Source organism: Triticum aestivum, chromosome 3B, assembly GCF_018294505.1.
Source record: "Triticum aestivum cultivar Chinese Spring chromosome 3B, IWGSC CS RefSeq v2.1, whole genome shotgun sequence".
Taxonomy (NCBI): Eukaryota; Viridiplantae; Streptophyta; class Magnoliopsida; order Poales; family Poaceae; genus Triticum; species Triticum aestivum.
This window is the reverse complement of record NC_057801.1, coordinates 834,265,419-834,337,507: the sequence shown is the minus strand read 5'-3', so window position 1 is coordinate 834,337,507 and position 72,089 is coordinate 834,265,419. Positions and strand designations below refer to the sequence as shown.

At 45.9% G+C, this 72,089-nt stretch overlaps 5 pseudogenes; 4 read left to right on the top strand and 1 right to left on the bottom strand.

Moving 5' to 3' along the window:
- Positions 1-3,917, top strand: part of LOC123072785 (disease resistance protein Pik-2-like) — a 4,808-nt pseudogene extending 891 nt beyond the window's left edge.
- A 116-nt stretch (positions 3,918-4,033) lies between these two features.
- On the top strand, positions 4,034-4,819 carry LOC123072787 (uncharacterized; annotated as a pseudogene).
- A 29,746-nt stretch (positions 4,820-34,565) lies between these two features.
- On the top strand, positions 34,566-39,590 carry LOC123068078 (disease resistance protein Pik-2-like; annotated as a pseudogene).
- Positions 39,591-41,770: 2,180 nt separating this feature from the next.
- LOC123072783 (disease resistance protein Pik-2-like) lies at positions 41,771-50,997 on the top strand (annotated as a pseudogene).
- Positions 50,998-57,922: 6,925 nt separating this feature from the next.
- LOC123073130 (uncharacterized) lies at positions 57,923-58,061 on the bottom strand (annotated as a pseudogene).
- Between the last annotated feature and the right edge of the window lie 14,028 nt (positions 58,062-72,089).

The following is a 72,089-nucleotide window of genomic DNA, read 5'->3' as shown; positions in this document are numbered from 1 at the left end:
GTGGGATTGCATTAAAACATGTTTCCCAAACAACAAGAAAGGAAGCCGAATCATAGTATCCACTGAGAAAGTTGAAGTTGCAAGCTTATGCATAGGAGCAGAGCAGAGGATGAAGCTCTAGTGTGCAAGAAGTTACTTGCTGATCCGTCTCTTTATGTTTTCTACAGTAAGGTAATTTTTGAAGTCCCGAAAATTGTCTAATTGTTGTCCCTATTGTTATTTATGTTCTTTGTCTCAACTAAAAGTTTACATAATTAACTAAAGTTGTTATTGTGTAGTCATGTAAGTTTTATGTTAATAACCATTCTACATAGTTTAATTACAAAATAATTTAATTTTTTCTATTTTCATGAGAAAGAATTTGTTGTACATTTTACTTCTGCTAGAACTGTTATATGTATAGTAACCTTAATTTATCAAGGCCAATGTGCATAAATGATTCCATTTGATGTTTCTACACCTCCCCCTCCCTCCCCTATCATCCGATTGCATGTCCGCTACCTTAGCATTAGATCCAAGCTTGACCATAGTTCCAGTGGTTACAACTGTATCTCATCCTCCATTCGGTCCATTTGTTTTCTAGCTCAAGACCTCAACTCTCTGATGGTGTTATTTCGATTCATGTACTTATCTAGGGTCCACTTGTCAACAAGCACATACTTCTTCCATAAATTATATTCTCTTCATCTTCTTCAACATGAATGAAAGCAAGCAAACTATGGGCTCAAACCCAAATTAGAACCGCCATAAGAGGGAATCACTTGCATTGCTTGTGGCTATAGCCGTTGAGTGACTGCCATTATAGGGAAGATGTAGGTCTTAGCACATAATGAGCAGCCTTGACATGGTATCTTTGAGTGCACTACAAAGCACTTATCAGAAGGATATGCCTTTTTCGTCAGATGTAGCTCTTAGCACATAATGAGCTGCCTTGCCATGGTATCTTTGAGTGTTGCATTAAGAAACACTTACCAGAAGGATATGCCTTTTTCATCCTATCATGGAATGGCTTTACATGTTATAGGTGTGGGCCAACCTAGTTGCCCCTGATTCTCGCGACAAACATTAGAGAATCTCATCAACTGCCATTCACAATCTGCGGACAAGAATGCAATCTGCTCTAATATCAGTGGCCAAATTATATTAAATTATTTTCGTTGTTGTCCTAACGAACAACATGGTCTGTTAGAGATAAGAGATCATCAGATCATTTAAGAACAATAATTATTATATAAAAAATTACATAAAACTTAACACGGGGCAAAATATTATCATCTGTAAAGAAAGACAATACCTAAGCATTAATCGTGTGCTTGTGTTTAGGTTTCTCATGAGAGATGGAGTTCCGTGGAAATAGTCTCTACTGGCGTTGACAGCTCTACAGACAAGAACATCCTCAGCCGCACGGAAACAATGGCTACTCTAGAGGAATCTCGTCTCATTGGGAGAGGGAATGAAAAAGAGGAAATCATCAAACTAATCTCAAATAAATATCTCCCGCAATTTCATGTGATATCCTTGTGGGGAAAGGGTGGTATCGGAAAAACAACACTAGTGAGAGATATTTATCAAAGCCAAGAGATTAGCAGCATGTTTGATAAGCATGCTTGTTTCACAATCATGCGCCCTTTCAACTCAGCACCACTCCTTGAGAGCTTAATTATGCAAATCAAAGATAAGAATGAAGATAAAAATGAGAAAGATTTAAGGAGATGTTTAGAAGGAAAGAGATATTTACTTGTTCTTGATGATTTCTGGTCCAGAGTAGAGTGGGATGCTATAAAAGAGTATTTGCCAGAAACTGCTGGAAGCTGCATAATAGTCACCATAAGGGAAGAGAATATTGCCAAGCACTGCTCAAAGAATGAACGAGACATATACATGCTCAAACATCTGGGTCCTGATGACGCATTTGCCCTCTTCACCAAAAAGGTACAAATGAAGCAGTGTCATACTGAATGCCTCTCTTGTTTCTATTACAGTTATGGAATAAATGTTGTCAATTTGTTTATTTCTTTTTAAAGGGCTAATTTTTTTATTTCACAAAGAATATCTTTATGTCCACTAGAAAATTGGAGTTGCCACTCATCACTTCATTAGAAATCTTATGCAATTGCTAGAATAATACATATAAATACCTCGACCTTGGAATACATAAACTATGATTAAAATAAGATGGGACATGATAATTTGTGTAGTTATAGTTAGGTCCAACCAAATTATTTGTAGATTTTGTACCTGTTAAAGGGAAGTAGGATATCCCTGTTTTACTAGCGAACAACAAAGAAGTCAAACAGTAGAGGTACATATAAAGGTTCATCCTTTTTCTTGTGGATACCGTCTCAACATTTTCACCCACTCGGCTCTACCGCAATAAAAACACATGATTCAGTAATCATGGAAGAATATTCGATCTGCTTTTGTAAGAATCGCTAGTCAGCGTCTCATAGTCTGTATTTGGCTCAGTCCTCTTGAAATCAAGTCACTCTCTTAATCCAGATATTTTCATTTCTTGAAATCGAGCATATTTCCATATCACCTGCCATGCTAACTATGACTATTTATAATTTTCAACATATGCTTGCAGCACGGCAACACTGCTATTAACTTCTATCGAACAACGTATATTCCTAGTTTACTACAATTGTGCTGATGGGACGATAATCTATTTGATCAGACCTAAGAATTATTGTAACTGGGAGATACATCTGATTAGATGGAAACAAAATCTCATCTTTGAAACGCATGAATGGTTGATAAGCTCAAAGAATGATGTAGAAACTTATTATCCAACAAAAAGTAGCATTGTGTCACTTTAACATCTTTGTAGTACATATTCCCATATAAAAAAATGTGTTAGACAATGGTGCATATTTGGTTTCTTTCTTGTTGTACTAAATGACTTGATTGATATGGATTTCAGGTATTTAAGGAGGCCGTAAGTTTGGATGAGCGATATCCAGAGTTGGTTGAACCAACAAAACTAATATTGAAGAAGTGGAGAGGGCTTCCCCTTGCACTAGTCACCATAGGTGGCTTCTTGGCAAACCAACCAAAAACTGCTTTTGAATGGAGAAAATTGAATGATCATATCAGTGCTGAGTTGGAGATGAATCCAGAACTTGAGACCATAAAACCAATCCTTATGAAAAGCTATGATGGTTTACCCTATTACCTCAAGGCTTGTTTCTTGTATCTAGCCATCTTTCCTGAAGACCAGCAGATTGCACGGAGACGCTTAGTGCGTCGTTGGATTGCAGAGGGTTACTCAAGTGAGATGTGTGGCAAGTCTGTAGAGGAAGTATTGGACTCTTACTTCATGGAACTCATAAGCAGGAGCATGATCCTGCCATCTCAACAGTCAATTCATAGTAGGAAAGGAATTGACTCCTGTCATGTCCATGATCTCATTCGTGAAATTGCCACCTCAAAGTCTAAGGAGGAAAATCTTGTTTTCACATTGGAGGAAGGGTGCAGCTTAAATAACCAAGGCACAGTACGTCATCTTGCTGTAAGCAGTGATTGGAAGGGGGATCAAAGTGAATTTGAGAATATAGTACTTATCCAAAGTACGATCGTTGACAGAGTTCGGAAATTGGAGGCCATTTTACACTTCTGATAAGATCAGGTTGTTACGAGTGCTGGATTTGGAAGGCAAGTGGGATCTAGTTGATCATCATCTTGAGCACATTGGGAAGCTTGTACATCTTAGATATCTTTCTCTAAGGGGACATGCTGATATATTTCACCTGCCAAATTCGTTGGGGAACCTGATACAACTCCATACACTAGATATTTCAGGCACAAGCATAATAAAGCTACCAAGGATCATGATCAAGCTTGTGAAGATGCAACATATTCTTGCTAGCGATATAGGAATGAGAAATGCCAATATGTTTGCTTATGCAGAGGAGTAGTCACGGATGAGTTTGCCTTTATACTCAGTAGGTTGTTGTTTGTCATGTTGTGCACCTGATGTACTGGCAAATGATCTTGGGCTTGATGATGGTGGACAACTTAACAGGCATGATGTATGCACTGCATTTGTTGCAACATATTACCTTATTATGCGGCGGGAGGACGAAATCCAGGTGGTGTGGAAGTGCCAAGAGGGATTTGGAGACTGAAGGCCCTGCACACACTCCGTACCATGGACATCTAAGTGGGAAAGGCTCTTGTAGAAGATATAAAAAAGCTCACCCACTTGCGCAAGTTAGGATTGACAGGCATCAACAAGTGAAACGGTCAAGACTTGTGTTCAGCTATTGCTCATCTCAGCAGCCTGGATTCATTGTCACTGCACTCCCACGGATGGAGGACAGGTTTATCAGGCTGCTTGGATGGCATGTCCTCACCCCCAGAAAACCTGCAGAGCCTCAAGTGGATCCAGGGCCTCAAAAATCTCGTGAAGCTGAAACTAGAGGGGTCGAGGATATCGGAGCATGATGCGGCCATACAAGTCCTTGGGAATCTACCAAACCTGGCCACCCTACGTCTATTGGATTACTCGTTTGATGGTGAAGAGGTTTGTTTCAGTTTTCGTCGGGAGGCATTCCCGAGCCTGAATGTGCTGGAGCTGTATTGCATAGGAAACCTCAAGTCGGTGGGATTTGAAGGAGCAGCCCCTAAGCTTGAGTTGCTGCAGTATTTAGATTGGGGCAACATTGTTGGGTTGTTCTGTGGGTTAGCATATCTCCCAAGCCTCAAGGAATTTATGCTGCATGAGTCGAACTGGCAGGCCACCGAGTTGGTGGAGCACTTGCGAGGCCAGCTCGAAGAGAATATAAACAAGCCCGTTTTGAGGAGGTGGGGGGACTAGCTGTATTCTTTTGTTTTTGCGGGGAAGGACTAGATAGCCGTATCCCTCCTGTGTAATACTAGACCGCCTGGAAGTTGTATCAGCAACTGCATGTGTAACCTTTGTGTAGGCACCGGCTGTCATTTTGTCCATCGATCGTGAGTATTTGATTTCGATATTTGTTTGTGTGGGCACATGATAGTTCAGTCAATAATTTTCTTGATTCGATTGCACTATTACTATTAGCGATGTGATTTGGGAGCAACTAGCTAGCTAGAGGGAATAGGAGAGAAGAATCATGTGCGTGTCCACTCTGCTTTGAGGTTGGCACGCTCAGCATTTCCTCAGTTGAGGGAGTTCCAAGACCGGAGTATATATAAAATCGGTGGCTGCTGGCGTTTCCCCGCTCTCTGTTTTGCTGCCTGTAATAATGCGTTTCTAAGCCTGAAGTGCCTTTCTGTTATCATCATCTTGCGGTTGCGGGCCGTGGCTGAGCTTATATATTGTCCTCATCGGGGCCCTAACAGATGATGTTAATTAACCGTGGAACTCGTTTCATTTCAATGGAAAAATGGAACGGGGCACGATTCCTCTATTATTCTACTCTAAAAGGAAAAGAGTACTAACTACTAGTGTTTCCTCACTTCCATGTACCTGCATTCAATTCATTAGCAAGCTATGCCATGCCCGTGATGGATTTGGAACACTCTTTGAGTGGCCCGGATAGATGATGTCTCTTCTAGCTCTGACCTTCATACATCTCTCCTTGTGTATATATTGTTTCGGCATGTACAGAACCTCGTCCAGTAGTACCCACACATGTTTGTGTGCTATACATGTATTCATTGTCGAGGGAAAGGGAAAAGTTGTATAGTATGCTTACACAATGTTCGCAGATTAAAGAAAGGAGCCTATTCTACTGAAGCCCAAGACATGGAGAAATGCGTTCTGCAGTTATTAGCGAGCTGTCAAGATGCAACACCATCACTGTTTCCGCGCATATTTGGATAGAGTATGTATTGCCATGCTTTGGTTTGGGAGCCGACAATCCTGTGATGACACTTAATTTAAGCACGTACTCCCTCCGTACGAAAATACTTGTCATCGAAATTAATGAAAAGAGATGTATCTAGAACTAAAATCCATCTAGATACATCCCCTTTTATCCATTTTGATGACAAGTATTTCCGGACGGAGGGACTATGTCACTGTATTTTCCTGTTCCAAGGAATGCACCAGGTTATGTTATGTGCGTCATCTGGCTTTGATTCCAGGGAACACACTAGCTAGCTGTAACTCAGATCATAGATGATGACCTTTTATTTATCTCCTTCGGTGTGGTTTCAGTAGTCACTGTATCACCAACTGCATGCATGCGTGAGCTGCTACTCCCTTTGTAAGAGCAAATGGCATTCGTCGTTTTGTTTGCCCGTAGTGACTCTTTGAGGACAGTTTAGTCAGCAGTAACAAATTTCCATGTTTTATTTCAGGAAACAGAGCAAGTGCTACCAAATTGAAGTGTCCACTCTGCTTTAAGGTCAGTATTTCCAGCATTATTTATTGTTTACTCGGCTGTCAGATTCCACTAACCTGAAACTGAAACTGCAGAACCATGAAGACGCGGAAGAGATGTTCATGGTCTGTTGCATACTTCATATTCTAACTTGGAGGTGAGGAAGAGATGTTCCTGTGGGTTTCATTGACCAAACTGAAACTGCAGAAGCATTAAGATAGGGCGGCGGCGGCGGCGGTTGATCAGTCTTGTTAAAATGAGTGGTGGCCATCAATGGCAACAACCAAATCTCTGTGGACATCAAGCCTTTTGCCTTTGCCCCCAAGTCCTCCCAGGATTACATTGGTCTGTGGACTGCTCTGCCTGCCATAACATTTTGGCGAAAGATTCAGTCATCCTTTCAGAGATTGGCGAGGTGTCAATATGTAACAAAATCACCATGGGAAGCTACAAGTACAATCAAGCAGCGACAGAACTGTTTCTGCAAATACGAGTCATGATTGGATAAAGTGACACGTAACTTAGGTATGCCACTGTATTTCTTGTCTGCATATATGCTTGAACAATTGCCTAACTTGATCCTGACCCTCATTTGTCCGCCAGCGCAACCGTGCCCCCAACTTCATAACTCGCATACCGATACAGATACAAACACAATGCAGCATTGATCATGACATATGTAGGTAGCATAAGACAACAACAGCGGACAACACAAGACATAGTTTAGCTGTCCACCGAAGTTGACCCTCCTCTGGAACGCTCAGCCCCCCGAGAAGGTCAAGTGGCTCGGGTCTTTCTCCAGTATCATCTCCGTTCGCATGTTCCCGTCCCCCAATAGTTTCTCGTTGTAGTTCTTTATCCCCTGAACATCCCCGTGTCATTTGCAAACCACGCATTTTTACCCACTCTTCCTTTGTAAACTAGTATTCACTACAGTAAACAGGTAATTTGCCGTCTGTGGATCACAGACGGCAAAGAGCTAAATCTAGACGGCAAAGATTTTGCTGTCATGAAGCAGATGACAAAATCAAACGACAAAGATAAGTTGGCAAAGAATACTTTGTCATCAGCTTTTCATCAAACAGATGGCAAAGACTTTGCCGTCTGCCAAATCTGCTTCATCGTCAGCCTTATAAATCACAGACGGCAAAAAAAAGTACTTTTGCCGTCAGCCAGACTACATCTGTACGGTCAACTATTCGTGTCTTCGCCGTCAGCCTCGTATATCACATACGGCAAAGAAAGGGGTCGAATTAAAAAACAACACGAAGCAGCGTCGCTCCCGAGGGATGCGGTCAACGCATGGAGTGCACTGCCCATGTTTCTTCTTCTTTTAACAGGCAAAGGATTGGGCGTGTTTAGTGCTTTCATTCAATGATAATGCAGTACAAAACGCAAACATGACCCTGAAAAAAATAAAGCCACATAATAGTCTCGGAAATTAACACAAAGGACCCTAAAAGTAAAAGTAAAAATCAATCGGGTCCTTCTTCTCCCCTGTTGTGCTCTGTTCGCCTCGCCGTCCGGCCCCAACGCTCGCCGCACTGCTCTGTCGTGCTCTGCTCGCTGCGCCGTCGCCCGGCCCTGCTCGGTCGTGTCGCTCCGTCTTAGCCGTGCTCGGGAGCCAACTCGCTCTAACGCCACGACGAGGCACGCGAGGAAGGTCGGGGATGGGCGGTGCTCGACCGGCGGAGCTCGCGAGGTGGAGCGCCCGGCTGCTCTAGCGGCGGAGCTCACGAGGCGGAGCGCACGAACGGCGGGTGAGGAGGAGCTCGGAGTGTGGACGGGCTTGGGTGTGCGGCCGGAGGAGTTGTGGTGCGCACGGTCGGCGGGTGAGGATGAGCTCGCGAGGTGGACCTTCATGCGGCACTGGCGAGGTGGCAGACGGACGGGCGGGAGGGTGCTGGGCGCGAAGGCGAACGGACGGGCGGGAGGGCGCTGGCCGCGACGTGTGGTTGCTTGGGGACGGGCGGGCGCTGGGCTAAGCATGTGGCTGCTCGGGGACACCTAACGGGCGGGCAGGCGTTGCCCAGCGACCTGTGGCTGCTCCGGGGAGGATTAGGGAGGAGGGAGTAGGAGAGAGAAGGGCGCTGGCCGGCGGTGTTCTACTGCTCGGGGAGGTGGAGAGAAGAGGGAGCACGGGGGAGGATATGGGAGTTGTGGATGGGGCGGTAGGGTCATGGCCTCGTGGGTGGGGGCGTGCATGGGGGTGCGTGCGTCGTGGGGTGGGTGGAGGCGTGCGTCCGACGGCGTGGGATGCGCTTAGGCTGGTCATACTGGGAGTAACTTAGCTAGTAACATAACGCTCTTCGAGAAAATTCTGCTTATGTGGTAAGTAATTAATGAGAGGTGGTAACATAATATGTTACTGTAACATAGCGCTTTTCAAGACAAGATGAGTCTATGAGCTAGTAAATGAAGCCATCTATGATACTACTATTATGTTACTTTGCATTATGAAGGTAGTAACTTAGACTAGTGTCATATGCATGACACTAGTCTAAGTTACTCCCCACTATGACCAGCCTTATGAGATATTGCCAAGTCATCGATACGTGTGCTTAATCTGCGTGATGTGCTTCTTCTTTGCCGTCCGTGAAAATAAATACAGATGGCAAAGAGCTCACTTTGACGTCTGCCAAAAATAAGATGTCTGCCAAAACAAATACAGACGGCAACATTTCTTTGTCGTCTGTAATTTTTGTTGCAGACGTCAAAGTGAGCTCTTTGCCGTCTGTGTTTTTTTTTCGCAGACGGCAAAGTCTATTTTACCGTCTACTGATGACAGCAAACCCCCTCGTTGCCGTCTGCCCGACGAAAGCTGACGGCAAGGACACCTCCTGGCGGCAAATTAGTTGTTTCCCGTAGTGATTACAGTGCTTGTTAACCCTGTCGAAGATTGTGTTCTTCAGTGACGGAGCTTAACAGAGACAGTTGAGGGGGAATAGCGGAGTTAAGGGGGCTCAAAGGACAAATTCAACTTAAACAATGATAATCTTCAAAGCACAATATTTCACATAATTTCTCTAGGGTATGGGGGCCATAGCCCCCCTTGGCCCTAGTGAATCTCCACCGCTAATATGCTTACTGATGGTGCTGTACTGGATGAGGGGATGGTAGTTGAAACTGAAGAGCTACGTCACGCTCCGGGGGTTAGGGAGCCACACCACCGGATTCCATCTTGTCACAAGACAGTGGATCATTGGCAAGAAGAAAGAATAAAATCTTACGCAGAACTTGTTCGTGCCGCTGCTCATCGATCTTGGACCTTATCGCCGACACATTGGTGGTGTTGATGCAGGTGTAGCCTGGCACACTGATGCTAAAGATGGTCGGCATCTTGGGGCCACCGTGCTCATCGAAGGCAAAGTTGGTGACGTACAGCTCGAACTTCGAGGCGCTTTCCTGTTGCTCTACGTGACGGACGATAGTGTGTCGCCGCGGTAGATGTTTCTGTTTTATCCGCCGGTGGACGTGTGGCGTCGTCATTATATTATTGGACTCTTGAAAATGGTGTGTTTATTTGTCTTGAAAGAAAACTTTTATAGTAGAGTAATTATCATCTGTTATCTCAAGTTGCTGATTTTGTCTTTTATCCCATTTAGTAAACCTCACGCATGAAGAAGGATGTTCAAAATAAAAAATGTTAATGCTTGGTCAGCTAATATATTTACTTAAAATGTCGCTTAACATGCCATCTGGTTTTCTTGACAAGATAATCCACCATCTGATCACCACTCGGCATGGATGGTGAGCTATCTCCAAAACAATGAACAATCTACCATCCGTTTCTCCGCAGATGGGCGGGCCGGCGGACGTGGAGGCGTTTCGATCGGTACTCCCTCCCCTCCTTGCTCCCGTTCATGCAGATTGGTTGGGGTAACTGTCCAATTAAATCCCTGCGGTCATACTCTACTAAACTCTGTTTTCTGACAGCATTGTACTACTGCTTAATTGGTTGTGTCGAGTAGAGCATGTAATGGTAATTCCACCAGCTGATCCATGTGAATTTCTGCTTTGAGTGACTTCAGTTGGTATCTTCAGAAAATTGCAGCAAAACTATTTGGGGATTTGCTCTGACTTCAGTTGAGAGCTTCATGGAATTTATGGTCTGGCTTCAGGCATCGGGTTGGAACTCAACTGGGTCAGAGTATAGAAAAACCCTGAACTTATAACTTAACTTAAGCCATTAAACTCTTAAATGAAGTCACAGTTACCGAAAAAGGGTTTCCCCCCGCTTTATATTCCAAAACAACCAACACCGATACATGATCGCTGGGGCGAACATCACAACAAGCCCAAAAGAAAAAGAAGAAGAAACAAATGCCAACAACGGCAGCTCGACAGAGCACGGATGACCCGCCACCGCTACGCCCACCAAAGACAAACCACTACAACCCGAGGCTCCGGACCACCGCGTACAAAACAGCACCTCCAAGAAGGAAAGCGACGCCGACGACGCTGCTACCCGGACATGTCCTAGGGTTTCCCGGCACGCGGAGGGAGGTGGGGGATGGATGTCACCGACACCCTCCAGGGAGGAATGGTGGCACCCGCAGGTGTCACCGCATCGGGGCCGAAGACCGCTAAGGATTTCTCCCGTACTCCAATCCCCGCCGCCCAACGGACCGGAGCCGACCAACCAGACCGCCGCCCACCACCATGCGTCATCACGGTTGCGCCGTCACCCACGCCGCCTCACCGCGGACACCAACACGAGGCCAAGAGGACCGGAGAGAAGCGCCCCGCGGAGGGAGAAGCAGCACCGAAACCGAACGGGAGGGAACCACCTCCATCGCCGTCGTGCGGGAGGCCAGAGCCTCCGGCACCGTCGCGGTAGCCGTCCGGACGCAACAGCAGGGCATGCCAGGCCACCCCTGGCCCGGCCAGGCCCGAAACGGGCCCGCTAAGCCCCGCCGCCACGCTGCAGCGAGCCGGCGATGGCTCCACCAACACCCTGCTGCGCATCGCCTCTCCCCCGCCTCCCGAAAGCCACGAAGCAGACCCACACCGCCGCCGGCCCGCCCAGGCCCAGATGGGGCCCGAAGGGCCCAGATCTGGGCCGAGCGGGCGCCGCCAGATCGCGCCGCCGCGTCGCCCCGTCGCCAACGGCGACGCCGCCGTCCAGAAGCCCGGCCCCCCTCGCGCCAGGAGCCCCCGCCGCCGCGCTGGACCGCCGCCGCCAAGAAGCACCGCCCGGGGTCGCCCCGTCCCGCGCCGGCGGACACCCGAGAGGGGAAAAGCCAGGGGGCCGCCGCCACCAGCGTCGCCCGGGCCAGGCCCGCAGCGGGCGCCGGCGACAGCGGCAGAGAGGAAGAGGGAGGGAGAGGCGCGCGGGGGGAAGGCTGGGCGCGGCCGGCCGCCCGCGGGGGCGGCTCGGTCGCGAGAGATTGTAACCTGCCTCCGAAGTCACAGTTAAGGTGCCTGAGTATACACAATTTCTGATTTGAGTGACAGCTAAGGTGAGTGAAGCCAGCTAGGTTGCTAAATAGTTTGGGTTTACTCTGTTTCTGTTGGTATCTTCAGTGCTCCCTTGATCAAATGTAGGATCACAAGAGTGTCAAGGTATATTTTTCCTGGATAGAGAGATAACCCAAAGGTTTTATAGTTCATTTCATCTTGGGGAGAATCTTGAACATGGTCAGAATTCTTGCTCTCATCTACCTGGCCAACCAACGAATTGGTTCTTAGTATGGGCTATTTAGTTGGTCATTAGATGAACTCATGAAATCTAAGGTGATTGACAGATGCAAATTGAGGACTGGTGATAGCCCCGGTGGTACATGAGAGCGTAGTGGCACGCCCGCACGGGGCTGGCTTCAACTCCCTGTGGATGTGGAATTTAGCAACATCTGAAAACCGTATTTCAGTTAGATCACAGTAGCTGCTATGACCCTAGCTACCTTGTTCGTCTTGCGAGTTGGAGAGGAAAATACTAGACCAACAACAAAATTTTGTGAATGGGACAGCAGGAAAATCAGTAGACTTGACTTCCTTTGCGCACATGCTGTTTTGTAAAATGTCACACCTAATTTCTGCAACATATACGGCTTTGCTGGTCCGAGTGTTACTGTCACTTGCTCAATGGTGTTCCTGTAACACATTTTCTGATCGTGGCTACATCTGTGTATGCTTTCTTTTAAACTGATAAAAAATATGTTTGTCATCTCTAACTGTTCTCCTTTCTGGTTATTTCCATGTTCTGGTTTTAGATAGCACGTATTGAAGAATTCAGCTGCAGTGGATCAGATGGTGTTGTATGTATAAAATGAGGTACTTCTTTCTCCAATTAGATTCTGAAGACCTGACAAACAGTCATAGTATGAATCAAAACTTTTTTTTTATTTTGTTGTAAGCATAATTCTTCTAAAAAACTTTGGGCCATCAAGGACCATGTCATAATTTGAGTTCTAGCCTTTTAAAGAAAAATTTAAGACCAGTTATTGTAACTGGTGAAGAGACACTATTGCAATAGAAGTTCCGAACACATTGCATCTTTTTTTGTTAAAGAAACGAATGGAGAAAAGATAACTGGTGTGTCGCTTCAACTTTCAAGTTCATCTTTTGATCCCTACATATTCTGTTTCTCTCATTAGTGTGCTCCCATGTATGGAACCTAGATACCTCTTTTTCGGCTAAGAAGGTGAGGATCCAGTTATCCTTAATGTCCTTTGTTTTTTTTCTTATCTTTTGTGTATTTACAGTTTGTCTATTTCACCGGTGTTTTTCTATTAAATAGGATCTTCTGAATCTGTGGGTGCTTGAGTCTTGATGCTTGTCAGAATAGCAATTTTGGCTGGAATTTGGAATATGTTTCGTTGGACGCACTTATTTCTTGAATATGTCAAAGTGAGCTCTTTGTCGTCTGTGTTTTTTTCCGCAGACGGCAAAGTTTATTTTACTGTTAGTTTTTATTTGCTGTCTACTGATGACGGCAAACCCCATCGTTGATGTCTGCCCAACAAAAATCTGACGGCAAGGACGCCTCCTGATGGCAAATTAGCTGTTTCCCGTAGTGATTACAGTGTTGGGGAACGTTGCAGAAAATTAAAAATTTTCCTACGGTTTCACCAAGATCCATCTATGAGTTCATCTAGCAACGAGTCATGGGAGAGTGATTGCATCTACATACCACTTGTAGATCACGTGCGGAAGCGTTCAATAGAACGGAGATGATGGAGTCATACTCGCCGTGATTCAGATCACCGATGACCTAGTGCCGAACGGACAGCACCTCCGCGTTCAACACACGTACGGAGCGGATGACGTCTCCTCCTTCTTGATCCAGCAAGGGGGAAGGAGAGGTTGATGATGATCCAGCAGCACGACGGCGTGGTGGTGGATGCAGCAGAACTCCGGCAGGGCTTTGCTAAGCGACTACGGGAGGAGGAGGAGGTGTAGCAGGAAGGGGAGGCGCCAAGGGCTTCAGGGTGTGTCTTCCCCTCCCTCCCCTCCCTTTATATAGGTGCAAGAGAGGGGGGCGGGAGGGCGCAGCCTTGCCCCTTCCTCCAAGGAAGGGGTGCGGCCAAGAGGGGGGGAGGAGTCCATCCTCCCCAAGGCACCTCGGAGGTGCCTTCCCCCCTTTGGACTCTTCCCTCCCCAAGTCTCCTTGGCGCATGGGCCTCTTGGGGCTGGTGCCCTTGGCCCATATGGGCCAAGGCGCACCCCCTACAGCCCATGTGGCCCCCCGGGGCAGGTGGACCCCCCCGGTGGACCCCCGGACCCCTTTCGGCACTCCCGGTACAATACCGATAATGCGTGAAACCTTTCCGCGACCAAAATAAGACTTCCTATATATAAATCTTTACCTCCGGACCATTCCGGAACTCCTTGTGACGTCCCGGATCTCATCCGGGACTCCGAACAACATTCGGTTTGCTGCATACTCATATTCATACAACCCTAGCGTCACCGAACCTTAAGTGTGTAGACCCTACGGGTTCGGGAACCATGCAGACATGACCGAGACGTTCTCCGGTCAATAACCAATAGCGGGATCTGGATACCCATGTTGACTCCCACATGTTCCACGATGATCTCATCGGATGAACCACGATGTCAAGGACTCAATAGATCCCGTATACAATTCCCTTTGTCTAGCGACATTGTACTTGCCCGAGATTCGATCGTCGGTATCCCGATACCTTGTTCAATCTCGTTACCGGCAAGTCTCTTTACTCGTCCCGTAACACATCATCCCGTGATCAACCCCTTGGTCACATTGTGCACATTATGATGATGTCCTACCGAGTGGGCCCAGAGATACCTCTCCGTCACACGGAGTGACAAATCCCAGTCTCGATTCATGCCAACCCAACAGACACTTCGGAGATACCTGTAATGCACCTTTATAGCCACCCGGTTACGTTGTGACGTTTGGTACACCCAAAGCATTCCTACGGTATCCGGGAGTTGCACAATCTCATGGTCTAAGGAAATGATACTTGACATTTAGAAAAGCTTTAGCATACGAACTACACGATCTGTGCTAGGCTTAGGATTGGGTCTTGTCCATCACATCATTCTGCCAATGATGTGATCCCGTTATCAGCGACATCCAATGTCCATGGTCAGGAAACCGTAACCATCTATTGATCAACGAGCTAGTTAACTAGAGGCTTACTAGGGACATGGTGTTGTCTATGTACCCACACATGTATCTGAGTTTCCTATCAATACAATTATAGCATGGATAATAAACGATTATCATGAACAAGGAAATATAATAATAACTAATTTATTATTGCCTCTAGGGCATATTTCCAACAGTCTCCCACTTGCACTAGAGTCAATAATCTAGTTCACATCGCCATGTGATTAACACTCATAGGTCACATCGCCATGTGACCAACATCCAAAGAGTTTACTAGTGTCATTAAACTAGTTCACATCATCATGTGATTAAGACTCAATGAGTTCTGGGGTTTGATCATGTTTTGCTTGTGAGAGAGGTTTTAGTCAACGGATCTGAACCTTTCAGATCCGTGTGTGCTTTGACAATTTCTAGGTCACATTGTAAACGCTGCTTCCACGCTCCACTTGGATCTATTCCAAATGGTTGCTCCACTATACGTATCCGGTTTGCTACTCAGAGTCACTCGGATAGGTGTTAAAGCTTGCATCGACGTAACCCCTTACGCCGAACTCTTTATTACCTCCATAATCGAGAAACATGTCCTTATTTACTCCAAGGACAATTATTGACCGCTGTCCAATGATCCATTCCTGGCTCATTCTTGTACCCCTTGACTGACTCATGGCAAGGCACACTTCCGGTGCGGTACACAGCATAGCATACTATAGAGCCTATGTCTGAAGCATAGGGGACGACCTTCGTCCTTTCTCTCTTTTCTGCCGTGGTCGAGCTTTAACTCTTAACTTCATACCTTACATCTCAGGCAAGAACTCCTTCTTTGACTGATCCATCTTGAACACCTTCAAGATCATGTCAAGGTATGTACTCATTTGAAAGTATTATTAAGCATTTTGATCTATCCTTATAGATCTCGATGCTCAATGTTCAAGTAGCCTAATCCAGGTTTTTTATTGAAAAACACTTTTCAAACAACCCTATATGCTTTCCAGAAATTCTACATCATTTCTGATCAATAATATGTCAACAACATATACTCATCAGAAATTCTATAGTGCTCCCACTCACTTCTTTGGAAATACAAGTTTCTCACAAACTTTGTATAAACCCAAAATCTTTGATCATCTCATCAAAGTGCACATTCCAACTCCGAGATGCTTACTCCTGTCCTTAGAAGGATCGCTGGAGCCAGCATAACTTTTAGCATCCTTAGGATCGACAAAAACTTTCTGATTGTATCACATACAACCTTTCCTTACAAAACTGGTAAGGAAACTCGTTTTGACATCCATCTGCCTGATTTCATAAATGCAGCTAATGCTAACATGATTCCGACGGACTTAAGCATCGCTACGAATGAGAAAATCTCATCGTAGTCAACACCTTGAACTTGTGAAAAACTCTTCGCCACAAGTCGAGCTTCACAGACGGTGACATTACTGCTCACGTCCGTCTTCTTCTTAAAGATCCATTTATCTCAATGGCTTGCCGATCAACGGGCAAGTCCACCAAAGTCCATGCTTTGTTCTGATACATGGATCCTATCTCGGATTTCATGGCTTCTAACCATTTGTTGGAATATGGGCCCACCATTGCTTCTCCATAGCTCGTAGGTTCATTGTTGTCTAGCAACATGACATTCAAGACAAGATCACTATACCACTCCGAAGCAGTACGCGTCCTTGTCGTCCTACGAGGTTCGGTAGTGCTTGATCCGAAGTTTCATGATCACTATCATAAGCTTCTACTTCAATTGGTGTAGGTGCCACAGGAACAACTTCATGTGCCCTGCTACACACTAGTTGAAGTGATGGTTCAATAACCTCATCAAGTCTCCACCATCTTCCCACTCAATTCTTTCGAGAAAAACTTTTCCTCGAGAAAGGACCCGTTTCTAGAAACAATCCCTATTGCTTTCGGATCTAAATTAGGAGGTATACCCAACCGTTTTGGGTGTCCTATGAAGATGCATTTTATCCGCTTTGGGTTCGAGCTTATCAAACTGAAACTTTTTCACATAAGCGTCGCAGCCCCAAACCTTTAAGAAACGACAACTTAGGTTTTTCCAAACCATAGTTCAAACGGTGTCGTCTCAACGGAATTACGTGGTGCCCTATTAAAGTGAGTGCGGTTGTCTCTAATGCCTAACCCATGAACGATAGTGGTAATTCGATAAGAGACATCATGGTACGCACCATATCCAATAGGGTGCAACTATGATGTTCGGACACACCATCACACTATGGTGTTCCAGGCGTTATTAATTATGAAACAATTTCCACAGTGTCTTAATTGCGTGCAAAAGCTCGTAACTCAGATACACATCTCTATGATCATATCATAGACATTTTATCCTCTTGTCACAATGATCTTTAACTTCACTCTGAAATTACTTGAACCATTCAATAATTCAGACTTTGTGTTTCATCAAGTAAATATACTCAACATCTACTCGAATCATCTGTGAAGTTAGAACATAACGATATTCACTACATGCCTCAGCACTCATTGGACTGCACACATCAAAATGTGTTACTTCCAACAGGTTGCTACCTTGTTCCATCTTACTGAAACCGAGGCTTTTCAGTCATCTTGCCCATGTGGTATGATTTGCTTATCTCAAGTGATTCAAAATCAAGTGAGTCCAAACGATCCATCTGCATGGAGTTTCTTCATGCGTATACACCAATAGACATGGTTTGCATGTCTCAAACTTTTCAAAAACGAGTGAGTCCAAAGATCCATCAACATGGAGCTTCTTCATGCGTTTTACACCAATATGACTTACATGGCAGTGCCACAAGTAAGTGGTACTATCATTACTATCTTATACTTTTGGCATGAAAATGTGTATCACTATGATCGAGATTCAATAAACCATTCCTTTTAGGTGCTAGACCATTGAAGGTATTATTCAAATTAACAGAGTAACCATTATTCTCCTTAAATGAATAACCGTATTGCGACAGACATAATCCAATCATGTCTATGCTCAACGCAAATACCAAATAGCAATTATTTAGGTTTAACACCAATCTCGATGGTAGAGGGAGCGTGCGATGCTTGATCATATCAACCTTGGAAACACTTCCAACACGTATCGTCAGCTCACCTTTAGCTAGTCTCCGTTTATTTCGTAGCTTTTGTTTCGAGTTACTAACACTTAGCAACCAAACCGGTATCTAATACCCTGGTGCTACTAGGAGTACTAGTAAAGTACATATTAACATAATGTATATCCAATATACTTCTATCGACCTTGCCAGCCTTCTTATCTACCAAGTATCTAGGGTAATTCTGCTCCAGTGGCTGTTCCCCTTATTACAGAAGCACTTAGTCTCGGGTTTGGGTTCAACCTTGGGTTTCTTCACTGGAGCAGCAACTGATTTGCCGTTTCATGAAGTGTCCCTTCTTGCCCTTGCCCTTCTTGAAACTAGTGGTTTCACCAACCATCAACAATTGATGCTCCTTCTTGATTTTTACTTTCGCGCTGTCAAACAGCGCGAATACCTCAAGGATCATCATATCTATCCTTGATATGTTATAGTTCATCACGAAGCTCTAGCAGCTTGGTGGCAATGACTTTGGAGAAACATCACTATCTCATCTGAAAGATCAACTCCCACTCAATTCAAGTGATTGTTGCACTCAGACAATCTGAGCACAAGCTCAACGATTGAGCTTTTCTCCCTTAGTTTGCAGGCTAAGAAAATCGTCGGAGGTCTTATACCTCTTGACGTGGGCACGAGCCTGAAATCCTAATTTCAGCCCTCGAAACATCTCATATGTTCCGCAACATTTTGAAAACGTCTTTCGTGCCTAAACTCTAAACCGTTTAACTGAACTATCATGTAGTTATCAAAACGTGTATGTCCAATGTTCGCAACATCCACAAACGACGTTTGGGGTTCAGCACACTGAGCGGTGCATTAAGGACATAAGCTTTCTACTGTCCGCATAATCGCTACTTTCAACTTTCAACTATATTTTCTCTAGGAACATATCTAAACAGTGGAACTAAAGCGCGAGCTTATGACATAATTTGCAAAAGGTCTTTTGACTATGTTCAAGATAATTAAGTTCATCTTATGAACTCCCACTCAGATAGACATCCCTCTGGTCATCTAAGTGATTACATGATCCGAGTCAACTAGGCCGTGTCCGATCATCACGTGAGACGGACTAGTCATCATCGGTGAACATCTTCATGTTGATCGTATCTACTATACGACTCATGCTCGACCTTTCGGTCTCTTGTGTTCCGAGGCCATGTCTGTAAATGCTAGGCTCGTCAAGTTAACCTAAGTGTTTCGCGTGTGTAAATCTGTCTTACACCCGTTGTATGTGAACGTAAGAATCCATCACACCCGATCATCACGTGGTGCTTAGAAGCGACGAACTTTAGCAACGGTGCACAGTTAGGGGAGAACACTTCTTGAAATTGTTGTAAGGGATCATCTTATTTACTACCATCGTTCTAAGTAAACAAGATGCATAAACATAATAAACATCACATGCAATTATATAGTAGTGACATGATATGACCAATATCATATAGCTCCATTGATCTCCATCTTTGGGGCTCCATGATCATCATCGTCACCGGCATGACACCATGATCTCCATCATCATGATCTCCATCATCGTGTCTTCATGAAGTTGTCTCGCCAACTTATTACTTCTACTACTATGGCTACCGGTTAGCAATAAAGTAAAGTAAGTACATGGCGTTTGTCCAATGACACGCAGGTCATTCAATAAATTAAGACAACTCCTATGGCTCCTGCCGGTTGTCATACTCATCGACATGCAAGTCGTGATTCCTATTACAAGAACATGATCAATCTCATACATCACATTGTTGGGGAACGTAGCAGAAATTCAAAATTTTCCTATGTGTCACCAAGATCTATCTATGGAGAAACTAGCAACGAGGGAAGGAGAGTGCATCTACATACCCTTGTAGATCGTTAAGCGGAAGCGTTCATGAGAACGGGGTTGAAGGAGTCGTACTCGTCGTGATCCAAATCACCGGAGATCCTAGTGCCGAACGGACGGCACCTCCGCGTTCAACACACGTACAGCCCGGTGACGTCTCCCACGCCTTGATCCAGCAAGGAGAGAGGGAGAGGTTGAGGAAGACTCCATCCAGCAGCAGCACAATGGCGTGGTGGTGGTGGAGGAGCGTGGCAATCCAGCAGGGCTTCGCCAAGCACCACGGGAGAGGAGGAGGAGGAGAGGCAGGGCTGCACCAATAGAGGGAGAAGTTCTCATGTGTTGGCAGCCCCAAAACCTCAAGTATATATAGGGGGGAAGGGGGCTGCGCCCCCTTTAGGGTTTCCCACCCCAAGGGGTGCGGCCAGCCCTAGATCCCATCTAGGGGGGGCGGCCAAGGGGGGAGGAGTGCCTCCCAAGTCAAGTGGAGGCCTCCCCCTTTAGGGTTTTCCCCTTCCCATGCGCATGGGCCTTGGGGGGGCTGGTGCCCCTGGCCCATTAAGGCTAGGGCGCCCCCTACAGCCCATGCTACTGTATTGGACGTGGTGGAACAATTTCCGGACCTCCGGACCCCTCCGGAATCCTCCGGAACCTTCTGGAAGCTTTCCGGAACCCGAACAACAACTTTCCATATATAAATCTTTACCTCCGGACCATTCCGGAACTCCTCGTGACGTCCGGGATCTCATCCGGGACTCCGAACAACATTCGGTAACCACATACAAACTTCCTTTATAACCCTAGCGTCATCGAACCTTAAATGTGTAGACCCTAGGGGTTCGGGAGACATGCAGACATGACCGAGACGTTCTCCGGTCAATAACCAACAGCGGGATCTGGATACCCATGTTGGCTCCCACATGTTCCACGATGATCTCATCGGATGAACCACGATGTCAAGGACTCAATCGATCCCGTATACAATTCCCTTTGTCTAGCGGTATTGTACTTGCCCGAGATTCGATCGTCGGTATCCCGATACCTTGTTCAATCTCGTTTCCGGCAAGTCTCTTTACTCGTTCCGTAACACATCATCCCGTGATCAACCCCTTGGTCACATTGTGCACATTATGATGATGTCCTACCGAGTGGGCCCAGAGATACCTCTCCGTTTACACGGAGTGACAAATCCCAGTCTCGATTCGTGCCAACCCAACAGACACTTTCGGAGATACCTGTAGTGCACCTTTATAGCCACCCAGTTACGTTGTGACGTTTGGTACACCCAAAGCATTCCTACGGTATCCGGGAGTTGCACAATCTCATGGTCTAAGGAAATGATACTTGACATTAGAAAAGCTTTAGCATACGAACTACGATCTTTGTGCTAGGCTTAGGATTGGGTCTTGTCCATCACATCATTCTCCTAATGATGTGATCCCGTTATCAACGACATCCAATGTCCATGGTCAGGAAACCGTAACCATCTATTGATCAACGAGCTAGTCAACTAGAGGCTTACTAGGGACATGGTGTTGTCTATGTACCCACACATGTATCTGAGTTTCCTATCAATACAATTATAGCATGGATAATAAACGATTATCATGAACAAGGAAATATAATAATAACTAATTTATTATTGCCTCTAGGGCATATTTCCAACAGTCTCCCACTTGCACTAGAGTCAATAATCTAGTTCACATCGTCATGTGATTAACGCTGATAGGTCACATCGCCATGTGACCAACATCCAAAGAGTTTACTAGTGTCTGTAAACTAGTTCACATCATCATGTGATTAAGACTCAATGAGTTCTCAGGTTTGATCATGTTTTGCTTGTGAGAGAGGTTTTTAGTCAACGGGATTGAACCTTTCAGATCCGTGTGTGCTTTGCAAATTTCTAGGTCATAATGTAAACGCTGCTTCCACGCTCCACTTGGATCTATTCCAAATGGTTGCTCCACTATACGTATCCGGTTTGCTACTCAGAGTCACTCGGATAGGTGTTAAAGCTTGCATCGACGTAACCCTTTACGCCGAACTCTTTATCACCTCCATAATCGAGAAACATGTCCTTATTTACTCCAAGGACAATTTTGACCGCTGTCCAATGATCCATTCCTGGATCATTCTTGTACCCCTTGACTGACTCATGGCAAGGCACACTTCCGGTGCGGTACACAGCATAGCATACTATAGAGCCTATGTCTGAAGCATAGGGGACGACCTTTGTCCTTTCTCTCTCTTCTGCCGTGGTCGAGCTTTAACTCTTAATTCATACCTTACAACTCAGGCAAGAACTCCTTCTTTGACTGATCCATCTTGAACACCTTCAAGATCATGTCAAGGTATGTGCTCATTTGAAAGTATTATTAAGCATTTTGATCTATCCTTATAGATCTCGATGCTCAATGTTCAAGTAGCTTAATCCAGGTTTTCTATTGAAAAACACTTTTCAAATAACCCTATATGCTTTCCAGAAATTCTACATCATTTCTGATCAAATCAACAACATATACTTATCAGAAATTCTATAGTGCTCCCACTCACTTCTTTGGAAATACAAGTTTCTCATAAACTTTGTATAAACCCAAAATCTTTGATCATCTCATCAAAGCGCATATTCCAACTCCGAGATGCTTACTCCAGTCCTTAGAAGGATCGCTGGAGCCAGCATACCTTTTAGCATCCTTAGGATCGACAAAACTTTCTGATTGTATCACATACAACCTTTCCTTACGAAAACTGGTAAGGAAACTCGTTTTGACATCCATCTGCCAGATTTCATAAATGCAGCTTATGCTAACATGATTCCGACGGACTTTAAGCATCGCTACGGATGAGAAAATCTCATCGTAGTCAACTCCTTGAACTTGTGAAAAACTCTTCGCCACAAGTCGAGCTTCATAGACGGTGACATTACCGTCCACGTCCGTCTTCTTCTTAAAGATCCATTTATCTCAATGGCTTGCCGATCATCGGGCAAGTCCACCAAAGTCCATGCTTTGTTCTGATACATGGATCCTATCTCGGATTTCATGGCTTCTAACCATTTGTCGGAATTTGGGCCCACCATTGCTTCTCCATAGCTCGTAGGTTCATTGTTGTCTAGCAACATGACCTTCAAGACAGGATTACCGTACCACTCTGAAGCAGTACGCATCCTTGTCGTCCTACGAGGTACGGTAGTGACTTGATCCGAAGTTTCATGATCACTATCATAAGCTTCTACTTCAATTTGTGTAGGTGCCACAGGAACAACTTCATGTGCCCTGCTACACACTAGTTGAAGTGATGGTTCAATAACCTCATCAAGTCTCCGCCATCCTCCCACTCAACTTTTCGAGACGAACTTTTCCTCGAGAAAGGACCCGATTCAAGAAACAATCCCTATTGCTTTCGGATCTGAATTAGGAGGTATACCCAACCGTTTTGGGTGTCCTATGAAGATGCATTTTGTCCGCTTTGGGTTCGAGCTTATCAACCTGAAACTTTTCCACATAAGCGTCGCAGCCCCAAACTTTTAAGAAATGACAACTTAGGTTTCTCCAAACGGTGTCGTCTCAACGGTATTACGTGGTGCCCCATTAAAGTGAGTGCGGTTGTCTCTAATGCCTAACCCATGAACGATAGTGGTAATTCGATAAGAGATATCATGGTACGCACCATATCCAATAGAGTGCAACTATGATGTTCGGACACACTATCACACTATGGTGTTCCAGGCGGTATTAATTGTGAAACAATTTCCACAATGTCTTAATTGCGTGCCAAAGCTCGTAACTCAGATATTCATCTCTATGATCATATCATAGACATTTTATCCTCTTGTCACGAAGATCTTAAACTTCACTCTGAAATTACTTGAACCATTCAATAATTCAGACTTGTGTTTCATCAAGTAAATATACTCAACATCTACTCGAATCATCTGTGAAGTAAGAACATAACGATATTCACTGCATGCCTCAGCACTCATTGGACTGCACACATCAAAATGTGTTACTTCCAACAAGTTGCTATCTTGTTCCATCTTACTGAAACCGAGGCTTTTCAGTCATCTTGCCCATGTGGTATGATTTGCATATCTCAAGTGATTCAAAATCAAGTGAGTCCAAACGATCCATCTGCATGGAGTTTCTTCATGCGTATACACCAATAGACATGGTTCGCATGTCTCAAACTTTTCAAAAACGAGTGAGTCCAAAGATCCATCAACATGGAGCTTCTTCATGCGTTTTATACCAATATGACTTACATGGCAGTGCCACAAGTACGTGGTACTATCATTACTATCTTATATCTTTTGGCATGAAAATGTGTATCACTACGATCGAGATTCAATAAACCATTCCTTTAGGTGCAAGACCATCGAAGGTATTATTCAAATAAATAGAGTAACCATTATTCTCCTTAAATGAATAACCGTATTGCGACAGACATAATCCAATCATGTCTATGCTCAACGCAAACACCAAATGATAATTATTCTGGTTTAATACTCATCTTGATGGTAGAGGGAGCGTGCGATGTTTGATCACATCAAAATTGGAAACACTTCCAACACATATCGTCAGCTCTCCTTTAGCTAGTCTCCGTTTATTCCGTAGCCTTTTATTTCGAGTTACTAACACTTAGCAACCGAACCGGTATCTAATACCCTGGTGCTACTAGGAGTACTAGTAAAATACACAATAACTTAATGTATATCCAATATACTTCTATCGACCTTGCCAGCCTTCTTATCTACCAAGTATCTAGGGTAATTCTGCTCCAGTTGCTGTTCCCCTTATTGCAGAAGCACTTAGTCTCGGGTTTGGGTTCAACCTTGGGTTTCTTCACTGGAGCAGCAACTGATTTGCCGTTTCATGAAGTGTCCCTTCTTGCCCTTGCCCTTCTTGAAACTAGTGGTTTCACCAACCATCAACAATTGATGCTCCTTCTTGATTTTTACTTTCGCGATGTCAAACAACGCGAATACCTCAAGGATCATCATCTCTATCCTTGATATGTTATAGTTCATCACGAAGCTCTAGCAGCTTGGTGGCAATGACTTTGGAGAAACATCACTATCTCATCTGGAAGATCAACTCCCACTCGATTCAAGTGATTGTTGTACTCAGACAATCTGAGCACAAGCTCAACGATTGAGCTTTTCTCCCTTAGTTTGTAGGCTAAGAAAATCGTCGGAGGTCTCATACCTCTTGACGTGGGCACGAGCCTGAAATCCTAATTTCAGCCCTCGAAACATCTCATATGTTCCGCGACATTTCGAAAACGTCTTTCGTGCCTCAACTCTAAACCGTTTAACTGAACTATCACGTAGTTATCAAGACGTGTATGTCCGATGTTCGCAACATCCACAAACGACGTTTGGGGTTCAGCACACTGAGCGGTGCATTAAGGACATAAGCTTTCTACTGTCCGCATAATCGCTACTTTCAACTTTCAACTATATTTTCTCTAGGAACATATCTAAACAGTGGAACTAAAGCGCGAGCTTACGACATAATTTGCAAAAGGTCTTTTGACTATGTTCAAGATAATTAAGTTCATCTTATGAACTCCCACTCAGATAGACATCCCTCTGGTCATCTAAGTGATTACATGATCCGAGTCAACTAGGCCGTGTCCGATCATCACGTGAGACGGACTAGTCATCATCGGTGAACATCTTCATGTTGATCGTATCTACTATACGACTCATGCTCGACCTTTCGGTCTCTGTGTTCCGAGGCCATGTCTGTACATGCTAGGCTCGTCAAGTTAACCCTAAGTGTTTCGCGTGTGTAAATCTGTCTTACACCCGTTGTATGTGAACGTAAGAATCCATCACACCCGATCATCACGTGGTGCTTAGAAGCGACGAACTTTAGCAACGGTGCACAGTTAGGGGAGAACACTTCTTGAAATTGTTGTAAGGGATCATCTTATTTACTACCGTCGTTCTAAGTAAACAAGATGCATAAACATAATAAACATCACATGCAATTATATAGTAGTGACATGATATGGCCAATATCATATAGCTCCATTGATCTCCATCTTCGGGGCTCCATGATCATCATCGTCACCGGCATGACACCATGATCTCCATCATCATGATCTCCATCATCGTGTCTTCATGAAGTTGTCTCGCCAACTATTACTTCTACTACTATGGCTACCGGTTAGCAATAAAGTAAAGTAATTACATGGCGTTGTTTAATGACACGCAGGTCATACAATAAATAAAGACAACTCCTATGGCTCCTGCCGGTTGTCATACTCATCGACATGCAAGTCGTGAATCCTATTACAAGAACATGATCAATCTCATACATCACATATCATTCATCACATTCTTCTTGGCCATATCACATCACATAGCATACCCTGCAAAAACAAGTTAGACGTCCTCTAATTGTTGTTTGCATGTTTTACGTGGCTGCTATGGGTTTCTAGCAAGAACGTTTCTTACCTACGCAAAACCACAACGTGATATGCCAATTGCTATTTACCCTTCATAAGGACCCTTTTCATCGAATCCGTTCCGACTAAAGTGGGAGAGACTGGCACCCGCTAGCCACCTTATGCACCAAGTGCATGTCAGTCGGTGGAACCTGTCTCACGTAAGAGTACGTGTAAGGTCGGTCCGGGCCGCTTCATCCCACAATACCGTCGAAACAAGATTGGACTAGTAACGGTAAGCATATTGAACAACATCAACGCCCACAACTACTTTGTGTTCTACTCGTGCAAAGAATCTACGCAATAGACCTAGCTCATGATGCCACTGTTGGGGAACGTAGCAGAAATTCAAAATTTTCCTACGTGTCACCAAGATCTATCTATGGAGAAACTAGCAACGAGGGAAGGAGAGTGCATCTACATACCCTTGTAGATCGCTAAGCGGAAGCGTTCATGAGAACGGGGTTGAAGGAGTCGTACTCGTCGTGATCCAAATCACCGAGATCCTAGTGCCGAACGGACGGCACCTCCGCGTTCAACACACGTACAGCCCGGTGACGTCTCCCACGCCTTGATCCAGCAAGGAGAGAGGGAGAGGTTGAGGAAGACTCCATCCAGCAGCAGCACAACGGTGTGGTGGTGGTGGAGGAGCGTGGCAATCCAGCAGGGCTTCGCCAAGCACCACGGGAGAGGAGGAGGAGGAGAGGCAGGGCTGCACCAATAGAGGAGAAGTTCTCATGTGTCTGGCAGCCTCAAAACCTCAAGTATATATATGGGGGAAGGGGGCTGCGCCCCCTTTAGGGTTTCCCACCCCAAGGGGTGCGGCCAGTCCTAGATCCCATCTAGGGGGGGGGGGGGCGGCCAAGGGGGGAGGAGTGCCTCCCAAGTCAAGTGGAGGCCTCCCCCTTTAGGGTTTTCCCCTTCCCATGCGCATGTGCCTTGGGGGGGCTGGTGCCCCTGGCCCATTAAGGCTAGGGCGCCCCCCTAAAGCCCATGCTACTGTATTGGACGTGGTGGAACAATTTCCGGACCTCCGGACCCCTCCGGAATCCTCCGGAACCTTTTGGAAGCTTCCCGGTACAATACCGAAAAAAACCGAACTTTTTCCGGAACCCGAACAACAACTCTCCATATATAAATCTTTACCTCCAGACCATTTCGGAACTCCTCGTGACGTCCGGGATCTCATCCGGGACTCCGAACAACATTCGGTAACCACATACAAACTTTCTTTATAACCCTAGCGTCATCGAACCTTAAGTGTGTAGACCCTACGGGTTCGGGAGACATGCAGACATGACCGAGACGTTCTCCGGTCAATAACCAACAGCGGGATCTGGATACCCATGTTGGCTCCCACATGTTCCACGATGATCTCATCGGATGAACCACGATGTCAATGACTCAATCGATCCCGTATACAATTCCCTTTGTCTAGCGGTATTGTACTTGCCCGAGATTCGATTGTCGGTATCCCGATACCTTGTTCAATCTCGTTTCCGGCAAGTCTCTTTACTCGTTCCGTAACACATCATCCTGTGATCAACTCCTTGGTCACATTGTGCACATTATGATGATGTCCTACCGAGTGGGCCCAGAGATACCTCTCCGTTCACACGGAGTGGCAAATCCCAGTCTCGATTCGTGCCAACCCAACAGACACTTTCGGATATACCTGTAGTGCACCTTTATAGCCACCCAGTTACGTTGTGACGTTTGGTACACCCAAAGCATTCCTACGGTATCCGGGAGTTGCACAATCTCATGGTCTAAGGAAATGATACTTGACATTAGAAAAGCTTTAGCATATGAACTACGATCTTTGTGCTAGGCTTAGGATTGGGTCTTGTCCATCACATCATTCTCCTAATGATGTGATCCCGTTATCAACGGCATCCAATGTCCATGGTCAGGAAACTGTAACCATCTATTGATCAACGAGCTAGTCAACTAGAGGCTTACTAGGGACATGGTGTTGTCTATGTACCCACACATGTATCTGAGTTTCCTATCAATACAATTATAGCATGGATAATAAACGATTATCATGAACAGGGAAATATAATAATAACTAATTTATTATTGCCTCTAGGGCATATTTCCAACACACATATCATTCATCACATTCTTCTTGGCCATATCACATCACATAGCATACCCTGCAAAAACAAGTTAGACGTCCTCTAATTGTTGTTTGCATGTTTTACGTGGCTGCTATGGGTTTCTAGCAAGAACGTTTTCTTACCTACGTGAAACCCACAACGTGATTTGTTAACTTCTATTTACCCTTCATAAGGACCCTTTTCGTCGAATCCGCTTTAACTAAAGTGGGAGAGACAAACACCCGCTAGCCACCTTATGCAACTAGTGCATGTCGGTCGATGGAACCAGTCTCACGTAAGCGTACGTGTAAGGTCGGTCCGGGCCGCTTCATCCCACAATACCGCTGAAGCAAGATAAGACTAGTAGCGGCAAGAAAGTTGACAACATCTACGCCCACAACAAATTGTGTTCTACTCGTGCAATAGAGAACTACGCATAGACCTAGCTCATGATGCCACTATTGGGGAACGTTGCAGAAAATTAAAATTTTTCCTACGGTTTCACCAAGATCCATCTATCAGTTCATCTAGCAACGAGTCATGGGAGAGTGATTGCATCTACATACCACTTGTAGATCGCGTGCGGAAGCGTTCAATAGAACAGGGATGATGGAGTCGTACTCGCCGTGATTCAGATCACCGATGACCTAGTGCCGAACGGACAGCACCTCTGCGTTCAACACACGTACGGAGCGGATGACATCTCCTCCTTCTTGATCCAGCAAGGGGGAAGGAGAGGTTGATGATGATCCAGCAGCACGACGGCGTGGTGGTGGATGCAGCAGAACTCCGGCAGGGCTTCGCTAAGCGACTACGAGAGGAGGAGGAGGTGTAGCAGGAAGGGGATGCGCCAAGGGCTTCAGGGTGTGTCTTCCCCACCCTCCCCTCCCTTTATATAGGTGCAAGAGAGGGGGGGAGGGCGCAGCCTTGCCCCTTCCTCCAAGGAAGGGGTGCGGCCAAGAGGGGGGGAGGAGTCCATCCTCCCCAAGGCACCTCGGAGGTGCCTTCCCCCCTTTGGACTCTTCCCTCCCCAAGTCTCCTTGGCGCATGGGCCTCTTGGGGCTGGTGCCCTTGGCCCATATGGGCCAAGGCGCACCCCCTAAATCCCATGTGGCCCCCCGGGGCAGGTGGACCCCCCCGGTGGACCCCCGGACCCCTTTCGGCACTCCCGGTACAATATCGATAATGCGTGAAACCTTTCCGGCGACCAAAATAAGACTTCCTATATATAAATCTTTACCTCCGGACCATTCCGGAACTCCTCGTGACGTCCGGGATCTCATCCGGGACTCCGAACAACATTCGGTTTGCTGCATACTCATATTCATACAACCCTAGCGTCACCGAACCTTAAGTGTGTAGACCCTACGGGTTCGGGAACCATGCAGACATGACCGAGACGTTCTCCGGTCAATAACCAATAGCGGGATCTGGATACCCAAGTTGACTCCCACATGTTCCACGATGATCTCATCGGATGAACCACGATGTCAAGGACTCAATAGATCCCGTATACAATTCCCTTTGTCTAGCGGCATTGTACTTGCCCGAGATTCGATCGTCCGTATCCCGATACCTTGTTCAATCTCGTTACCGGCAAGTCTCTTTACTCGTCCCGTAACACATCATCCCGTGATCAACCCCTTGGTCACATTGTGCACATTATGATGATGTCCTACCGAGTGTGTACTTGGTTTGAACTGTGTGTAGACAGGATAGGAGTTGTGTCCTAATAGGACACCTGTATCCTAGGCCTCTCATATATATCGGGAGTAGACACACGATGTAACATATACCAACATAATAGCACGGGCACGCGGGGGAGCCGGCGGCGTGTGCCGGCGCCCGGGCGGCCAGGGTGCGGTATTGTGACGGTGTCACGGGGAGGAGCGCCCGTAGTCATGCCCGGGGACGTAGCCATATCGGTGAACCTCGTTAACAAATCTCGGTGTCGTGCCTCGTGTGATTGCTTGGTCCTCGGTAGATCAACGGAGTGCCTCGGGATAATTCTAACAAGTGGTATTAGAGCAAGGTTACGAAGAGGCTGCGGATATTTGATCTAGAGGAAGAAAATGGAAGATTTTGTCAGGTTCATAGTGCGGGAATCAACCACGAAGAAGTTGCATCGGTTTTAGGAGCCGAGGAGAGCAGCATCAGTGGCGGTTAGCAAGATGGATCGGTGACATGGATTTCTTTCATGGAGGCGATCGGCTGTTTCGAAGCATCGGCGGCAACGCGTGTGCGTGAGACGTACGGCGATTGATCCGTAGATCGATCGGGCGAGCATACATACGGCGTGTCTTTAGCAAAATTCCTGGCGAGGTTGGATCGAGCAGGCAACGTGTTTTGGTGTTCTAGATTTTTTCGGTTTCGACGAGATCGATACGCTTATCAAAGGAACCTGGACACAAGGCGGCCCAGTCTGAGGCGCGCACGGGTGGCAGAAGCAGCAGTGGGCCAGGCGCGCGTGAGGTGTAGATCACGGGGCAGACGTGGCCGCTGCACCCAGGAGCGTCGCGTTGAAAGCCCTGGAGTTGTTGCACTGCGCTTGGAGCTGAGTCACGGAAAGAGTACACGGAAGGTTAGCCGAAGGCAAAGCTGATACGTGAGATTTGTTTGGTTAAAAAAAAGAGGAGTTTCTAGGTCCAACGCGTGTGCATGGGAGTAGTTGGGATGGATCATTACGATCTGATTTTCTGCTGGGTGCACAGAGAAGTTAATATATCAAACATGGGCAAGATAATTTGCAGACAAGGGATTTGTCCGTTCAAGTTTGCATGGAAGTTTTGCTAGGTTGTTTGTTCGGATGGCTTGTAGCGTGTGGACAGGCAACAGAGCGCGCGGACAAGCGCGTCGTCAGAATCATGCAGACACAGGGCGTCGGGCAATGCACGGAGATGTGCGGGTGGACACGATGCAGGGTGGAGTATGGTTGCAGTCGGATAATTTCGGCTAGGTCGGACTGGACTGTCTGACGGATCGACGGGGATGTCGGTCAAAGCAGAAGATGGCGGTGATTTCAGCAGCGACAACATAGGAGCGTGATGCTGATGCTGGCCAACTTCTGGGGCGTGGAAACACGTGGTGCAGGTATGAGGGCTTGTGCGGCTTCGACAGACCATGGCGCAGGGTTGATTCAAGACGGTGCACATGAGAGCTTGGAGTTGACAGGGCGCGGGAGGATGGCACGTACAACCACCATGGAGTCATGTCGAAGGTGGAGTAGGAGTCTGATGGATGACTTCACTCTTAGCTGATGGAGGGGCTACGGCGTAAGTTAACGGAGAGTCGAAGCTTATTTCAGCTCGTAAAGCGAGAGACACGTGGATCGGACTGTGCGCCAGTGGTCTGATGGAGGCGTGATACTCGGCATCGGTTGGTGATGATCGATGGTTCTCTGCAGTGGGGGTTGAGGCAGTGGGGGCTAGCTACCAGAGAGACTCGACCAGGACAGCAGAGGCTCGACGTGATGATAGCGGCGAGGCGTGCGGTAAGCACGGGACATAGCGACATGCCAAGGCACTGGTGGTCAGACATGTGGTTAGGCAAATTGAGCAGGGGGTGCTGAAGCAGTGTTGACGAGTACCAGATTCGAGTTGGTGACTGGGTCTATCGGTGCCGGTTGATGGACAAGAGTTGACCATGGAGAATCTGAGAAAGTGACGGGAAGTCTGGAATTGTCAAAACAGAGAGAGTACATGGCCGTATATTCTGTGGTGTTCAGTGCACATGGCAAAGTGCGGATGACAAATACAGAAGAAGGCGGAGTGCTATAGCTGTGGGACATGCCAGAGACTATCCGGAAGAAGGGTGAGACAACTGCGAATTTGACTCAGGGACACAGGAGGACGGTGAAATTCCTTCAAGTTTCAGACAAGCAGTCAAGAAAGAGCAGTCACGTTGAGTTCAGGTAACTCTTATATGTGGCGTCCAATATGTGAGTTGTTCACTTTCACGCAGACAGTGGTCGGTGTGTGATGGCGTTGAACGGATTCTCCGGAAGTTGGGAGCACGGACTAGAGTAACAAGGAACTTAATTTTGCTTGAGTGTTGACTATGGTCAAGAAAAGGAGGGACTACAAGTTGCAGGTGGAGTCACATGGAGTCTGGGAGTAGCAGCGGTGCTCATGGCGTATCTCAAGTCCAATGTACAAGGGGGTTCGATGCATGGATGAATTCAAGGTGGTGAAGAATATTCGCCAAGGTGGAGTTTGTTAGAATTGTGTCGAATATTATTGTACAAGATAGGTTACAGTTGGACTTGGTTTGGACTGTGTGTAGACAGGATAGGAGTTGTGTCCTAATAGGACACCTGTATCCTAGGCCTCTCATATATATCGGGGGTAGACACACAATGTAACCTATACCAACATAATAGCACGGGCACGCGGGGGAGCCGGCAGCGTGTGCCGGCGCCCGGGCGGCCAGGGTGCAGTATTGTGACGGTGTCACGGGGAGGAGCGCCTGTAGTCATGCCCGGGGACGTAGCCATATCGGTGAACCTCGTTAACAAATATCGGTGTCGTGTCTCGTGTGATTGCTTGGTCCTCGGTAGATCAACGGAGTGCCTCGGGTTAATTCTAACAGGATCACCAGAGTGAAGGTATATTTTTTCTGGATAGAGATAACAGAAAGGTTTGAGCTCATTTCATCTTGGGGAGAATCTCGAACATGGTCTGAATTCTTGCTCTCATCTAGCTGGCCAATCAATGAATTGGTTCTCAGTATGGGCCATTCAGTTGGTCACTAGATGAAATTACGAAAGCTAGGGTGATTGACAGATGCAAATTCAGGACTGGCGATAGCCCGGTGGTATATGAGAGCGTACTGGCGCGTCGCACCTGGCTGGCTTCAACTCCCTGTGGACGTTGAATTTAGCCACATCAGAAAATCGTATTCCAGGTAGATCACCGTAGCTGGTATGATCCTAGCTACCTTATTCGTCTTGCGAGTTGGAGAGGAAAATACTAGACCAACAAACAAATTTTGTAAAGGTTACTGCAGGAAATCAGTAGACTTGACTTCCTTTGTGCACATGTTGTTTTGTGGAATGTCACACCCTAATTTCTGGAACATATATGGCTTTGCTGGTCTGAGTATTACTGTCACTTGCTCAGTGGTGTTCCTATAACACATTTGCTGATTGTGTATATAGCTGTGTATGTTTCTTTCTTAACTGAGCAAAAAATATGTTTGTCATCTCTGAATATTCTCCTTCCTGGTTATTTCCATGTTCTGGTTTTAGATAGCACATATTGAAGAATTCAGTTGTATTGGAGCAGATCCTGTTGTATGTATATATAATGAGGTACTTATTTCGCCAATTAGATTCTGAAGACCTGACAAACAGTCATAGTATAAATCAGAACTTTTTTCTTTTGCTGTAAGCATAATTCTTAAAAAAACATTGGACCATCAAGGATGGCATCATAATCTGAGTTCTAGCCTTTTTAAAAAAACTTTTTTTTGCGGGTCCTTTAGAAAAAACTTAGGACCAGTACATAACCAACAAAGAAAGGGATGCTAATACAAAGTGCAGAGAACTAATAAAACAAAGAAACACTATTGTAACAGAAGTTCTGAACACATTGCATCTTCTTTATTATAGAAACCAATGGAGAAAAGATAACTGATTTTTCGTTTCAAGTTTGTCTTTTGATCCCTACATCTTTTGTTTCTCTCATCAGTGTGCTCCCATGAATGGAACCTAGATGCTTCATTCTCGGCTAAGAAGGTGAGAATCCAGTTATCCTTTATGTTCTCGAAAAAGAAATTGTTTTCTTATCTTTTGTTTTCTCACATCTTTTGTTTTCTCACATCCTACATCTTTTGTTTTCTCACATCTTCTGAATCATGTGTCTTTGTCGATCTGAATTGGAACATTGAGCCATCTGCAAATTATAGTTTGTAAATTGTATATTATCTTTCTGGTTCACTCGGCAGATCTCTGAAGATTGGTCGCTTGCGAGAACGCTGGTGTTGAGGTCGAGGGCTGTGCGGTTGCGTTTACTGCCTCATTTCATCGCCGTCTTGGTCACCCACGAGGCTGCTTTCACCGCCAGAGTCAGCAACACCAGATAGCAGGTATATGCTCTGTTTCGTATCTTGTCATTTACTTCTTCAGATTTAGATCAAGCGCAGCCATTAACACCGAGCGTTAGTTTGCAGTAAATGGAGGCGACTGGGTTGAGTATTGGCAAGTCCGTTTTGAGCGGGGCGCTCAGCTATGCCAAATCCGCCATGGCTGAGGAGGTGGCTCTGCAGCTTGGAGTTCAGCGTGATCATGTCTTCATCACCGACGAGCTGGAGATGATGCAGTCATTCCTGATGGCTGCGCATGATGATCGAGACGACAATATGGTGGTCAGGACTTGGGTGAAACAAGTCCGCAACGTGTCCTACACCGTCGAGGACTGTCTCCAGAATTTCGCCGTTCGTCTTGAGAAACAGTCTTGGTGGCGCATCCCTCGCACAGTGCGAGCCCGGCGTCATGTGGCGAAGTAGATGAAGGACCTCAGAGTCAAGGTGGAGGATGTCAGCCAGAGGAATCAACGGTACCACCTCATCAAGGGCTCTAGCTCCAAGCCTACCTCTGCTGTTGGGCAGCCTACCATCTCCAGTGCGACGATGTCTGCAGCTGACGATGCAAGGCTGCTGCTACATAAAGCAAAAATGGATCTCATCAAGTTGATCAATTGCAAGGATGATGCACTTCGAGTTATAGCGTTGTGGGGCACAGGTAGTAGTGATCTGGATGAGATATCAATAATCACAAGTACCTGTGAAAATCCCATGATACACAAGAATTTTGATTGCTGTGCTTTGATCACATTGATGTGTCCTTTCAGTCAGACAGACTTCATTCGAAGCATTGTTCGGCAAATCTATATTAATTCTTTTCATGAGATGGAAGAAGAAGAAAAAACAATTATTGGGGCCCAAATTTTGAAGATGATGGCGCCGGTGACAGAAGATGGTTTGGCTTATGAGTTCAAGAGATATTTGGATGACAAGAGTTATCTAATTGTACTCAATAAAATTAACACCATTGAAGATTGGGATTGCATCAAAACATGTTTCCCAGGCAACAAGAAAGGAAGCCGAATCATAGTATGCACTGAGCAAGTCGAAGTTGCAAGCTTATGCATAGGAGCAGAGGATGAAGCTCTTGTGCGTAAGAAGTTATTTGCTGATCAGTCTCTTTATGCTTTCTACAGTAAGGTAATATTTTTAAGTCCTAAACTTGTCTAATTAATGCTCCTCTTTTTGTTATTTTTGTTCATTGTCTCAACTAAGAGGTTTTTTTTAACATAATTAACTATACAAGGACTTGTGTTCTCATGAAAGTATTATGTTAATAACCATTCTGCACATTTTGATTACAAAATAATTATATATTTTCCTATTTTCATGAGAAGGATTATATGTAGGATTTGCATAAATTACACTTATCAACTTAGATATATTGTAACCTCAGTGTGTCAGGCATGGTGAGGCATTAACCTCAGTGGGGAATGGGTGGTATTGGGAAAACAACACTAGTGACAGATATTTATCAAACACAAGAGATTAGTAGCATGTTTGATAAGCGTGCTTGTGTCACAGTCATGCGTCCTTTCAATCCAGAAACACTCCTTGGGAGCTTAGCTATGCAATTCGGAGGTAAAAATGGGACAGATTTAAGGGGATGTTTAGAAGAAAAGAGATATTTGCTTGTTCTTGATGATTTGTGGGATGCTATAAAGCAATATTTGCCAGAAACGGCAGCAGGCTGCATAATAGTCACTACAAGGGAAGAGAATATAGCGAAGCACTGCTCCAAGGATGAAAGAAATATATACCCTCTTCACCATCTGGGTCCTGTTGATGCATGTACCCTCTTCATCAAAAAGGTACAAATAAAGTTATGTCATGGTCAATTAGTTGTTGTATTAATTTGTCTCCCTCTTATTTGTGTGTGAATGCTACCTTCACAAGAAATATCTTTTTGAGCACATATAGCAGAATTGTAGAATCAGCTTGCTTTGCCTTTGTCCACTAAAAATTGGATTTGACATTTCTTAGAAATCGTACACAACAGCTAGAGATACTTATAAATACAAAGGCATCAGAACACATATAAACTGCGATTACAATAAAGTGCACGCATGATAATCTATATAGTTATAGTTAGGTCCAACCAAATAGTTTGTGAAATTTGATGCTGTAAAAGTGAAGTAGGATATCCTTGTTTGGTTATGGAACAACATGTGAGTAAGTAGAGGCACAAATAAAGGTTCATCCTATTTTACATGTTACAAAGGGGTGTTTTGTAGGCATTTTTTTCCTCATTACTGAAATTCTTCCATGGCCACATTTTTCTTGTGGATATATCCTCTCAACATTTTCATCCACCCAGATCTACGCAATAAAACACATGCTTCAGTAATCATGGAACAATATTCGATTTTCTCATAAGAACATTCTCATCGGCTCTGTGTTTCACTCAGTCCATATTAAATCAAGTCAGCGAGTTCTTACATATTTGTATAGTCAATTTGGAATTTGATGGTTCGTGATTTTTCTTTTTGTAGCGTTCATATGGGAGTTCTAGAAAATCTGTAAATAGTATATAACGAAACTATATTGCATTTATATATTTAGATAAAAGCAAATCATACATCTTGAAAGTACAAGTTGATAAGCTGAAGCATTCGGTTATTCTTTTTCCAGAAATTGAGCATATTTCCATATCTCCTACCATGTTAAAAATAATGAATGAAAAGAATTTTTAACTGAACAACATTGAAACTCAGGAATGACATACAAGCTCAAATATATATCTTTTGCAATTCCAAAACATTGGCATGGTTTGGCATACAAATTTGGGAAACTTTTTCTCGTAGTTTGTCGAAATGAAAATGTTTCATATGAAGCCCCTTCAAATTCATGCGCCACAAACATACCTCTAAGAAAGGGCATTGTTTCACTTGCATTCTTCGCGTGCACTGCAGGTAGGAACGAGTGAGACGTTGGTTCATTGCACTAGGGTACGTTGCTAGGTGGGAGAAAACTATATTTAGGAAGAAAAATGATGATATGAGTGAAAAATATAGATGATGGAGAAACCTATTAGCTAGCAAAAAGTAGCAGTGTCTCACTTTTACATCTTTATACTACATCTCCTGTATATTCTGTCAGGTAAAGAACGTGTTAGACAATCACAGTAGTGCTCATATGATTTATTTCTTCTAGTACTAAATGACTTATTGATGTGGATTTCAGGTATTTAAGGAGACTGTAAATTTGGATGAGCAATATCCGGAGTTGGTTGAGCAAGCAAAACTGATATTGAAGAAGTGCAGAGGACTTCCCCTTGCACTAGTCACCATAGGTGGCTTCTTGGCAAGCCAACCAAAAACTGCTTTTGAATGGAGAAAATTGAATGAGCATATCAGTGCTGAGTTGGAGATGAATCCAGAACTTGAGATCATAAAAGCAGTCCTTATGAAAAGCTTTGATGGTTTACCCTATCACCTCAAGGCTTGTTTCTTGTATCTGGCTATCTTTCCTGAAGACTACATGATTGCACGGAGACGCTTAGTGCGGCGGTGGATTGCAGAGGGTTACTCAAGTGAGGTGCGTGGCAAGTCAATGGAGAAAGTATTGGACTCTTACTTCATGGAACTCATAGGCAGGAGCATGATCCTGCCATCTCAACAATCGGTATATAGTAGGAAAGGAATTGACTCCTGCCATGTCCATGATCTCATTCGGGAAATTGCCATCTCAATGTCTATGGAGGAGAATCTTATTTTCACATTGGAGAAAGGGTGCAGCTTAAATAACCAAGGCACAGTGCGTCATCTTGTTGTAAGCAGTGATTGGGAGGGAGATCAGTGTGAGTTTGAGAATATAGTAGACTTGTCCCGTGTACGATCGTTGACAGTGTTTGGAAACTGGAGGCTGTTTTATATTTCTGACAAGATGAGGTTGCTACGAGTGCTGGATTTGGAAGGCATGTGGGATCTATTTGATCATCATCTTGAGCACATTGGGAAGCTTGTACATCTGAGATATCTTTCTATAAGGGGACATTGTACAATATTTCACCTGCCAAATTCGTTGGGGAACCTGAGACAACTCCAGACACTAGATATTTCAGATACGAACATAATGAAGCTACCAAATACCATCATCAAGCTTGTAAAGATGCAACACATCCTTGCTAGTGAGACAGGAAAAAAACATTATTGGCAGTTACATAAATATGCATATGAGCAGTCACTAATGAGTTTGCCTATATATTCAGCGGGTTGTTGTGTGTCATGTTGTGCACCTAATAGTCTTGGAAAGAAACTCTATCTTGATGATGGTGCACAACTTAACAGGCGTGATGTATGCACTGTGTTCTGTTGCAGCATATTACCTTATTATGCGGCAGGAGGACGAAATCCAGGTGGTGTTGAAGTGCCTAGATGGATTTGGAAGCTGAAAGCCCTGCACACACTGCGTACCGTGGATGTCTCAGTGGGGAAGGCTGTTCTACAAGATATAAAAAAGCTCACCCGGTTGCACAAGTTAGGATTGATAGGCATCAACAAGAGAAACAATCAAGAGTTGTGTTCAGCAATTGCTTGTCTCAGCAGCCTGGAGTCCTTGTCACTGCGCTGACATGGAGAGACAGGTTTATCAGGCATGGATGGCCTGTCCTCACCTCCAGAAAACCTGCAGAGCCTCAAGTTGAGAGGCAACCTGGTTGAGCTGCCGGCGTGGATCCAAGGCCTCAAAAATCTCGTGAAGCTGAAGCTAGTAAAGTCGAGGATATCGGAGCATGATGCGGCCATACAAGTCCTTGGGAATCTACCAAACCTGGCCACCCTACGTCTATTGGGTTACTCGTTCATTGGTGAAGAGGTTCGTTTCAGTTTCTGTCGGGAGGCATTCCCGAGTCTTAAGGTGCTGGAGTTGAATTGCGTATGGAACCTCAAGTCGGTGGGGTTTGAAGAAGGAGCAGCCCCTAAGCTTGAGTTGCTGCAGTATTCTAAACTGATCGATGACAGTGTTTGGTTTTTCTGTGGGTTACCATGTCTACGAAGTCTCAAGGAATTTATGCTGGATAAGAGGGACTGGGGTGTTACCGGGTTGGTGGATTACTTGCATAGCCAGCTCGCAGAGAATGAAAACCGGCCCGTTTTGAAGAGGTGGGATCTGTAATCCTAGTTGTATGCAACTCCCGGTCTATGTATCAAGTAGAGTATTTCGTTTGATTGATTCGATGAATCAAGACCACCTACATCTGAAATTAAGCTAGCGGACCTGTATATATATGGTGAAAAATGCTCATTTTATCTCACCAACTGCATGCGTGTGTGTAAGCTGTTCCTCTCTTTGCGTGATACTATATGGTAGCAAATGGAAGAATTCGTTGTTTTGGTCATCCGTCGTGACTCTTTGATTTCTGTGTTTGCTTGTGTGATTTCTGTGTTCATTTCCGTTCCGTTGTGACTACTTTTTGCAACGCTGTCACCATGGGATGTTATCGCCACGCAGCAGCAGGAGACGAGATTCGTTTCGATTATTTGGACGGGCCATCCACCACTATATTATATTCTGAGCGGGCCAGAGTAGAAATCCTCGAATCGCATGCCCCGTTTTGATAAGCTACTGCTCCCTCTGTGCCAAAATATAAAAACGTTTTTAACATTACGCTAGTGCCAAAAACGTTATTATATTATGGGACGGAGGGAGTATTATTTCTCTCCTCCATGTTTCTATTTTTAAAACAAAACCCTCCTCTCCAGTATGGCATTTTTGGCTCATATATATGCTCCTGCGATGAATACTAAACTAAAAAAAATCAGTAAAACAAACTGAATTTTTTGGCCAAAAGATGCCAAGTTTTGCTCGGCTCATCTGCTCCTGCAATGAAAATTCGAAACAAATAGGAAAAACTAAAAAACATCTGGATTTGTTTTTGGAAAAAAAGGAGTTTGAGTTTTCAAGGTGCCCACAAAATCTGATGGCGAAATGACAGCAGGGGAGCTATAAAACACAAAATCAGAGCTAAAAATTGTTTAAAAAAATCAGGTTTTTGAGCAATGATTTTTTTAGCACTTCCATTTGACTTGGATATATGTGTATCATTTTTCCTGGCAGAAGAATATATTCATATATATGTATGGTTTCAGTTTTTTTTTCTTTGCTTTCAGGTTGGCACAGTCAGCATTATTTATTATTTATTGATGGAGGTGAGGAAAAGATTTCCTGTGGGTTTCACTGACCACTCTTCATCTGCACAACCATAAGACGTGGCGGCAGCTGATTTGATCATGGTTTGACACAGCCGGATCTCCAACATCAAGCCCCTTCTTTTGCCTTTGCTCCCAAGTCCACCAAGATCGCATTTGTCTACGGTGGAATGCTCTGCCTACCATGCCTCAGTTTCCTTCTCTGTTAGTTTGTCGCACAACATTTCAGGAAAATATTCGATCAACCTATCAAAGATCAGCGAGGTGTCAATATGTAACAGCATCACCATGAGAAGGAAACTGAAGCAATGCGGGTCGTGATTGGATAACCTACATTTGTACATGTTTGATTCTGTCTGATTTATATACCTCCTCACTGTCTTCTTTATATGAATTATGACTCTGTGTGTGATCTGCCTGTGAGTTGGAATATATATTTATTCACTTTTGTTTTTGAGAAAGAGAGAATAAGTTGGAACGCTTTTGTGTGGCTCCAAAGGATGGTCTCCAGATGTGACCTTTATTATATTATATACATATCTCCTGAAGTGTGGTTTGAGTGAGAGCAAGCATTAATTTGTAAGATTAAACCAGCGTGCATTGTTCAAGAAGCAAGATGCATTTAAGTATGGTCAGCTTACTTGTAATTCTCCCCCAGTGAAGAAGAGGCATTTCCATTCCCCAAGCCTAGTTTGCAAAACATGTGCTTTTTACATTATTACAATAATAAAAAAGAAGAAGAAGTGCACGGTTTACAAGGCCAGGCCATTTTACAAGACCAGCCCAACAAGGACCCAAGCCCATTTTGCAGATGGACGTACTCATCTTCTCTTTCTTTCTCTGGAGCCCAACGGTCGTACTACCTTCCCCTAAGCCTCAGCCGCCGGCGATTCTTGCCTCCGCCGTTGCAACTTGCAAGTGCAGTCGAATCCAATCCCTCCCCCAAACGAGTCAACCGAAAGAATCCAATCTCTCCCTTTACCCAATCGCCAAGGAAGGCAAAGCCACCATGATGCAACAAGAAAAGAAAAGAAGCTTCTTTGTTCTTTCGCCCCTCCTCTTGTCTTCTTTGGAGGACGTACGGAGGCCGCGGCAAGAAGAAACGAAGAATCTCACTCCATCTCCATGGCCCGGCTTTATCTCCAATCATTTCCTTTCTCCACCGCGCTTCATTCCCCCACCTGACGCTTGGTCCCGGTAATTTTTTCTCTTTTGTCTATCTTAATCTGCTCTGCTTGGTGGTGGATCTTTCATCGTTTGTGATTCGGCCGGCAGATCTATCAAGTTTGGTCGTTTTGGAGGGAGACCACTGTGCTAAGGCTGCCTTCACCGTCTTGGATTTCACAACAACACCTTCATCTTGGTTGCGGCCGTGTCGTCGGCAACACCAGGTATGCTGCTCTGTTTCCTCTGTGCTTTTACCTCCCAAGATTTAGCTCAAGCGCAGACATTAGCATCGAGTGATCCAATTCATCTTGCTTGCAGTACAGCCTCCATCAGTCACAACCAATTGATCCATCCACACAAACATCCAGTTAATGGAGGCAACGGTCATCAGCATTGGCAGATCTTTCATACTTTGTGACTTGTAAATCATCTCTCTGACTCGGCCGACAGATCTCTCAAGTTTGCTCGTCTTGGAGGGACAACGCTGGTGTTGAGGCTGAGGGCTCCGAGGCTGTGTTCACCATCTTGGATTTCACAGCCACAACCTTCATCTTGGTCGCCCCCCGTGGTGTCGACACACCAGGTATGCTGCTCTGTTTCCTCCGTTGTTATTCATCTCTTCAGATTTAGCTCAAGCACAGACGCTTACACCCAGTATCATCGGTTTGCAGTACACAACCTATTGACCCACACAAACATTCACTAAATGGAGGCGACGGCCATCAGCGTTGGCAAGTCCGTGTTGAGCGGGGCGCTCAACTACACCCAGTCAGCTGTCGCCGAGGAAGTTGCTTTGCAGCTTGGTGTCCAGCGTGACCACTCCTTCATCTCGGACGAGCTCGAGATGATGCAGTCATTCCTGATGGCTGCTCACGATGAGAGAGACGACAATTGGGTGGTCAGGACTTGGGTGAAACAAGTCCGTGACGTCTCCTACTCTGTCGAGGACTGCCTCCTGGATTTTGCTGTCCGTCTCGAGAAGCAATCCTGGTGGTGTCTCTCTCGCAAGGTGCTGGCCCGCCGTTATGTGGCGATGCAGATGAAGGAGCTCAGAGACAAGGTTGAGGAGGTCAGCCAGAGGAGCCAACGGTACCACCTCATCAAGGGCTCTAGCTCCAAGCCTACCTCCGCTGTTGGGCAGCATATCATGTCCAGCACGACGATGTCTGCCGCCGATGATGCAAGGCTGCAGCAGCATAAAGCAAAAACGGATCTCGTCGAGCTGATCAATTGCAAGGATGATGCACTTCGAAGTGATGGTGTTGTGGGGCACAAGTAGTAGTGATCTGGGGGAGATATCCATCCTGGAAAGTGCCTATGAAGACCCCATGATACACAAGAATTTTGATTGTTGTGCTTGGATCACATTGATGTGTCCTTTCAATCAGGCAGATTTGATTCAAAGCATTGTTAGCCAAATCTGTGTTAATTCTCTTCAAGACTCTGGAGAAGAAGGTAAAACAACTATTGGGGCCCAAGTTCTTAAGATGATGGCAACAACGAAGGAAGATGCTTTGGCTCATGAGTTCAAGAGATATTTGAATGACAAGAGTTACTTAATTGTACTCAACGACATACACGCCATTGAAGAGTGGGGTCGCATTAAAACATGTTTCCCAGACAACAAGAAAGGAAGCCGAGTCATAGTTTTCACTAAGCAAGTTGCAGTTGCAAGCTTATGCATGGGAGCAGAGGATGAAACTCTAGTGCATAAGAAGTTATTTGCTGATAAGCCTCTTTATGCTTTCTACCAGAAGGTAATTTTTGAAGTCCTCGTGTTGCTATTTTTGTTTACTATCTCAACTACTCCCTCCGTCCCATAATATAAGAGTGTTTTTTACACTAGTGTAGTATGAAAAACTCTTTTATATTATGGGATGGAGGGAGTAATAGTTAACATAATTAACTAGACTTGCACCTGTGCTATCATGAAAGCTGTAGGTTATTAGCCTTTCCACATGTTTTAATTACAAAATAAATATGTATTTTCCTCTTTTTCATGAGAAAAGACCTGTAGGATTTATACACCTTTCACTTCTGCTGCAACCGAGGTAGTGTGATATATTGCAAGTTTCTACTTTGTATTTTACTAGTAAACTTATCTTCCTTTTCGTATCATACTATTTTGTTCGATATTTTCCATATTGAACTATTGTGCCCGCATCATATCCAACAACTTACCTATATGTATGTGTGTGTCCTCCCAACAAACTTTATTTCCTTTGTTGTCCTACCGAACAAACTGCATGATTGGTTAGAGATTTTCAAATCATTTAAGAGAAGAAGTATTATGTAGAAAATTACAAAAGAAAACTTAGAAGTTGAGAAAATATTATCTTGTGGAAACGAAGGCAACACCTCAACATTAATTGTATGCTCATGCTTAGGTCTCTCGAGAGGGATGGAAATCGGTGGAGAAAGGATCCACCTCATATGTAGCCTCTACAGGTCTTCACAGCTCCGCGGACAAGAACATCCTCACTCGCATGGAGACAATGGCTACTCTAGAGGAATCTCGTCTCATAGGGAGAGGGAATGAAAAAGAGGAAATCATCAAACTAATCTCAAATAAAGATCTCCAGCAATTTCATGTGATCTCCTTGTGGGGAATGGGTGGTATTTGAAAAACAACATTGGTGAGAGATATCTATCAAAGCCAAGAGATTAGTAGCTTGTTTGATAAGCGTGCTTGTGAGACAGTCATGCGTCCTTTCAATCCAACAATACTCCTTGGGAGCTTAGCTGTGCAACTCGGAGGTAAAAATGAGACAGATTTAAGGAAATGTTTAGAAGGAAGAAGATATTTGCTTGTTCTTGATGATCTGTGGTCAATAGTAGAGTGGGATGCTATAAAAGAACATTTGCCAGAAACGGCAGCAAGCTGCATAATAATCACAACGAGGGATGAGAATATTGCCAAGCACTGCTCAAAGGATGATATAAATATATACAAGCTGAACCATCTGGTCCCTGATGATGCATGTACCCTCTTCACCAAAAAGGTAAAAATGAAGTAGTGTCATGCTCAATTAGTTGTTCTGTTAATCCTGCCCCTCTTATTTCTATTACTGCTTTAAACTTTCACGTGTAACAGAATTATAAAATCAAATTGTCCACTAGAAAATTCGAATTGCCATTTGTTAGAAATCTTACGCAATAGCTAGAATGATACATATAAATACAAAGGACTACAAATTACATAAAGTATGATTACAATAAGGTGGAGACATGATTATCTGTGTAGGTTACTCTAGACAAATAATTTGTGGAATTTGTAGCTGTCAAAGTGAAGTATGGTATCCCTGATTCACGATCAAACAACAAAGAAGTCAGTAGAGGCACAAATATAGGTTCAACATATTTTTACAAGATACAAAGGGGTGTGTATAGGAAAAAATTCCTCGTTATTTAAGTTATTGCATGACGACCTTTCTCTTGTGGATTTATCGTTTTGACATTTTCTTGTGGCTTACAACTCCAATATATCATCTAAAAGATTGGCATGCTTCGTTATGTGGGATAATTTTTCTTGCATTTTGGAGAAATTAAGATGTTTCACATGAAGCTCCTTTAAAACTGATGCGCTATAAACATATCTCTAGGAAAGGTAAGGCAGGTTTTGTGTCCTGCAAATGTGGTTGATGAATATAGAGAGAATACACCAGGTCATATGAGTTGCTACCTTTACATTTTCTCAAATCAGTTAGATTATTGCATTTATTTTTATATACAGAAGTTTGGTTTCCACGGAGTTGCTGATGGTTATATATTTTTTAGATAGTACACATGTTGTATGTCTTTATATCGGTGAAAGCCCCAACGGCATAGTAGGATTGCACGAAGTAAACCCCTAAATTGGTGTAGGGACGCAGCCCCATACCGTACATCAGGAATGATACACAACAATCTACAAGCACCACAACGGATAACTTCTGAGCAAGCCACCACAAGCAACAAACTACTCCCTCCGTCCCAAAATTCTTGTCTTAGATTTGTCTAAATACAGATGTATCTAGTCACATTTTAGTGTTAGATACATCCATATCTAGACAAATCTAAGACGAGAATTATGGGACGGAGGGAGTACAACATAGCACTAGAGTCTTAGAAAACATAAAAAACAACTGCTAATGGGTTGTGTTGCAAGGTCTCCCTGATGTTGACTTGCTGCAAGTTGGAGCTTCCGGATCCTAGCTACACCCATGAAGCACTGATAAGGTGCAAGGGGGATTGCTGGTGCCAAGGGCCATGTGAGCGAAGCATCGTGAAGCCTGTCCAAAAAGCTGTGCAGAGCCGCCCGAGATAGTTGTGCGCCGAGTTAATAGCCACCTATCACCATAGAAAAGCCCTTGCCCCCCAGCGCTTCGGGCCACCAAGCACAGCACATCATACCATAGCCAGACAACAACCACCTTGCAGCCTAAAGAACCACAGCACACTGCAGCCACCACACCACACAACCACCGATGAGGAGAGGCTCTGAGGCAGCAAGGCGGCGTCTTCAAGAAGATGGAGGTGTGCCACCACTTCTCGACCCAAAAGACTCGTGCTTGGGTTTTCATCCTCTGCCCAGCAGCATGGCCAACAAAGGATGATGCCAAGATGCCAGCAGCAAAAGATAATCTGGAGAGCTTGGAGTATCCAATGGACATGCATAGTGAGCAAACAAGCAGGCGGCAGTTGCCCTGGTGAACTTCCATGCTCCTGGAGACGATGCCGACACGTCAGCGAGCCCCTACTGCAAAGGAAGGCCACTATCAACTACACTTTTTCACTCTCATTGCCCCCTCTGGTGCCAGCCCGACCCGACCACAAAAAACGCACAGCCACATCGCCCTCTTGAGCCAACGCCTCACACCCGCCCCTCTGCCCTCAAGGGTAGAGCGACCGGACATCACCACTGCAGCACGCCCTGCTGAATGCGCTACAAGCTCACCACCAATGGCCATTGCCTCGTTGCCCAATGCCTTGCCACACCACTCCCTGGTTTACCAGATCCAAAAAGATCCAGATCCAGGGGCAGGAGTGTTAGCATCTTAATCTTGTACTTAGTTTTATTTCCATTTCTTTATAAGGTGGAGCATCAGTCAACTGTGTAAGCCCTGCTTCTCCCTCTCTAGCCTACTCATCTTTCTCCTGTATTGGATAGTAGGTGAGGGAGAGGCATGGGTGAGACGTGTGAAATAGGAGGCACTAGATGTGGCAGACTCCATGTGTATACCTCCACAGCTTGCTGCTGGAGGAGGTGCTACTATGAGAAAAATAGCAAAGGAAGGCAACCCAATTGAAAGGGGGTTGGAAATAGCTGGTGCTTGTGTGTTCTGTTCTTAGCCGTCCAGTGCCTGCAACCTGCTTGTTGTATTGTTTCTTCCGCTGTGTCCACCAAAATCAAGTCTGCTGCTTTGTCCACCGACAAAGGGAGGATGAGGGAGACTCGGTGTCCATCATGGAGAACACAATGCGGCAGCAGGTGGGGGAGAGGTGTAGAATGGAACCCTAAACCTAGTGGAGCGAGTCTGACCCGAGTCGCCCACATTAAACTGGGGGCAACACAGGGACCGAATTGTTCTTTAAGAAATCCAATAGTTCACACTTTATTGGGTATTTTGTTGTTATGGTGCTCTCCTTGAATTCCTCCACAATTATTCTATGCACATGCATAAAAAAATTCGCTGGATGAGTCATTAAGGTGTTAAGATTGAGGAACCATATTATTTTCTAATATGAGCACCGTAAAAGAGCTTCTCATGTAGTAACCACATTCAGGTGTTATGATTATGACAAATATGCACCATTAACTAAGAGGCCCAATCATATCAATTTAATGCCTACTTCTGTAGCTATGTGGGTAATTGATGTCCAATGAAATCAGTAGCAAGAATACAATTCACCTACTTCTGAGGCGAGGTGTAGCTGTAGAAGTAGAAGCTGGTAGGAATGAGCGAGAAGTTGGGTTATTATACTATGGACATGTTGCTAGGTGGGAGGAAAATCTTTCTAGGAACAGAAATGAAGATATACTAAATAAAAGAATGGATGATGGAGAAACTTATTATCCAACAAAAAGTAGCATTGTCTCACTTTAACATCGTTGTAGTACATATTCCCATATAAAAAATGTGTTAGACAATTGTGCATATTTGCTTCCTTTCTTGTTGTACTAAATGACTTGATTGATATGGATTTCAGGTATTTAAGGAGGTCGTAAGTTTGGATGAGCGATATCCAGAGTTGGTTGAACCAACAAAACTGATATTGAAGAAGTGTAGAGGGCTTCCCCTTGCACTAGTCATCATAGGTGGCTTCTTAGCAAACCAACCAAAAACTGCTTTTGAATGGAGAAAAATGAATGAGCATATCAGTGTTGAGTTGGAGATGAATCCAGAACTCGAGACCATAAAAGCAATCCTTATGAAAAGCTATGATGGTTTACCCTATTACCTCAAGGCTTGTTTCTTGTATCTGGCCATCTTTCCTGAAGACCAGCAGATTGCACGGACATGCTTAGTGCGTCGTTGGATTGCGGAGAGTTACTCAAGTGAGGTACGTGGCAAGTCTGTGGAGGAGGTATTGGACTCTTACTTCATGGAACTCATAAGCAGGAGCATGATCCTGCCATCTCAACAGTCAATTCATAGTAGGAAAGGAATTGACTCCTGCCACGTCCATGATCTCATTCGTGAAATTGCCATCTCAAAGTCTATGGAGGAAAATCTTGTTTTCACACTGGAGGAAGGGTGCAGCTTAAACAACCAAGGCACAGTGCGTCATCTTGCTATAAGTAGCAACTGGAAAGGTGATAAGTGTGCTTTTGAGAATATACTAGACTTGTCGCGCCTACGATCATTGACAGTGTTTGGAAATTGGAGGCAGTTTTACATTTCAGATAAGATGAGGTTGCTCCGAGTGCTGGATTTGGAAGGCAATTGGGGTTTATTCAATTATCATCTTGAGCATATTGGGAAGCTTGTACATCTTAGATATCTTTCTCTAAGGGGACATGTTCGTATACATCACCTGCCAAATTCGTTGGGGAACCTGAGACAACTCCAGACACTAGATATTTCAGGTACATGTATAATAAAGCTACCAAGGGCCATCATCAAACTTGTGAAGATGCAATGCATTCTTGCTAGTGGCATACAAAAAATTGCAGGTGGTGTTGAAGTGCCAAGAGAGATTTGGAAACTGAAGGCCCTACACACACTGCGTGTTGTGGACATCTCAAGTGGGAAGGCTGCTCTGGAAGATATAAAAAGGTTGACCCGGTTGCGCAAGTTAGGATTGATAGGCATCAACAAGAGAAATGGTCAGGAATCGTGTTTAGCAATTGCTTGTCTCAGCAGCCTGGAGTCATTGTCGCTGCAATCAGATGGAGAGACAGGTTTATCAGGCTGCTTGGATGGTCTGTCATCACCTCCAGAAAATCTGCAGAGCCTCAAGTTGATAGGCAGCCTGGTTGAGCTGCCGGAGTGGATCAAGGGCGTCAAAAATCTCGTGAAGCTGAAGCTAGTGTGGTCGAGTATATCGGAGCATGATGCGGCCATACAAGTCCTTGAGAACCTACCAAACCTGGCCACCCTACGTCTGTTGAATGACTCATTCGTTGGTGAAGAGGTCAGTTTCAGTTTCCATCGGGAGTCATTCCCGAGCTTGAAGGTGCTGGAGCTGAGTTGCATAAGCAACCTCAAGTCGGTGGGATTTGAAGAAGGAGCAGCCCCTAAGCTTGAGTTGCTGCAGTATTCTAAACTGAGGAGCAGTCACAGTGTTGGGTTATTCTGTGGATTACCACATCTGCCAAGGCTCAAGGAATTTATGCTGGATAGGGGGGACTGGCATGATATCGAGTTGGTGAAGTACCTGCGAGGCCAGCTGGCAGAGAACCGAAACAGGCCCGTTCTGAAGAGGTGGGACGAAAAGTAGCTATATTCTTTTGTTTTTGCGGGGAAGGACTAGCAGTATTCTGACTCCCCTTTTTCTTGTATCTTGTATCTTGTATTCGACTCCCCTTTCACCTGCCAAATTCGTTGGGGAACATGAGACAACTCCAGACATTAGATATTTCTGGTACAAGCATAATAAAGCTACCAAGGACCATCATCAAGCTTGTGAAGATGCAACGCATTCTCGCTAGAGACATCGGATCTGGAAACAGCTCTCTATTTGAAGATGCGAATGATCAGTCGCTCATGAGTTTGCCTTTATATTCAGCATGTTGTTGTGTGTCATGTTGTGCACCTAGTTATCTAAAAGTCAACTTTACCTTGACGATGATGCAGAACTTAACAGGCCTGATATATGCACAGCGTTCTGTTGCAGCATATTACCTTATTATGCAGCAGAACGAAATCCAGGTGGTGTTGCAGTGCCAAGAAGGATTTGGAAACTGAAGGCCCTGCACACACTGCGTACCGTGGACGTCTCGGTGGGGAAGGCTGTTCTACAAGATATAAAAAAGCTCACCCGGTTGCGCAAGTTAGGATTGATGGGCATCAACAAGAGAAACAGTCAAGAGTTGTGTTCAGCAATTGGTCGTCTCAGTAGCCTGGAGTCACTGTCACTGCAATCAGACGGAGAGACAGGTTTATCAGGCCACTTGGATGGCCTGTCCTCACCTCCAGAAAACCTGCAGAGCCTGAAGTTGATAGGCAACCTGGTTAAACTGCCAGAGTGGATCAAGGGCCTCAAAAATCTCATGAAGCTGAAGCTAGAGGGGTCGAGGATATCGGAGCATGATGCAGCCGTACAAGTCCTTGGGAACCTACCAAACCTGGCCACCCTGCGTCTATTGCATGACTCATTTGTTGGTGAAGAGGTTCGTTTCAGTTTCAGTTTGTGTCCGGAGGCGTTCCCGAGCCTGAAGGTGCTGGAGCTGAATTGCATAAGAAACCTCAAGTCGGTGGGATTTGAAGGAGCAGCCCCTAAGCTTGAGTTGCTGCAGTATTCACGTGGGATGGGAAGTCCCAGTGTTGGGTTGTTCTCTGGGTTACCATATCTCCTCCTAAGCCTCAAGGAATTTATGCTGCATTGGTCGGACTGGCGTGATACTGAATTCGTGGAGTACCTGCGAGGCCAGCTAGCAGAGAACCAAAACGTGCCCGTTCTGAAGAGGTAGGGGGACTAGCTGTATTCTTTTGTTTTTGCGGGGAAGGAAGGAGTAGCAGTATTCGACTCCCCTTTTTCTTGTATCTTGATATTGTTGTATTACCTCCCTCCATTGTATTATTTCCTTTGATTGAATTGATGAATAATCAAGACCGTCTACTGCATTTATGTGTAAGCTGCTGCGTAGCTAGGCATTGTTCAGTAGCAAATGGAATTTGTTGTTTTGTTCATCCGCCGTGACTCTTTGATATCTGCGTTTGTTTGTGTGAGTACAGTTTTAGGCAATGCTAGATTTTGCAACACCGTCACCATGGGAAGCCAAGGCCGACCGAAGGGGAAGTGATCATGGCTAGCGTAGAAATAGCACACAAATCCTCGCATAGTCGCATCCCATGCCCAGTTTTGAGAACCTGCACGCTCTCACCTATTTTTGCAAGAAAACTCACCCTTGAGAGTGGCTGTTTTTTTGCCTCAACTGCCCCTGTGATGAACAGATCTTTAATTTTTTTTTTAGAAAACTTGATTCTTTTCCCACCAAAGATGCTCAAACTTTCTAGGCGAGTGCAAAACTTCATGGTGATATGATATCGAAGGAGCCATGGATAAAAAAGAAAACAAAATCAGAGCTAATTTCTCAAAAATTCAGATTTTTGGGGCGCTGGTTTTGTTTTTTTACAGTGACTCAGATATATATGTAATTATGTATCCACTAACTGTGACCTTTACATATCTCATTCCGTACTGTTTCAGTCAGAGCAAGCTGCAACGTTCATTGCGTGTGTGCTATCCATGTATTCTCGCACAAGTATACATACGCAGCTGCATCTTGGACTTGCGATGGTGTGTTGGGCAAATGTTGTACATTAATTAATTTCTGAAGGAAAAAATATATGTGTGTTTGAACAATGTCCTAAGAAAAGAAAATTTACATATAATGTCCTTAATTGTGACGCAACTTATTTGTAGTTATCAACTGTGAGAGAACGTTGTACCCTACCGAGGGCGACGGCTTCGTGTTATATAGAGCGGGGCGCAACTCCCGTATAGCGTACAGAGAGAGAGATTACATCGTTAGGATCCTTAACTTGGAACCCAAGGGATAGACTAGAGAGATGGGATAGTTACAAGAGATAACAGGAAATCACGACTACCCTAGTCTATGGTTCGGTGTAGAAAATCTCGATGGACTCCTGGTTGAACCGGACCTGTGTACGCACCTGAACCTGTTGCTTAACACCCTCCCTTAATCACAACTGTATTAAGTTGAGATTACGCTTGAATTCTTTAAAGTTTCTTGTGGGCAACGCCTTTGTAAAGCCATCTACAACTTGGTCTCGTGAATGAACAAATCTGATTTCCAATTGTCTGTTTGCAACTCTTTCTCTGACAAAGTGGAAATCTATCTTAATGTGCTTCGTTCTTGCATGGAACACTGGGTTAGCAGATAGGTAGGTAGCACCCAAATTGTCACACCACAAACATGGAACTTCGGTATGCTTCATCCCAAGTTCTCTTAACATTGACCGAACCCAGATAATTTCTGCTGTAGCATTTGCTAATGCTTTATACTCTGCTTCATTGCTTGACCTAGACACAGTAGCCTGTTTCTTAGCACACCATGATATCAAGTTTGGTCCAAAGAACACTGCAAAACCACCAGTGAATCGTCTATCATCCACACATCCTGTCCAATCAGAATCAGAAAATGCACTAACAAGATTGGATGATGACTTGCTGAAAAAGAGACCAAGCTTCACAGTATGTTTTACATATCTCACAATGCGTTTTGCAGCAGTCCAGTGAACTGTGGTGGGTGCATGAAGAAATTGGCATACCTTGTTGACAACAAAAGATATATCAGGTCTAGTCAAGATTAAATACTGAAGAGCCCCAACTAAACTCCTGTATCTGGTACTGTCTTCTTGATTCAAGAGAACTCCCTCTTCAAGTGATAATTTTTCTGTACTTGAGAGGGGGGTCAACTATGCTTTGCATCCTTGTAAGCCAACTCTTCTTACCAGGTCAGCAGCATATTTTTCTTGAGATAGGTGGAGGCCATCTTCATGTTTCTTTACCTCAATACCTCGAAAGTAATGCAAGTCTCCCAAGTCCTTGAGAGCAAATTCAGCATTTAAGTCTTTTAACAGCCCTGTGACTGCTTCATCTGATGAACTTGTGACAATGATATCATCTACATAAATCAACAGAAATATCGATGTATTTGACTTATTGTAAATAAACAGAGATGTATCAGAGTAGGAGTAAAACCAAGTGCTTGCAATTTCTGACTCAGACATGAATACCATGCTCTGGGAGCCTGCTTTAATCCATATAGGGCCTTATCAAGCTTGCACACATAAGAAGGCTTACTCTTGTTTTCAAACCCAGGAGGTTGTTTCATGTATACTTCCTCTTCCAGAACGCCATGAAGAAACGCATTCTTGACATCCAGTTGTCTAAGACTCCATCCCCTGGATACATCAATAGACAGCACAAGACGGATAGTTGCAGCTTTAACAACAGGACTAAACATGTCCTCATAGTCAATACCATACCGTTGTTTGAAACCTTTTGCAACCAACCTGGCCTTGTAGCGATCTATAGTTCCATCACACTTGCTCTTTATTCTGTAAACCCACTTGCAATCAATTAAATTTTTACCTTGCCGTGGGGGAACTAAATGCCATGTTCTGTTTTTCTGAAGTGCCATGTATTCTTCTTCCATGGCCTTTTTCCACTTTTCATCACTAAGTGCCTCACAAAGAGTGTCTGGTTCACCTGTAGAACAAGCTAGGCCAAATTTGGTTATTTGCTTATAGTTAAGAGGTTTAATTACCCCACTTTGCAGCCTTGTACGCAAAGGAACAGGGAGAGCCACACTGTTGCCCTCCGCAGATGATCCAGCCTCTGGGCGAAGCAATCCGGAGGCGGATAGCCCTGGCGCCCCTGACGTGGTTTCTGGAGCAGCAGGATTTTCTGTGGCGCCATCGCTTGGTGTGGACGTATCGGGCGGAGCAGAGGATCTCGAGCCATGCATGTGATCTGCGTCAGGCCCATCATGACGCAATGATTGCGCGGGCCCGACAGAATTCGCGCCGGATCGCGCGCCCGTAGCAGGATCGGCACCGGATCCCGTGCATGCATCAGCTTCCGTGCCTGGAGGCCCGCTGGCTGGCGGCGCATGTAGTGGCGGGATCCACCCGCTGGCCAGCGAGACGGAGGCTGGCTCATGTCGTCGGCTGGTTGGCGCCGAGTGGAGAGCGCGCCTGGTCCAGTTGGAGAAGCCCGCGTGGCAGTTGCTGGCTGGCTGCTGCCGTGCCTGGCAGTTGGCGCGGGATCCAACACGCTGATGCCCTGCCGCAGCGCAGATCCCGTGGTGGATTCGCTGGCGCGCTGCAGGAGCGGCAATCCCGAGCCGATTCTGTCTCCCGTCTGGTGGCACATGAAACGCTCGTTCGGAGCGTATTGTGCACCGTTTTGAGTATTTTCTTCACCATTTTTTTCAGCATCTGCATCTGCATTAGTACAAGACTCAAGAGCAAGGTTATGAGGATTAGTCAATAGTTGATCATCACAATCATTTGTCCCTTGATGAACATCGATGAGACTAGACGGTAGAAGAAGTATTTCTTGACGTAGGAGAGCACCGACATTGGGGTGAAGATTGGCAAAGAGAAATTTTATTTCATCAAACACTACATCTCGAGAGATATAGACACGACCTGTGGGAATGTCAAGGAACTTAATGCCTTTGTGTTGGGCACTATAACCAATGAATGCACACTGTTTGGATCTAAGCATGAGTTTGCGATCATTGTAGGGGCGAAGATTTGGCCAACAGGCGCATCCAAACACACGAAGTGACGTGTAGTCTGGTTTGGTGTGAAGGAGCCTTTCCATGGGAGTTTCATTGTTAATCACACGACTAGGTAGCATATTTATAATGTGAACAGCAGTGAGGAAGACCTCGTCCCGAAATTTAAGGGGCATGGAGGCGCTGGCTAGAAGGGAGAACCCAACATCAACAATGTGTCGATGCTTGCGCTCGGCTAACCCATTCTGTCGATGGGCATAAGGACACGAAACATGATGGGATATGCCAAGTTTTTGGGAAAATGAGTTTAGCTTCTCATATTCCCCTCCCCAATCAGATTGGAGAGCGAGAATTTTACTGTCAAATTTTCTTTCTACAAGAGCTTGGAAATTGAGAAAAACTTGGCAAACATCTGACCGTTTCTTAAGAAGATACATGTGAACTTGCTATAGTCATCAATGAAACTAACATAATATGTATGTCTACCAACAGAAGGGGGAGCAGGCCCCCATGTTGGGTAACGTAGTAATTTCAAAAATTTCCTACGCACACGCAAGATCATGGTGATGCATAGCAACGAGAGGGGAGAGTGTGTCCACGTACTCTCTTAGACTGAAAGCGGAAGCATTAGCACAACGCGGTTGATGTAGTCGTACGTCTTCACGATCCGACCGATCAAGTACCGAACGCACGGCACCTCCGAGTTCTTGCACACATTCAGCTCGATGACGTCCCTCGAACTCCGATCCAGCCGAGCTTTGAGGGAGAGTTCCGTCAGCACGGCGGCGTGGTGACAATGATGATGTTCTACCGACGCAGGGCTTCTCCTAAGCACAGCTACGATATTATCGAGGTGAACTATGGTGGAGGGGGGCACCGCACACGGCTAAGAGATCTCAAGGATCAATTGTTGTGTCTAGAGGTGCCCCCCTTCCCTCGTATATAAAGGAGGGAGGGAGAGGCCGGCCCTAGAGGGGGCGCGCCAAGTGTGGGGAGTCCTACTAGGACTCCCAAGTCCTAGTAGGATTCCCCTTTCCTTTCCGGAGTAGGAGAGAAGGAAAGAAGGGGAGAGGGAGAAGGAAAAGGGGGCTGCACCCCTTGTCCAATTCGGACCAGAGGGGGGCGCGCGCCTCCTTCCTTTTGGCCTCTCTCCTCTATTCCCGTATGGCCCAATAAGGCCCAATACTTCTCCCGGTGAATTCCCGTAACTCCCCGGTACTCCGAAAATACATGAATCACTCGGAACCTTTCCGATGTACGAATATAGTCGTCCAATATATCAATCTTTACCTCTCGACCATTTCGAGACTCCTCGTCATGTCCCCGATCTCATCTGGGAACTATCTTCGGTACATCAAAACACATAAACTCATAATATAAATCGTCACCAAATGTTAAGTGTGCGGACCCTACGGGTTCGAGAACTATGTAGACATGACCAAGACACGTCTCCGGTCAATAACCAATAGCGGAACCTGGATGTTCATATTGGCTCCTACATATTCTACGAAGATCTTTATTGGTCAAACCGCATAACAACATACGTTGTTCCCTTTGTCATCGGTATGTTGCTTACCCGAGATTCGATCGTCGGTATCTCAATACCTAGTTCAATCTCGTTACCGGCAAGTCTCTTTACTCAATGCATCATCCTGCAACTAACTCATTAGTCACATTGCTTGCAAGGCTTATAGTGATGTGCATTACCGAGAGGGCCCAGAGATACCTCTCCGACAATCGGAGTGACAAATCCTAATCTCGAAATACGTCAACTCAACAAGTACCTTCGGAGACACCTGTAGAGCACCTTTATAATCACCCAGTTATGTTGTGATGTTTGGTAGCACACAAAGTGTTCCTTCGGTAAACGGGAGTTACATAATCGCATAGTCATAGGAACATGTATAAGTCATGAAGAGAGCAATAGCAACATACTAAATGATCAAGTGCTAGGCTAACGGAATGGGTCAAGTCAATCACATCATTCTCCTAATGATGTGATCCCGTTAATCAAATGACAACTCATGTCTATGGTTAGGAAACTTAACCATCTTTGATTAACGAGCTAGTCAAGTAGAGGCATACTAGTGACACTATGTTTGTCTATGTATTCACACATGTATTATGTTTCCGGTTAATACAATTCTAGCATGAATAATAAACATTTATCATGAAATAAGGAAATAAATAATAACTTTATTATTGCCTCTAGGGCATATTTCCTTCACCCCAGACATCAGAAAAAATGAGTTGTAAAGGTTTGGTAGAAATACTTGTAGAAATTGGATAAGGCAATTGGAGGCTCTTGGCCCTTTGACACGAATCACAAATTGTTTCAACATCACGATCCCCAACATACGGGAGGTTATTTTTCCTAAGCAAACGCTCAACTAAAGAGAAACTTGCATGACCTAATCTATCGTGCCACCGTGTTGAAGACACTTTGGTGGCACTAAGAAGTTGTTTATTGAATCTTCTAATCTCCGGAATCAACAGGTAAAGCCCACAAACACATCTACCTCGATACAGCACCCTCCTCGTTGCCTGATCCTTGATCAAAAAGAAGAAGGGGTGAAATTCAAGAAAGACATGATTATCAATGGCAATGCGGTGGACAGAAAGAAGATTTTTGTTAGCACTAGAGACATGCAAGATGCGTTTGAGATGAATTTTCCTACGAGGGGTTTTAATAATTGAGTGACCAATATGACCAATCTTCATACCTTCTCCACTAGCAGTGTGGATGTGATCTTGGCCACGGTATTTCTCCCGCATGGTCACCTTCTCCAGCTCACCGGTAATGTGGTTGGTAGCACCGCTGTCGACGTACTAATTTCTGTCGACGCCGTAGGAAGCTTCAGCATCCCCGGCCACCTTTTCATCTTGAGATGAATCTTCATCTTCATCAAACTGGTACCAACAGTCTTTAGCAGAGTGGCCCAGCTTACCGCAGATTTGGCAGCGGATAGCATCAGGCCAAGACTTGTTGGTGGAGTCGTTCAATCGCCGGCCGCCCTTAGTGTTGGAGTAGGAGGGTCGGCCACCGCCGCGTGCGTTGTTGTTGACGCTGGTGTTGGCCCGGCCAGGGCCCCTGCTCTTCCTGTGAGGAGGGCCACGAGAACGAGAGCCACCGCCACGCCCGCGGGTGGCGACATTCGCCGAAGACTTGAAACCACCACCGGTCCCAGCCCCTTGGAACAGGGCCACTCATTGACCAAAGTTGCTCATCTGAGCGAACAATTCATCAAGGGTGACCGGGATGACACAAGCATCAAGGGCAGAGACCAGCGGCTGGTATTCCATGTCGAGAGCGTTGATGATGTAGGAGATGAGCTCGTCATCGTCCAGGGGTTTGCCGGCCGCCGTGATCTCGTCAGTGAGAGATTGCATTTGTGCGAAGAAGGTGGCCACAGATTGCATGCCCTTCTGCGCGTTGGTGAGTGCCTCCCGGATGTTGTTGACGTAGGACAGCGAGGTCGACGAGAACATCTTCGCCAGCGCCGACCAGAGCTCATGTGCATGGACGATCGAGGTGACCTGCACGAGCACTTCCTTCGAGAGGTTATTTAGGAGATATCCTAGTACCTGTTGATCCTCCCGGATCCACACGTGGTGGAGCGAATTGGGGATGGACTCCTCCTTGCCATCCTTGTCCATGGTGACGACGACTTTGGCCGGCTCGGGTATGCTTCCATCAACATACCCGAAGAAACCAGCACCTCGGTGCTGCGGCAAGATCTGGGTGCGCCAAAGGATGTAGTTGGTACGTGTGAGACGCTCGGTGATCTGGCCGGAGAAGGTTGAGTTGGAGGAGCCATAGGAGGCCATGGTAGGAGGTTTGTGGCAATGGAGAAACTAGATGAGATGGAAGAGGTTGTCTCTGATTACCATGTGAGAGAACGGCATACCCTACCGAGGACGACGGCTTCGTGTTATATAGAGCGGGGCGCAACTCCCGTATAGCGTACAGAGAGAGAGAGAGATTACATCGTTAGGATCCTTAACTTGGAACCCAAGGGATAGACTAGAGAGATGGGATAGTTACAAGAGATAAGAGGAAATCACAACTACCCTAGTCTATGGTTCGGTGTAGACAATATCGATGGACTCCTGGTTGAACCGGACCTATGTACGCACCTGAACCTATTGCTTAACATCAACTACAGGCCGACGGTGTGTATAGTAATCAATTTTCTTTTGTTCGTCATCTGAATCTAGGTTACCGAGTGCATGTGTGAATTGCTACTCCCTTTTAAGAGCAAATGCCATTCATCATTTTGAGGACAGTTTAGCCGGGAGTAATTTTTCATGTCACATGTTAGGAAACAGAGCAAGTGCTATCAAACTGCAGTGAATTGTTGGGAATCATGCATGTATTTGTCCACTCTGCTTTCAGGTTGAGGAGTTGTATGTCGCTGGCTGTGAGACAGTGATGGTGGTAAGGAAGAGATGTTCCTGTGGGTTTCACTGACCAATCTTTAACTACAGAACGATGAAGAGAGCGGGCGTGGCTGATCATAGTCTGTTTGACACAAGTGGTGGACATTGTTGGATAATGAGCAACTGCATTCACAGGAGGGCCAAAGGCCAATACATATACATGTGTATGGTAAAGTGCAAGAGACCCCTTATACAATGGGGATAAACCGAAAAGGGCTATACACATCTAAAACCCCCCCTCAAACTGATGGTGGATCAACAACACTGAGTTTGGAGAGAAGAAAACTATGCTGCGCTCGAGTCTGTGCCTTCATGAAGAAGCCTGCCAACTGTAACTCAGAGGGCACATAGTGAAGAGCGAGAGTCTGATCCTGCACAGCAGCACGCACAAAGTGGACATCCACACCGATGTGCTTGGTGAGCTCATGCTTCACCGGGTCACGCGCAATACTGATAGCACCAGTACTGTCTGACAGTAAGGGAGTCGAGGTAGTAGCAGACACACCAAAATCCTCAAGTAGCCACCGTAACCAAATCACCTCAGCCATCAGCATAGCCATGGCTCACAACTCAGCCTCTGTACTCGAGCGAGAAACTGCAGTCTGTTTCTTTGTCTTCCAGGCAATAAGAGAGCCACCAAGAAAGACACAATAAGCAGACAGCGAGCGTCGATCAAAGGGATCACTAGCCCAGGTAGCATCAGAGTAGGCCTGGAGCTCAAGAGAGCTGGAGCGGGGAAAGAAACGGCGCTGAGAGATCGTGCCACGAAGATATCGTAGAACACGGAGGAGATGACTATAGTGGACAGAGATGGGGGCTGAAACGAACTGACTCAGAATGTGGACAGGATAGAAGATGCCAGGACGCGTAATAGCAAGATAGACAAGACTGCCAACAAGGTGACGATAGCGAGTGGGATTAGAAAGAGGGTCACCATCAGAGGCACGAAGCTGAACATTGAGCTCCATGGGAGTCACAATTGTGCGCTCATCACCAGAGCAACGCGAGCAAGAAGATCCTGAATATATTTTTCTTGGGAGATGTAGAAGCCATCAGAGGTGGAGGAGATCTCAATCCCAAGAAAATAGCAAAGTGGACCAAGATCAGTCATGAGAAACTGGTCACGAAGGCGAGCCTTAACAAAGGCAATGTAATTAGAGTCATCGCCAATGATGATCATGTCATCAACATAGAGAAGGAGAAGAGTCCGACCACGAGGAGACGTGTGAACAAATAACGCGGGATCATGATCACTAGGCAAGAAACCAGCGGCAGTCACCACAGAGGCGAAGCGCTCAAACCAGGCGCGAGGGGCCTGTTTGAGACCATAGAGGGAGCGGCGATGTCTACAGACCATACCATCAAGAGCATAGTACCCCGGTGGTGGCTGCATATAAACCTCCTCACGCAACTCGCCATTGAGAAAAGCATTCTGAACATCAAGTTGGGAGATAGACCACTGACGAACAGAAGCAACAGTAAGAAGAGTGCGGACAGTGGTCATGTGGGCCACAGGAGAGAATGTCTCATCATAATCGCGCCCCTGCTCCTGCTGAAAATCACAGGCCACAAGACGAACTTTGTAGCACTCAAGAGAACCATCGGAGCGAGTCTTAATCTTGTAGACCCACTTGCAGGTGATGGGACAGACACCGGAAGGAAGGGGAACCAGATCCCATGTGCCAGAGCGCTCAAGATCAGCAAGCTCTTCGGCCATCGCAAGCTGCCATTCAGGCTGAGTCATGGCAGTTCAATAGGAAGTGGGCTCAGCAATAACAGAGAGACCGTACTGATCAGGGGAGTAGCGATCGGGCGGGGGGCGAGGCCGAGCACGGAGGTTGTGAACCGGGGGAGGCGTGAGAGGAGGTGCACTAGAGGTGGAAGGCTAGTCAGAGGAGACATCCTCAGTACGAGATCGACGAGTATAGTGGAGAGGAAACGGTGAGAGAGGGCGACAGACTGGAGATGATGGTGGAGAGGTGGAGGAGGAGGATGGAGAAGACGGAGGAAGAGGTGCCGGAGGAAGAGGTGACACAGGAGGCACATAGCAGGGTGTATCGGGAAGGAGAAGGAAAGAAAGGTCGTCCACAGAGAAACTCGAGGAAGAAGAACGTTGGTAGTAAGAACAAGACTCGTCAAAAGTCACATCACGCGAGATGCGCAAGCGACGTCTGATACATCTCCAACGTATCTATAATTTTTGATTGTTCCATGCTATTATATTACCCCTTTTGGATGTTTATGGGCTTTATTTTACACATTTATATCATTTTTGGGACTAACCTACTAACTGGAGGCCCAGCCCGTATTGCTGTTTTTTTGCCTATTTCAGTATTTCGAAGAAAAGGAATATCAAACGGAGTCCAAACGGAATGAAACCTTCGGGAGCGTGATTTTTGGAACGAACGTGATCCAGAGGACTTGAAGTGCAAGTCAAGAACCAGCCGAAGCTTCCACGAGATAGGAGCCCCCCCCTATAGGGCGCGCCCCCTGTCTCATGGGCCCCTCGGGCGTCCACCGACGTACTTCTTCCTCCTATATAAGCCTACGTACCCCGAAAACATCCAGGGAGCCAACGAAACACAATTTCCACCACCGTAACCTTCTGTATCCGCGAGATCTCATCTTGGAGCCTTCGCCGGCACTCTTCCGGAGGGGGAATCGACCATGGAGGGCTTCTACATCAACACCATAGCCCCTCCGATGAGTTGTGAGTAGTTTACCACAGACCTACGGGTCCATAGTTATTAGCTAGATGGCTTCTTCTCTCTTTTTGGATCTCAATACAATGTTCTCCTCTCTTATGGAGATCTATTCGATGTAAACTCTTTTTGTGATGTGTTTGTCGAGATCCGATGAATTGTGGGTTTATGATCAAGTTTATCTATGAATAATATTTGAATCTTCTCTGAATTCTTTTATGTATGATTGAGTTATCTTTGCAAGTCTCTTCGAATTATCAGTTTGGTTTGGCCTACTAGATTGATCTTTCTTGCCATGGGAGAAGTGCTTAGCTTTGGGTTCAATCTTACGGTGTCCTTACCCAGTGACAGAAAGGGTTACAAGGCACGTATTGTATTGTTGCCATCGAGGATAACAAGATGGGGTTTATATCATATTGCTTGAGTTTATCCCTCTACATCATGTCATCTTGCTTAATGTGTTACTCTGTTCTTATGAACTTAATACTCTAGATGCAGGCAGGAGTCGGTCGATGTGTGGAGTAATAGTAGTCGATGCAGGCAGGAGTCGGTCTACTTGGTGCGGAGGTGATGCCTATATACATGATCATGCCTAGATAATCTCATAACTATTCGCTATTCTATCAATTGCTCAACAGTAATTTCTTCAGCCACCGTAATACTAAGCTATCTTGAGAGAAGCCACTAGTCAAACCTATGGCTCCCGGGTCTATCTCTTATCATATTTGCTTCCAATCTATTTTTATTTGCATCTTTACTTTTTGCATCTATATTATAAAATACCAAAAATATATTTATCTTATCTTACTATCTTTATTAGATCTCACTTTCGCAAGTGGCCGTGAAGGGATTGACAACCCCTTTATTGCGTTGGTTGCGAGTTCTTTGTTTGTTTGTGTAGGTGCATGGGACTTTTGAGGAGCCTCCTACTGGATTGATACCTTAGTTCTCAAAAACTGAGGGAAATACTTACGCTACTATTGCTGCATCACCCTTTCCTCTTCAAGGAAAACCAACGCAAGCTCAAGACGTAGCAACGACCCACAGGATCCCAACATCGATAGCCCTTGTGCTCATCACTGTAGCCAAGGAAAAAAACACTCAATCGACTGAGCAGTCAGTTTGGTGCGTTCTAGGGGGGCAAGAAGAACATAGCACACGCATCCAAATATACGAAGAGCTGAGTAGTCAGGAGAGCGACCAGTGAGACACTCCATAGGAATGCCACCCTGCAAAGCAGACGATGGATGAATGTTGATGAGATAGATGGATGCGGAAACAGCCTCAACCCAAAAATGGGGTGGAAGGGAAGCAGCAATCATCAGCGCACGAGCCGTCTCAAGCAAATGATGATGCTTTCGTTCGGCAACGCCATTCTGAGCATGAGCACCAGGACAAGAGAACTGGGCAAGAGTACCCTGTTCTGCGATAAAACCACGTAACAGCTGAGAGATATACTCTCCAGTGGAGTCAGTGCGAAAAGTACGAATGGGCGTGGCAAACTGGGTGTGAACCATGGCAGCAAAACGTTTGTATATAGGGAGAACCTCGCTACGAGATTTCATGAAGTAGAGCCAAGTGTAGAGAGAGAAATCATTAATAAACAAAGCATAGTAGCGATGACCACCTTTTGAATCAAAGGGAGCAGGACCCCAGACATAAGAATGAACTAAGTCAAAAGGACGCTGAGATACAGACTAACTAGTAGGATAAGGTAACTGAGTCTGTTTGCCAAGTCTGCAACCATTACAATGTAAGGAGACATCTCTAGACCCTAAGAGGCCCTGACGAACTAAAGAAGACAAGCGAGAGCCACAGATGTGACCAAGGCGATGATGCCACTGCTGGAAGGACGCAGACGAAGAGGCAGCAAGAGCATGAGAGCTGGCAGAAGTGGTGGCAGCGGAAGGAACACAAAGCCAGTCAACCTCCCAAAGGCCCACTGACTCACGGCACTCGGGGCCAGCACCAACCAAAGCCTTGGTGCGAGATCCTGAATGGAGCAGGAGTCGGTATCAAGAATGACACGACAACCAGAATCAGTAAGTTGGGCAGCGGAAAAAAGGTTCATGGTAAGGCGAGGAACATGTGAAACACTCGGAACAGAAAAAGATAGAGTGGAAAGAATACCAAGACTAGCAACAAGAAGGGATGTGCCATCGGCAGTGAGAACATTAACAGGCGAATCAAGTGGTCGGGGAGAGGACAACGCGGAAGAATCAGAAGACATATGAAAGGAGGCTCCAGAATCCAGAACCCATGAAGATGTACCTGACTGTGTAGATGTCGGTGGTGATGAGGAAGGGGATGCAGCCACAGCAGCAGCAGAAGCAGTCGACGAGGAGCCCGAGGAAGCAAGAAGACGCTTGAGGCGAACAATATCCTGGTCAGTGAGTGACGGAGTCGAGGAAGACACAGGAGTCCTGCTGGAGGAGGAGCGCCTCTAGTCTCGCTTCTTCTGGCGACAATCAGACTCTGGGTGACCTGGCCGGGAGCAGTAACCACAGACGGTGTCACGACGCGACGTGCCCTTCTCAGCATAAGGAGGACGGTTCACCCCCCCCCCCCCCCTGGAGGAGTAGGAAGGAGCGGCGGAGCAGTGAGGCGAGCAGACGACAGAGGAGCCCGGGCGGCCAAAACTGACGGAACCAGAAGCAACCCAACAGAGCGAAGGCGGGTCTCCTCATCACGAAGCTCAGCAAGTATCTCTGAGTGCGAGGCGCGTCGCGGCAAGTTGCTTGGAGTGTCCTGGTTGGCCTTCCCGGCAAGCTCCTCTTGCCGGGGCCTTGTCTCCTGAGCTTAAATACTTTGTTCTTGAATGGCTCCAAGGGAACCATGGAGGATCTTGGCGTTCGCCCGGCAAGCCTTGCAGCGGGGTGCTGCAACTGCCCGTGCACAAGTTCGGGGTACTAGGGTACCCCTATTCTAGTACACCGACACTATTGATGATAGTTTTCCTGATGAGCAGCTAGCTGCAATAAATGTTGCTCATAGTACTCCTTAGTATGCTGACTATGCTAATTACATTGTTACTAAATATTTACCACCTAGCTTTACATATCAACAAAAGAAAAAATTCTTCTATGATTTAAGACATTACTTTGGGGATGACCCACATCTTTATAAAGAAGGAGGAGATGATATTATTATACGTTGTGTACCTGAGCATGAACAGGAACAAATCCTACAGAAATGTCAAGGCTCAAACTCAGACCGGAGACGAGATAAAAACTCATGGACCCGCTGAAACTTCAGATCAGACCGAGTAGTCTGACAATAACGACAGGTTCCACAAACAACTGTCCGAAGAGAGTCAAGCTGGCGCCAGATGGCAGCGCACTGTGAATATAACTCATCAACAGAAGAATCACCTTGCTGGAGTGTGTGCTCCTGGCGCACCACAGATAGGTTGAGAGCATCACCAGAGGGCTGATAGCGCTGACATCGATGAGACCACATCGCTGCAACTGCGCCAAGTCCCATGAACTCCGAAGCAAACTGAGGGAGGACACTCGCAGTGAGAACAGCAGCAGCTCGAGCACCGTCATTGCACCACTGAGTGTAAGCTGACAGATCATCCCGGTACACAGAGAGAGCATCGGAATAAGCGGATACCTGCTGATCATAAGCATCAACAGCAACATCATCCAGAGCCTTGGCAGCACCCCGGTCAGCCTGAGAAGCATCAGCAGCAAGGACCGCTGCACTGGTAGGATTGGAGCCACTGGCGCAACCAGGCATGACGGACAGGGGACCTCGCCAGAGAGAACACCCCACAGAAGGAGTCCACGCATATGCATGCGCATTAAGCCCACAAACTCAGCATAGTTGGTGCCATCAAAGATCACCGAGCACCGAGGGGCCATGACATAGCCCGAAGAGAACATGAGGAAGTCACTCTGCAGTGTTTTTTTTTGAAGTCAACGGACCCAGAAGAACTCGATCTGGATCGGGATCAAGCGGGATCGAGGGGATCGAACACCCAGTCGATGGATCGAGCGCCCGCTCGTGGGAAAGTCCCACGCGCTCGCGGGAGGAGTTGGAGAGAGCGCTCGCTCGCGGGAGGGGGATCAAGCCAAAGGGGATCGAGAGCTTGCAGCGGCCGGGCGAGCAGCAGCCAAGCGGGCAACGCCCGCAGCACGGAGGAGGCGAGAAGGGCAGCGCCCGCAGCAGCTAGACAGGAGCCGGGCAAGGCGGGCCGGACAGAGCTGGAGCGGCCGGGCGAGATAGCGCAGAGCAGCGGCCAAGCAGGGCAGCAGCTGGACAGGAGCAGTAGGAAACAGCAGCAACAGCCACAACTGGAGAGAGCAGCGGCCGAACGGGAACTGGACGGAGAGGCAGCGACCAGATGGCCGGAGACAGCCTGCGACAGCCGGGGGCAAGTAGGCTAGGATCGAGATGCACGGAGTTGCGACGTGCGGGAGGAGGGGGCTAGCCTAGCGACTGATACCATGTTGGATAATGAGCAACTGCATTCACAAGAAGGCCAAAGGCCAATACATATACATGTGTATGGTAAAGTGCAAGAGACCCCTTATACAATGGGGATAAACCGAAAAGGGCTATACACATCTAACAGACATCAATGGCAAAAGCTGAATCTCCGACATGAAGCCTTTTTTGCCTTTGGCCCCGAGTCCTCCGAGATCACATTGGTCAATGGTGGAATGCTCTACTTTCCATGCGTCACTTTCCCTCTCTGTTAGCGTGTGACATAACATTTCAGCAAAAGATTCAATCACCCTTCCAGAGATTATTTAGCGAGGTGTCAGTATGTAACAGCGTCACCATGAGACGGTAAAAGTACAACCAAGCAGCGGCAGAACTGTTTTCGCGAGACGAGTCATGAATCATGATTGGATAAGGTGTACTGTCACATGCCGCTTTCAGTAACCTGCATCTACTATATGCCAAAAACTTTCACTTTCCGCGAGACGAGTCATGATTGGAAAGCACAGGGAGTTTTGAAGCCTCTCACACAGGACATGAGTTAATTCTTGGCTTCTCTAGTGCATCCTAGCTATTTCAGTGTAAATTTTGATCCTGCCTGCATCAGTGTGTACTTCAAATTTCGTGTGTTGTCATTTGTGAACAGAGCCTAGTCTATTGAAGCCCGGACATGGAGATACGCAAAGCTGTTGATATGTAACATCCATCACCACGGGAAGCTGTGTACTATGAAGCAGCAGCAGCAGCAGCAGGAGATGAGATTATATGGACGGGACGTGCTATCAATCTCTTGTGCTTTCTTGTTCAGGTGTTGATTGTGCATGACAAGAGTAGAAATAATGTTTGGATAGAGTACGCGCAGAAATAATGGCGCTGAAGAAAGGAAGAGTTGCTCTCAAGGCTCTGGGACACCCCGGAAGCTAGTGAGATCAGTCTAATATCAGGCTAAAACCGTCACAAACTGGTTTACCTGCTTTCTGTTTTGCTTTGGTGCACATTCATATGCCAGGAATTCTGTGACACTTTCTCTTCCAAATAGTGTACCAAGTGGCAAGTATGTATGTAATATCTCCGTGGGTATGGTTTCGGTTCAGACCAACCACGTACGTACATAACCTGCTGAAACACTGATGGTTGTGTGCTATACATGTATTTTCAGACAGTATATACTATATGCAGCTGCATCTTGGACTCGCTGGTCCAGTTAGCCTTGGGACGGTGTGTTCGGCTAAGGTTGTTATTCAATTCTGAAGGAAAAGAAATACGCATATAAGTTTGAACAATGCTCTCATGAGAAAAAGAAGTAAAAATAATGTCGTTAATTGCGACCCAACTTATTTGCAATTATCAAGTACAAGCCCGATGGTGTGTATCCCCTCAATTTCTTTTGTTCATCATCAGGACATACATGGATGCAGCATATGGGTTGGGAGATATGTGTAAAACAGAGAACAAATTAGTCAGGACTCGGGAGTAATTTTTCAGGTCAAGTGCTACCAAACTGGGGAGAACCATGTGTCTGTCCGCTCTGTTTTCAGGACAGCATTATTGTTTACTCAGCATGAGGAGTTGTATGTCATAGCCTGTGAGACACTGATTGAGGTGAGGGGATGTTCCTGTGGGTAGCTAGACATATGACTGTTAAAATAGGTCTAGTGTGTCATGTACACGTATTATGTACGTATGTAACTTGTGTATGCTGATCATTATATATAGAAAGACGTGGAGAGGCTTTGCCCCACGGAAAACCCTAAACCTATTCTCAAACTTGGTATCAGAGCCTACCTAGCCGCCGCCGCCTCTCCTCCCTCCGCCGCCGCCGCCAGCCTCTCCTCGCGGCCGCCGCGATGTCCAAGTCGCCCGCCGCCGATCAGTCCTCCTCATCGGCCGCCGCGATGACCGCGTCCTCCGCCCTCGCCCTCACCGTGTCCGCCCCCGTCATCGCGCCACCACTAGTAGAAAAAGGGTCAAATGTGAAGCACATTAGTGCCGGTTTATAAAAAAACCGGCACTAATGTGATCAATAGTGCCGGTTCGTGGCTGCGATCAATAGTACCGGTTCGTGTTGAGCCTTTAGTACCGGTTCGTGCCACGAACCGGTTCAAACTCTACCCCCCCCCCCCCCCCCCGCGTGTATCGCCATTTCAGTTTTGAAAAAATCAAAAGAAAATGATAAAAACTTCAAAAAATAAAATCCTTCGAGAGGTAGTTATATTACTATATCTACTAGTTAGGAAAATTTGAAAACTTAAATTTGGACATGTTTTGCAAAAAGTGTAGGGAAAATGTAAAACGGCTATAACTTTTGCATACGATGTCGGAAAAAAACGTATAATATATCAAAAAATTCAGCACGAAAATCCGCATCCGATGGAGACGGCCTACGGCCTGTTTGGAATTTTTTAGAATCCTCAAATTCGAAAAGGAAAAAAAGATATGGTCAAATTTCAGTTTTTTAAAAAAATTTGGTTAAATTTGGTCAAACTACTTATTCAAGAAGTATTAATGTTAATACATAATTATTGAAGAATATTAGTGTTACTAAATAATTATTTCAAATTTTTGAATTTTGGTCAAACTATGGTCAAACTTATTCAAGAAATATTAGCGTTACTAAATAATTATTGTTTTTTTAGAATAATAGTTTCAAACTCAAACGGTGAAATGTGTGACTTCATGCTCAAGCTAAACTCCTAAGGGTTAATAGGATTGACATCTTACTATTGTCAGGAAAACAACAAGTGCAGACTTGGAAACGAAGGAGAATAGAACCCGAAAGTTAAGCGTGCTCGGGCTGGAGTAGTGAGAGGGATGGGTGATCGGTCGGGAAGTTAGATGATTTGGAATGAGTGATCCACACTTGAGCAGTTAAGAGAGGTGATTAGAGTCTAAATCATCAAATAATTTAGAAAAATTAAAAATCGAAAAAAAATCAATTTTTTTTCCAAAATTTTCAAAAAAAAATTCAAAAAAACCTTTAGTACCGGTTGGTGTTACCAACCGGTACTAAAGGTCCCCCATACTAGGGCGCGAGCTCGCGCCACGTGGTGGCACTTTAGCGCCGGTTCGTGCCGAACCGGTACTAAGGGGGGGCCTTTAGTGCCACACTTTAGTGCTGGCAAACCGGTTTTAAAGCTCCGTTTTCTACTAGTGCACCATCGGCGTCGGCTCCCGCTCCCGTCCTTCCGCCCATCGTGGTCTCTCTCAACCGCAGTAATTTCATGCTGTGGAGGGCTCTCGCCCTCCCCAACTTCGTCGGCGTACGCCTCCACGGGTTCCTCGATGGCTCGGCCAAGGCACCGGAGCCGACCGTGACGACAGGCACCGTTGACACGGCTCGTACCATCCCCAACCCCGAATACGAGCAGTGGTGGACTCTTGATCAAAAGGTCCTCGGGCATCTCCTCGGCTGCATGAGCGTGGAGATATCCGCGCAGCTGATCGGCTGCAGGATGGCGGCTGCTGCATGGGCTGCCGTGCACACCATGTTCGCCGCCGAGAACAGCGCCGGCGTGCGCAACCTTCGGCACCAGATCCAGGCGCTACGCAATGGAGATAGACCCGCCGGCGAGTACATGCAGAAGGTTAAATCTCTCGCCGACTCGATGGCCGCCGCCGGTTCTCCCCTTCGCGATGACGAGATCATCGACTACATGCTGACCGGGCTCGGCTCAGAGTTCAACCCCATCGCTGCTTCGATGAACTTCGCCGGCGTGCCAGTCACGTTTCCGGTGTTCTACTCCAACGTCCTCCACTACGAGGCCCTACAACAGCAGCAATCGGAAGTTGAGGACTGACAGTCCTCCGCAAACGCCGCCTCCCGGCCGGCCTACCACGATCACGCCGGTCGTGTGCCCGATTCCGGACGCCCAAGTGGCGGCCGCTCCTTCGCCGCCTCTCTTCCGCCTGGATCGGCGAGCTACGGCTCCGCCCAGGGCGGTGCCCCTGGCCGTAACAACGGCAACACCGGCGGCAACAGCCGCAATGGAGGAGGCAATGGGGGTGGCCGCCATCGCTGGCGCCCTAGGTGCCAGATATGTAAGAACTGGGGGCATGAGGCGACGGACTGTCGCGGCCGCTATGACCGCGACCACTGCGCCGCCAACTCTGCCTCCAACTCCGCCTCCACGCATGAACCGCCGCACTGGATCCTAGACACCGGTGCGACAGATCACCTGACGAGTGATCTTGACCGTCTTCACTTCCATGAGCGCTACGGCGGTAAGGATCAAGTGCAAGTGGCAAATGGTGCAGGTTTGTCTATTTCGCATATTGGTCATTCCACTATACCCGGTTCATCTCTGCGTTTACGCAATATTCTTCGTCTTCCACACATCAACATCTATTGTCCGTTTATCGACTTGTTCTTGATAATGATGTTTTTGTAGAATTTCACCGTTTCTTTTTCCTTGTTAAGGACATAGCCACGAAGAAAATTCTTCTTCGCGGTAGAAGTCGTGGCGGCCTCTACCCCATCCCATTTGGTCGCACGTCGTCTTCCTCCACTCGCCAAGCGTCTCTCGGTGTCAAGACCACTTCGTCCCAGTGGCATCAGTGTCTCGGTCATCCCTCCAATAAAATTGTTCAAAACATTGTTAAGAGCAATGATTTAGTGTGTTCTTCTGAACGTCATTTTTCAGTGTGTGATGCTTGTGAGCGTGATAAGAGTCGACAATTACCATATACTTTATCCACTCATGTTTCTACTATGCATCTTGAGTTAATTCATTCTGATGTTTGGGGGCCTGCTCTTGCCTCTTCCGGAGGCTATAAGTATTATGTGAGCTTTGTCGATGATTATTCCCGTTTCACTTGGATATATCTTCTTAAGCACAAGTCTGACGTTGAGCAAGTATTTTATGCTTTTCAGGCTCATGTTGAGCGTCTTCTCCGCACTAAAATCATATCCGTTCAGTCAGACTGGGGTGGTGAGTACCACAAATTACACCGCTATTTCCAACGCACTGGGATCTCTCATCGTGTGTTCTGCCCACACACCTCTCAGCAAAACGGGATTGCTGAACGCAAACACCGTCATCTTGTGGAAACAGGTCTGGCCTTATTGGCTCATTCGTCTCTCCCTTTACGGTATTGGGACGAAGCTTTCCTGCATGTTACTTGATTAATCGCATGCCTACACCTGTTCTCCAACAAGATACACCCTTGTACCGCCTCCTTAAAGTCAAACCCGATTACACCTTTCTCCGCACCTTTGGGTGCGCCGGCTGGCCTAGCTTGCGCAAATATAACATCCACAAGCTTGCTTTCTGGTCCACTATGTGTGTGTTCTTAGGCTATAGCCAGCTGCATAAGGGGTACAAATGTCTCGACCATTCCACGGGTCGTATCTACATCTCCCGTGATGTTGTTTTTGATGAGTCTGTGTTTCCATATGCCACGCCCGAGGTCACCGTCGATATCTCCTCCTTGGCTGATGTTCTCTCATTTCCTTCCAATGAGCCGGTTACGGGTGACCATATGCGTAAATACGACTTATCCTACCTATCTACCGATCCGCCTGTTCTAGGCCATATTGCTTCTGTGCAGGCAAACCAGGACGCCGCTTCTCCCTCCTCGGCGATCGACGTGCATGGTGCATGCACGTCGTCCGGCTCGTCGGCTGCCTCGTCGCCCGGCCCATCTTCCGCGACGTTCCCACCCTCTGTGGGCTACTCGGCTGGTCAGCCCGCTGCGACCGCACCGGCCTCCCCTGGCCCATCATCAGCGCCAGCGCCGGCCACTTCATCGCCTGCTGCCACGTCGTCCTCGATGTAGGAGGCTGCTGCTC